We start from the raw sequence: 72089 nt of genomic DNA, 5'->3' as shown, positions 1-72089 counted from the left end.
ATGATGCAAATATTATTACGTTTTCAGTTGTCCCATAGTTCTCTTAAGCTGTCTTCCTGTTTTTTAATAGTTTTTTCCTTTTGTTTTTCTGATTGGTTGATTTTTTCTACCCTGTCTTCTAATTCACTGATCCGGTCCTCAGCTTTCAGTACTCTGCTTTTTAAACCTTCCAATGTGTTTTTCATTTCTGATATGTCATTTTTTATCTCTTCTTGTTGGTTTTTAATTTCCAATTGGCTTATTTTCAGTGTCTCTATGTCCTTACTCATGCTATTCAGCTTCCTCAAGATCATGGCTCTGAATTCTAGCTCTGTTAACATGCCTAATTGCTCCACATTGATCTCATCTTCGGTGGAGGTCTCTTGCTCTTTCATTTGGCTTCTGTTTTTGTGTTTCACCATTTTGGCTATCACTGTGGGCTTTGGAGCCTGTCAACTTCTCCTTGTGGGTGTTGTTGTTCTGCTGTGTGTGGCTCCCTCTCCTGTGTTTAGATGAGCGAAGGAGGACCCACGTTGAACACCACTGTCAAGTCTTACTTTCCTGGTTAAAGTTCCCAGCCCAGGAACCGTACTGTTATCCTCTAGCTTTTTGCCTGGAGGCTAGCAGTCTAGGTTACTTGGTGAGTTTTGGGTTGTCAGTTGATTGAAAAACTCCTTCTGGTGCTCAGCCAAGGGGCTTTCACGAAGGTGGGGCAGATGCTGGTTGTTAGTGAGCCTCAATTAACGCTTCAATGGCCCACAGGGTGGGGTTGGATCTCCGAGGGAGGGGCTGCTGCCTCTCCTCAGAGCCCTGGGAAGGAGCAATGTGGCCACCGTCCTGAGTGGCTGCACTCAGCCAAAGCTCTGAGCGCCCTCCAAACCCCGAGTGTCCCGACACAGCTCCAGTCCAGTCTGCCCTCCCTCTGCCGGAGCCCAAGGTGAGTGGCTGTGGCTGTTTCAGCCTCTGTCCCGGCTGCGCTGTGGAGCCGCCTGGGAGTGTAACCCGAGGGCGCCGCTCCCAGCTAAGGCTGCTGCCAAGCTGCCGACGTGGGCTCCCAGCCCCGTCTAGCGCCTTCGCAAGTCTACCTGGATAGAGTCAGTGTCCCTCGTTGTATGGTCCTCGCAAGCTGCTTTTCTGTTGGTTTTTCCCGTCGATTTGTCTGTGTTATAGTTGTAATTCCAGTTTGGTTCTGGGAGACAGTCTGTGTAGCTCCGTTCACTCTGCCGCCATTTTTCGGTTCTGCATTATAGTCTTTATTGAAAAACAAATGAAGTGAAATAAGCCAGTCAGAGAAAGACAAGTATCACAGGATCTTGTGATGAACAAAATAAACTGACGAACTAATAAGATCCAGAGACATAGAAGTAGGGAACAGACTGAAAAACCTCAGAGGTAAGAGGGGAGGTGGGGTAGGTAGAGATAAAGCAAAGAATTATTATGCATATATGCATAACCAGTGGCCACAGACAATAGTGTAGTGAAGGTGTGGGGGGGTGTGGCCAATGGGGGAAAAAAGAGGGACATCTGTAATACTTTAAAACTTTAAAATAAATTAAAAAAACAACAAATGAAAATGATTTCAGCTGTGTTGTTAGTAGTGACTTTATATTTTCTTTTTTATTCCTCACCCGAGGATATTTTTCTATTTTATTTTCAGACAGAGTGAGAGGGAGAGATAGAGAGAGAGGAACATTGATATGAGAGAGAGACATTGATTGATTTCCTCCCAAACCACCCGGACCAGGGCTGGGACCGGTATGTGCCCCTGACTGGAATCAAACCTGCGACTCTTTGGTTCATGGACTGATGCTCTAACCGCAGAGCCATACCGGCCAGGGTGTCACCTTATATTTTCTATATTTCCTTTCTCATTTTTTAGTTTGTAATCTGCATTGACTACCTAATCCAATCCCATTCTTCTCTGAAAATTTAATGCTTTTTAATTTTTGTAATCTGATTTCTAATCCATGTCACAACTGAAGTTTCTTTTTTAGATGTTATTACTTACTTTTCTCTGAAAAAATGTTTTACACCTTTATATTTTTTCTGCTTAGTATGAAAGTGTTGATCACCACTTCTTTTTATACATTTTAAAAATTATGAGATAGGCAAATACTTTTTTATCTCTGGCTATGGATATCTAATGTAATAAAATAAATCAGTGAAAGAACATTCTGATAGGAAAGAGAATGATTTAATGAATATCATTGCTGGTTTTTAGTAATCCTTCTAAAGTATGGGATTCTAGAAGAATCACTGGGTCAAAGGATACACACAATTAAAAAAAAATTTTTTTTTTCCTTTATTGATTTTAGGGAGAGAGGAATGAGAGGAAGCGCGAAATAGAAACATCGATGAGAGTGAACATTGATTGGCTGCCTCCTGCATGGCCCCCACTGGGGACCGGGCCCACAACCTGGGCACGTGTCCTGACTGGGAATTGAACCGGCAACCTCTTGGTGCCTGGATTGATGCTTAACCACTGAGCTACACCAGCTGGACTACACACATTTTTTTATAGCTCTTGCTATATAGTGCACAATTTTGGATATTTTATGTTTTTTAATATTAATTTATTAGGTATTAAATGATTCCTTAATGAGCTTTAATTGCTTTTATTACAGATTTGATTACTATTTGTGTTTATTGTTATGTAAATAACCTATTTATTCAACAGATGTACTTTGAACACTAGGCCCTGTGTTCCTACCACTGCAGATATAGCAATATCCAAAACAGGCAGTTTCCCCATGGAGCTTATAGTCTAGTGAGGAAGACAATAAAATACTAAAGAAAGGAGACAGGGTGGGAGAAGGGACAGGAGAGGAAAGAATGAGGGAGGGAATGAGTATTGCAGTGTCATAGTGCTGTGTGGATAAACACAGCAGCATCCTGGGACTAGAAGGTTAACGATGGAATTTTACTGGAGCAGTCAGGGAAGGTCTTTCCTCTGAGGTGACTCACCATGATGGGCTTTGTGGGGGAACACTCTGGGCACAGAGGACAGCAGGGGCGAGGACATACAGGTGTTGCATGGTGTTGTTTGAAGGGAAGAAGAATGCAAGGAGGTATGATGATTTTTTTTAAATTTGTCTTTCAGTCCTATGAAAAAATTTGTTTCTACTGTCATATATATATTTTTTATGTCTATGAGCCTTCTCATTTTCTGCTTGTTCCTTCTTTTTTAAATAGCTATTTTAATGCATTCATTAACTTCTCTTGTCTGTATGAAGATATTCAAATTATTTATTTATTTATTTTTGGCAGCATTTTTTCCCTCTTGTTCCTTAGATTAATCTAATGGGTGCATATAGGCATTTTTCTTATCCCACTGTCATTCTGGTGGGTTTTCTGGAGGGAGCAGAGGCAAACACATGTATTCTTGATACTTTGTTTTCCTCTTTCATTTCTTTACCCATCTTCAGACTTTTCCATCCGGCTGGATCCTAAAACTTACTCACTTGTTCATGACTACATTTCACACTCTGTTTTTCTTGTCTCTTTGAATGTCTAGCCACTAGTGTGTGGGCTCACTGAATTGTCATGATAGAGCTTACTTTTCTTTATATCCTCTGCCTAGCACAATGCCTGCCAAAGGAGGTATTTAATAAATATTTGTTGAGTTGAATATTGAATGACATCAAGTAGAATTCTTAGAAATCAGGTAAAAGGACAGATTTGAGAGTAATAATCACATGTATGACATTCATATAAATTTGTCTTATTAATTATCAGGAAGAATGAATGATAAGGCCAAAGCAGCAAGGATTGAATCCTAAAGAGCAATAATGTTTGGAAACCAATGAAAATGAATACACAACACAAAATCTATGGGATGCAGCGAAAGCAGTTCTGAGAGAGAAGTTCATAGCACTACAGGCCTACCTCAAGAAGCAATAAAATTTTCTAACAGACTATCTAACCTCACAAGTTAAAGAACTAGAAAGTAAACAAAAAGAAAACCCCAGAGCAAGTAGAAGGAAGGAAATAGTAAAGATCAGAGCAGAAATAAATGGCATGGAGACCAAAACAATAATTCAAAGGATCAAAGAAACAAAGAGCTGGTTCTTTGAAAACATAAACAAGATTGATGGACCCTTAGCTAGACTCACTAAGAAACAGAGAGAACCCAAATCCACAAAATCAGAAATAAAAGAGGAGAAATAATAACTGACACCAGAGAAATACAATGGATAGTTAACAGATATTATGAACAAGTATATGGCAAGAAATTCGACAATCTAAGCAAAATGGAAAAATTTCTAGAAACACATAGTCTCTCAAAATTGAACTGGGAAGATATAGAAAATTTGAACAGACCAATAACAACAAAAGAAATTGAAGATGTAATTAAGACTCTCCCAGCAAACAAAAGCCCACACCAGATGGCTTCATGAAGGAATTTTACTGAACATTCAAAGAACTAATACCCATTTTCCTCAAACTATTTCAAAAAAATTCAAGAAGAAGGAAAACTTCCAAACTCGTTCTATGAGGCCAGCATAATTCTAATTCCAAAACTAGAAAAAGACACTTCAAAGAAAGAAAATTACAGACCAATATCCCTGATGAATATAGATGCCAAAATTTTGAACCAAATACTAGTGAATCAAATCCAGCAAAATATCAAAAAATGTTTCACCATGACTGAGTGGGATTCATCCCAGGGATGCAAGGCTGGTACAGTGTTCACAAATCAATAAATGTGATATACCACATAAACAAAATGAAAGATAAATATCATATGATCATATCAATAGATGCTGAAAAAGCATTTGACAAAATCCATTTCTGATAAAAATGCTCAGCAATGTGGGAATTGAGGGATCATATCTCAACATAATAAAGGCCATATATGAAAGAGCTACAGCCAACATCAAACTCAATGGGAAAAAACTAAAAGCATTTCACTTAAGAACAGGAACAAGACAAGGATGCCTACTTTTGCCACTCTTATTTAACATAGTACTGGAAGTCTTAGAACAGCAATTAGAGAGGAAGAAAAAATAAAAGGGATCCAAATTGGAAAGGAGGAAGTGAAACTGTCATTATTTTCAGATGACATGATACTATAAGTAGAAGCCCCAAAGACTCCATCAAAAATTATACTAGACTTAATAAATGAATTTGGCAAAGTAGCAGGATACACAGTTAACGTCAAGAAATCGATGGCATTGTTATATACCAATGATGAACTCACAGAAAGAAACTAAGAAAACAATCTCATTTACCATCGCTGCAAAAAATTAAGATGCCTAGGAATAAACTTAACCAAAGAAATAAGGGACCTACTTGTAGAAAAGTAAAGATCATTGAAAAAAGAAAGAGAGGAAGATATAAAGAAGTGGAAGCACATACCTTGTTCATGGATTGGAAGAATCAACATCATTAAAATGTCCATATTACCCGAAGGTATCTGTATATTCAATGCAATCCCCATCAACATACCAACGACATTCTTCACAGAACTAGAACAAATACTTCAAAAGTTTACATGGAACCAAAAAGACCTCGAATAGCAACAGCAATCTTGAAAAAGAAGAACAAAGTAGGAGGGATCACATTACCAGATTTCAGTTTATACTACAAAGCCACTGTAATCAAAACAGCCTCGTTCTGGCACAAGAATAGGCATATAGACCAGTGGAATAGAACAGAGAACCCAGAAATGGACCAAGGCAATATGCTCAATTAATATTTGACAAAGGTGGCAAGAACATACAGTAGAGTAAAGACAGCCTCTTTAATAAATGGTGTTGGGAAAATTGGACAGCTACATGCAAAAAAATGAAACTGGACCATCAACTTACACCATACACAAGAATAAAGTCAGAATGGATAAAAGACTTAAATGTGACTCATGAATCCATAAAAATCCTAAATGAAACAGTAGGCAGTAAATTTCAGACATCATACATAGCAGAATTTTCACTGATACATCACCTAAGACAACAGAAATAAAGGAGAAAATGAACACATGGGACTACATCGAACTCTAAAACTTCTGCACAGCAAAAGATACAGTGATCCAAATGGAAATGTAACAATGTATGGGAGAACATAATTGCCAATGATATATCAGATAAGGGGTTAATTTCCAATACATATAGAGTGCTCATACAACTCAACAAAAGGAAGACAAAGAACCCAATTAAATAATGCACAGTGGAACTAAATAGACACCTCTCCAAACAGGACATACAAATAGCTAAGAGAGATATGCGGAAATGCTCAACATCATTAATCATCAGAGAGATGCAAATTAAAACAACAATGAGGTTTCACCTCACACCTGTCAGATTGGCCACCATCAACAAATCATCAAACACCAAGTGTTGGAGAAAAGGGGACTCTAGTACACTGCTGGTGGGAAACTGGTGCAGCCACTATGGAAAACAGTATGGTGTTACCTCAAAAAATTAAAAATTGAACTTCCATTTGACCCAGTGATCCCACTTCTAGGAATATACCCTAAGAAGCCTGAATGACCAATCAGAAAGAATATATGTACCCCCATGTTTGTAGCATCATTATTTACAATAGCTATTATCGGGAAACAACCCAAATTTCCATCAGTAGATGAATGGATAAGAAAGCTGTGGTACATATACACAATGGAGTACTATGCATTTGTAAGAAAGAAAGATCTTTTATCCTTTGAGACAACATGGAGGGACCTGGAAAGTGTGCTAAGTGAAACAAGCCAAACAGCGAAAGACAAGTATTATATGATCTCACTTATTTGTGGAATATAATGAACATAACAGTCGGAGCAATGAGGTAGTCCCAGAGACATGGAAGTGGGGTACAGACTGACAATCCCCAGAACATGGGTTGGTGGAGGAGAGATAAACCACAGAACTTATATGCATGTATGTATGAACAATGGACTTGTACCACAAAGCTGGGGACGGCGTGGAGAAAGGGAGGGGCGAATCATTAGGACAAAAAGGAGAAACATCTGTCACAAAAATGAATAAATTATTAAAAAGAAGTAGATTTCTAATAGTGACGTTCTGGCATTCCTGGATAAATCCTTTGTGTAAATTGAATATTTAAGTAATATTTCAGATATGCTTTTGGAGGACTGTAATTATTGAAGCTTTCATATTTAAGAATCTGTTTTGCTTTTCTCTGTGCATGTATAGAGTACTGGCCAAGTTGAATCCTTGAATGACATCAGCTAGCTTTTTAAAAATTTTGTAGGTAATTCATTTGTTTTTTTAAGGAGCAAGTCTTCAGAATAAACTTTTATTTATTTAAATATTTTAAAAATCGATTTTTAGAGAATAAGGGTGAAGGAGACAGAGAAACACTGATGTGAGAGAAACATTGATTGGCTGTCTCCTGCATGCTCCCTAGAGGGGATCCAGACTACAACCCGGGCATGGTTCCTGATCAGGAATCGAACCAGCCATCCTTTGGTGCACAGGATGATGCACAACCCACAGCCACACCAGCTCGGGCCAGAATAAACTTGTAAATTAGGTCTCCAAATTTCTTCGAGATAAAACAAGTCTTACAATTAAGTTTTCTGCAGTACATAATGATGTTTAAGCTTTGATTAATATTTTCCAAAATAGAAAATATTTTGTTTTTCATATTTTGAAATGTTATATATACTAGAGAATGTGTAAAATATATATTATTTAACAAAAGCTTACTACTATTCTAATATTATAAATATTAACTAATTTTTGTTCTTATGTCAGTACTGTGAGATAGGTACCATTTAACAGGTGAGAAAACTGGCGTGCCCATATATTAAGTAACCTGCCCAAGGTCACACAGCTAACAGTAGTGGAACTCAAATTTGAGCCAGGTAGTAATGCCCCAGAGTTGTTGTCTTAACTATTGCCATACTGCATCTTATTATAGTTAATAATGATAAAGATTAATGAACAATAAAGAAAGCAAACACAGAGGCACTAGAACCCAGAGTAAGAAACAGAACGTTCCTGGTATCCTTCCTATACTTTGTGTACTCCTTCTAATTCACACACTCTTACCTCTCCCTAGGACATAACCACTATTCTCACTTTTGTGATAATTCTCTTCCCCTTTCTTTAAGTATTGCCATCCATAAATGAACCTATAAACAGTATATTTAGTTTTAATCTGTTTTTAAACTTTATGTGGACTCTTGCTATATACTTTTCTGTAACTTTGTTTAAATTATTTTTTCATATTGACATGTGTAGCTTTAGTTTATTAAGTTTAACCAGTTTTAATTCAGGCTGCTGTAACAGATTACCATAAACCAGGTGGCTTAAAAATCAAACATTTATGTCTCACTGTTCCAGAGGTTATATGTCAGGGTGCCAGCGTGGTTGAATTCTTGGTGAGGGCCCTTATCCTGGTTCATAGACAGCTGTCTTCTTGCTGTATCCTCATATGCTAGAGAGCGAAGAGACAGGAAACAAGCTCTCATCTCTTTACATAAGGGCACTAATCCCATCACCCCTCTGCACTCTTGACCTGATGACCTCCCAAAGCCCCACCTTCTAATATAGTATCATTGGGAATTTGTATTCAACATATGTATTTTGGGGAGACACAAACATTCACTGTTGTCAGTTATTCTATTATATAAATATTTGACTATTCTATTGCTGGATATATATATATATATATATATATATATATATATATATATATATATTTGCTCTGTGCTGTGCTTTTAAAATTATAAATCATGGTATACCTTTGCAAATTAGATTTACTTAGGTGTGTGTACCTGATAGTGGACTTGCTAAACCATTCATTCAGATTTCCTTTTCTTATGTGCCTATTCGAATTTTTGCCAATTTTTCTCGTGGGTTTATGTTCCAAAGATATTGTTTTCCAAGTCTAGGTTCTAGTTCTTTGTGGGTCATTGTTAAAAAACAAAACAAAACAAAAAACACAAAAAAACTATAATGTCTTTGGATGACTGGAAGCATATATTCTTCTGTTTATTCTCCCTTTTGCTTTTTTATGCTTTTTTTCTTATTTATATTTTTTTAAAAAATTACTTTTTAATCCTCTACATAGTTTCTAAACTTGGTATTTTCTGTGTATCATTTATCTTTGAATGAAGGCAGTTTTGTCTGGACTTTGTATTTTTCTAATAGGATGAACGGATCCTTGTTTGCCCTTTATGTTGTGCCTGGGAGGCACTTTAAATGCTGTCAAAGAATGTGAGTTGGATAGCTGGATATGATAGTGAGGTGGGCAAGTGGCCACCTCTAATTCATGTGTTGCCTATTATTTTCATACTTGATTGGATAAGTCCTCTCTGTGATTACTCAGTGGTGTGAGTGTTTTGAAGGTGGAATCTGCTGGAGTTTCCACTTTTTATCTTTTATGTAAGCAGGTCAGATTGTAAGGAGGAGGTCCAGTTAATGCATAACCCTTGCTTCACAGTAAAGCCTCCTCCCAATAGGTCTTATTTTGTTGCTTCAGTGTTGACCACTGCTCTGTTGACTTTGATCAAGCTGGCAAGCAGATTCTCAGATTATAGTTTTCTATCCTCTACTTCTCATTACCACCAGGCCATTTTGTGTGGAATAAGCAGTGGGATCTGGGAACATAAAGTCTGAGTGGCTTCAAGGTCCTTTTGGCCCCCTCTGAAGCAGTTCAACAGATTCTCTCTTGCCTGTCGCCAGTACCAGTTCTCATCTTTAAGGAATGAGTATTTGTGAAAGCATAGGGTCCTTGAGGACTCTCTTAACCTTTGTGAGAAAATTACAGCCTGGTTGAAATTTTTCTGGAGTGGGGGAGGTTATATACATTATTCTTATTAGATTATTTTTATTCTCATTTTATATCTGTGAAAACACAGACCTAGAGAAACAAGTAATCGGTTAAGATGGTAAATGTTAAGGGCCAGGGTTCAAACCCATTTGTCTGACTCCAGCGTCAATAATCTTCACTGTGTCACACTGTGATGTTTTTGAAGATTTAGTATCAAAATTATAGGCACAACATCACTAATCATCAGAGATGCAAATTAAAACAACGATGAAGTATCACCTCACACCTGTCAGAATGGTCGCCATCAACAAATCATCAAACAACAAGTGTTGGCAAGGGTGTGGAGAAAAAAGGACTCTAGTACGCTGCTGGTAGGAATGCAGACTGGTGCAACCACTGTGGAAAACACTATGGTGTTACCTCAAAAAGTTAAAAATTGAGCTGCCATTTGACCCAGTGATACCATTTATAGGAATACACCCTAAGAAACCTGAAACACCAATCAGAAAGAATATGTGTATCCCTATGTTCATAGCAGCACTATTTACAATAGCTAAGATCTGGAAACAACCCAGCGTCCATCAGTAGATGAGTGGATTAAAAAGATGTGGTACATGTGCACAATGGAATACTATGCAGCTATAAGAAAGAAAGATCTCTTATTCTCTGAGACGGCATGGAAGGACCTGGAGAGTATTATGCTAAGCGAAACAAGCCAAGCAGAGAAAGACAAATATCACATGATCTCACTTATTTGTGGAATATAATGAACTAAACAAACTGCTGAACAAAATTAACCCAGAGACATAGAGGTAGGGTACAGACTGACAAGCCTCAGAGGAGGGGAGTTAGGGGGCAAGAGATAAACCACAGAACTTACATGCATGTATGCATGACCAATGAACATAGACAACAAAGCTGGGGATGGGATGGGGGGAGGGGAAGAGGGTGTCAATGGGGGAAAATGAGAAACCTATAACAAAAACAAATTAATACAAAATAAATAAAAGACTATATTCATAACCAGCCCCCCCCCCCAAATTATAGGGAGGAAGAAATGGCTGGTAGGAATAGTTGGTACAACATAGCAGGACTTTCTGATCTGCCTCTTCCAATCCTAGGTCTTTTATATGTTTTCCTTTAGTTCAACTTCATTATGTAGCCTTGTCCAGTGGTCAGTGACTTCAGTGTCTATCCCTTCTGCATAGGCTCAGTCTTTTCCCTGCTTACCGTTTTTAGTTCTTTTATTTATGGACCAGTTTGCTGTTTTTTTCCTTTCCTTCCAATTCTCTTCCTAATTGTAGGAACATCGTTAGAAGCTCTCAAATGTGCCATATATTCTAATTTCCACCTTATACAGTTTTCAGTCTCCCAGCACAGAAACCAATTTGCATTTGAATTTTTATTTTTTACAGACTGGGAAGCAAGACTTGAAACCAGAGGAGTCAACTCCAAAGCCCATTACAGAAGATTTATCCTATTGGGTAATAATGGAAAAGGAAGACCTCTGGCATTCTTTAGGGAAAACCTAGGAAACTGATAATTGGTTAGAAGGGCAACAGAAAAACCAGGATAGACATGTGGGTCAGGTGACAGTTACCCATAAGTAAACCCTCAGAGGGGAGTATGAGGAGGTAACGAATTTGAAAGATATTCCTGTCAGTGTTCAGTCATTGATATACAACAAAGTACTCCTATAGGGAAAAGGCCCTGTTATCAGAATTCCCAAAAGATATCAAATAAAATTCTGAATTAAGATTCAAAGAATGTAGGAAAGAAAATTTATGAATGTAATGAATGTGGGAAAGCCTTTAGCCAGAACTCATACCTTCTTAAGCACCAGAGGATTCATACTGGGGAGAAACACTATAAGTGTAATGTATTTGGGAAGTACTTCATTGAATGCACATCCCTTACTGGACATCAAAGAAGTCATACTGGAGAGAAACCCTACAAATGTAATGAATGTGGCAAAACCTTCAGTCAAAGCATGAACCTTACTGTTCATCAAAGAACTCATACTGGGGAAAAACCTTATCAGTGTAAAAAGTGTGCAGAAACTTTCCACAAGAATTCATCCCTTATCAGCACAAAAAGATTCATACTGGAGAGCAACCCTACAAATGTAATGTGGGAAAGCTTTTACCCAAAGTATGAATCTCACAGTGCATCAGAGAACTCATACAGAAGAAAAACCCTATGAATGTAACGAATGTGGGAAGTCTTTCACTCAAAGTATGCATCTTATTGTACATCAGAGTAGTAGTACTGGAGAGAAACCCTATGAGTGCAGTGAATGTGGGAAAGCCTTTAGTAAGAGTTCAACTCTTACTCTGCATCAACAAAATCATACTGGAAAAAAAACCTACAAATGTAACATGTGGGAAATCCTTTAGCCAAAGTACATACCTTATAGAACATCAGAGACTTCATTCTAGAATAAAACCCTTTGAATGTAATCAGTGTAGAAAAGCATTCAGTGAGAATTCATCTCATACTCAACATTAGAGGAGTCATACTGAGAGAAGCCTTATGAGTGTAATGTATGTGGAAAACATTTCACTGGGCGATCATCTCTTATTGTACATGGGGTTATTCATACTGGAGAGAAACCTTATGAATGCAATGAATGTGGACAGGTCGACCTTATTGAGCATCAAATAATTCATACTGGTGAGAAACCCTATGAATGTGATCAGTGTGGCTAAGCTTTCATTAAAAATACATCCCTTGGATTCCAAAATGGCAGAGGAGTGAATGGAAGCTACACAGACCGTCTCCCAGGAACAAACTGGAATTACAAATAAAATAAAGGCAAATCAACAGGAAAAACAACAGAAAAGCAGCTTGTGAGGTTCATATAACCAGAGACCCCTGCCTCAATCCTGCTAGGATTGCAGAGGCACGAGAGGGGGGCTGGGAGCCCACAGACAGTAGTGGCCTTAGCTGTGAGCAGCGCCCTCGGGTTAAACTCCCAAGCTGCTCCATAGCGCAGAGCCAGTACAGACGCTAAAATAGCCACAGCCACTCACCTTGGGCTCCAGTAGAGGGAGGGTGGACTGGATGGAACTGTGTGGGCACACTTGGGATTTGGAGGGGGCTCAGAGCTTTTGCTGAGTTGCAGCCACACAGAATGGTGGCCATCTTACTCCTTCCCAGGGCTCTGGAGAGAGGTAGCGGCCTCTCCCTCTGGGAGATTCAACCCAACCCAGATGGGCCATTGAAATGCAAATTGAGGCTCACTAACAACTAGCATCTGCCCCACCCTCGAGAAATCCCCTTATGCTGAGCACCTGAGGGAGTTTTTCATTCATCTGAGAACCCAAGGCTCTTCAAGAAACCACCACTGATAGCCTCCAGGCAAAAAGCTAGAGGATAACTGTACCATTCCTGGGCTAGCAACTCTAATCAGGAAAGTAGGACTTGACAGTGGTGTTTAACGTGAGTCCTACCTTGCTCATCCAAACCCAGGAGAGGGAGCCACAAACAGCAGAACATGAACACCCACAGGGAAAATTTGGTAGCCTCCAAAGCCCACTGTGATAGCCAAAATGGTGAAACACAGAAACAAAAGCCAAATGAAAGAACAAGAGACCTCTATCGAAGATGAGATTAATGTGGAGCAGTTAAGCAAGTTAACAAGGCTAGAATTCAGAGCCACGATCTTGAGGAAGCTCAACAGCATGAGTAAGGACATAGAGATGTTGAAAATCAACCGATTGGGAATTAAAAACCACCAAGAAGAAATCAGGAATGACATATCAGAAATAAAGAACACATTGGAAGGTCTAAACAGCAGAGTAGAGGAAGTGGAGGACCGGATCAGTCAATTAGAAGACAGGGTAGAAAAAATCAATCAGAAAACCAAAAGGAAAAAATGATAAAAAAACAGGAAGACAGCTTAAGAGAACTGTGGGACAACTGGAAGCATAATAATATTCACATCATAGGAGTCCCCGAAGAAGAAGAAAATGAGCAAGGGATAGAGAATTTATTAGAGGAAATAATAACAGTAAACTTCCCTAATTTGGTGAAGGAAGAAGGCATTCAAGTTCAAGAAGCACAGAGAGTTGCAAGTAAGAAGAACTCAAACAGGCCCACAGCAAGACACATAGTAATCAAAATGCCAAAAATTAAAGACAGAGAATCTTAAAAGCACAAGAGATAAGCCACAGGTTATCTACAAAGGAACCCCCATTAGGCTATCAGCTAACTTCTCAATAGAAGCACTACAGGCCAGAAGGGAGTGGCACGAACTAATCAAGGTCATGAAAAACAAGGATCTCAATACAAGACTACTCTATCCAGCAAGGCTGTGTTTCAAAATATAAGGTCAAATAAAGAGCTTTCCCGACAAAAAAAGGCTAAGGGAATACATTAGCACCAAACCAGCGCTGCAAGAAATGTTAAAAGGACTGCTGTAATTAGCAGGAGAAATAGGAAGAAAAATATAACCAAACTAAACAAAAATGGTAATAAATAAGCACATATTAATAACCACCTTAAATGTAAATGGACTGAATGCTCCGATAAAAAGACACAGAGTAGCTGATTGGATAAGGAAGCATGATGCATCTATATGTTGTTTACAAGAAACTCACCTCACAACAAAAGACTCACATAGGTTGAAAATGAAGGGGTGGAAAAAAATCTTTTAAGCAAATAGAAAAGAAAAAAAGCTGTTGTAGTAATACTCATATCTGATAAAATAGATTTCAAAATGAAGATCACAACTAGAGACTAAGAAGGCCACTACATAATATTGAAAGGACCAATCTAACAGGAAGATATAACCTTGATAAACATATATGCCCCCAATGTAGGAGCACCAATATATATTAAAAATCCTCTGGAGAACTTCAAAGAAGAAATCAATAGCAATACAATCATAGCAAGGGACTTCCACACCACGCTGACATCACTGGATAGATCCTGTAGACAAAAAATTAGCAAGGAAACAGAGACTCTAAATGAAGCACTAGACCAAATGGATTTAATAGATATCTACAGAGAATTACACCCCAAAACTTTAGAATTCACATTCTTCTCAAGTGCATATGGGACATTCTCAAGGATACACCACATGATAGGACACAAGTTCAAGTGGATTGAAATCATATGAAGCTTCTTCTCAGATCACAATAGCATGCAACTAGAAATCAATTGCAACAAGAACATGCAAAGACATTTGAACACATGGAGGCTAAATAGCATGTTATTGAACCATGATTGGGTTACTGAGGAGGTCAAGGAAGAAATTAAAAGCTTCTTGGAAACCAATGAAAATGAATACACAACAACTCAAAATCTATAGGATGAGGCAATAGCAGTTTTGAGAGGGAAGCTCATAGCAGTACAGACCTACCTCAAGAAACAAGAAAAATCTCTATTAGACTATCTAACCTTTCAACTTAAATAACTAGAAAGCAATAAAAAAGAAAACCCCAGAGCAAGTAGAAGGAAGGAAATAGTAAAGATCAGAGCAGAAATAAATGATATGGAGACCAAAAAAAAAACAAAAAAACAAAAAAACAATTCAAAAGATCAATGAAATAAAGAGCCGGTTCTTTGAAAAGATAAAAAAGATTGATGGACCCTTAGCTAGACTCACCAAGAAACAGAGAGAGAACCCAAATACACAAAATCAGAAATGAAAGAGGAGATGCAACAACTGACACCACAGAAATACAAAAGATCCTTAAAAACTACTGTGAACAATTATATGGCAACAAATTCAACAATCTAAGCGAAGCGAAATGGACAAATTTCTAGAAACACATGGTGTCCCAAAACTGGACTGGGAAGTGTTGGAAAACTTGAACAGACCAATAACAACTAATGACACTGAAGAGGTAATCAAGACTCTCCCAGCAAACAAAAGTACAGGCCCAGACGGCTTCACGGGGGAGCTTTACCAAACATTCAAAAAAGAACTAACAGCCATTCTTCTCAAACTATTTCAAAAAATTCAAGAAGAAAGAAGACTTCAAAACTTGATTTATGAGGCCAGCATAAATTCTAATTTCAAAACCAGAAAAAGACACTACAAAGAAAGAAAACTACAGGCCAATATTCCTGATGAACACAGACACCAAAATCCTGAACAAGATACTAGCAAATCAGAACCAGCAATACATCAGAACAATTATTCACCATGACCAACCTGATTCATCCCGGGGATGCAAGGCTGGTACAATATTCTCAAATCAATACATGTGATATACCACATAAACAAGATGAAGAATAAAAACCCCATGATCATATCAATAGATGCTGAAAATGCATTGGACAAATCCAGCATCCATTTCTGATAAAAACACTCAGCAATGTGGGATTAGAGGGATCATATCTCGACATAATAAAGGCCATATCTGAAAGACCAACAGGCAACATCATACTCATTGGGCAGAAACTAAAAGCATTACTCTTTTTTTTTTTTTTTTTTATCCTCACCCGAGGACATTTTTCCATTTTTTGTTCAGATACAGTGGGAGGGAGAGAGAAGAAGAGAGAGAGAGGGAAGCATCGATGTGAAAGGGACACATCGAGTGGCTGCCACCCACACAACCAACCAGGGCCGGGGACAAACTGCAACCGAGGTACGCGCCCTTAGCGGGAATCGAACCTGGGTCTCTCGGGACCGCAGGCCGACACTCTAACCGCTGAGCCAAACCGGCCAGGGCTAAAAGCATTACTCTTAAGAACAGGAACAAGACAGGGATGCTCACTTTTGCCACTCTTATTTCACATATTACTGGAAGCCTTAGCCACGGCAATGAGACATGAAGAAAAAATAAAAGGGATCTAAATTGGAAAGAAGAAAGTGAAACTGTCATTATTTGCAGATGACATGATATTATACATAGAAAACCTTAAAGACTCCATCAAAAATCTACTAGACTTAATAAATGAATTTGGTTGCCCTGGCCAGTTTGGCTCAGTGGTTAGAGTGTTGGTCTGCGGTCCGGAGAGACCCGGGTTCGGTTCCGGCTAAGGGTGTGTGCCTCAGTTGCCATTTGTCCCCGGCCCTGGTTGGGTTGTGCGGGTGGCAGCCACTCGTGTCCCTTTCACGTCAATGTTTCTCTCTTCCTCTCCCTCCCTCCCACTCTATCTGAACAAAAAAGGAAAAATGTCCTCGGGTGAGGATAAAATAAATAAATAAATAATTGAATTTGGCAAAGTAGCAGGGTACAAAATTAATGTCAAGAAATCGACGACATTCTTATACATCAAGGATGAACTCACAGAAACTGAAAAAACAATCCCATTTACCATCGCAGCAAAAAAAATTAAGATACCTAGGAATAAACTTAACCAAAGAAGTAAATGTCCTATTTGTTGAAAACGACAGGACATTGAAAAAAAGAAATAAAGGAAGATATAAAAAAAGGGAGGCACATACCTTGTTCATGGATTGGAAGAACTAATATCATTAAAATGTCCATATTACCCAAAATAATCTATAGATTTGATGCAATACCTATCAAAATACCAAAGACATACTTCACAGAACTAGAACAAATATTTCAAAAGTTCATATGGAACCAAAAAAAAAAAAAAAAAAGACTGGAATAGCCACCGCATTCTTGAAAAAGAAGAACAAAGTAGGTGGGATCACAATACCAGATATCAGGTTATACTACAAATCCACTGTAATCAAAACAGCCTGGTACCGGCACAAGAACAGGCATATAGTCCAGTGGAGCAGAATAGAGAACCCAGAAAAGGACCCAAGACACTATGCTCAATTAATATTTGACAAAGGAGGCAAGAGCATACAATGCAGTAAAGACAGCCTCTTAATAAATGGTGTTGGGATAATTGGACAGCTACATGCAAAAAAAATAAAAATAAATAAAAGAAACTAGAACATCAACTTACACCACACACAAGAATAAACTCAAAATGGATAAAAGACTTAAATGTACCCATGAATCCATAAAAATTCTAGAAGAAACTTTAGGCAACTAAATTTCAGATATCACATGCAGCAGAATTTTCACTGACACATCTTCTAAGGCAAGAGAAACAAAGGAAAAAATGAACACATGGGACTACATCAAACTAAAAAGCGTCTGCACAGCAAGAGAAACAACCATCAAAATGGAATGGCAACCCACTGTATGGCAGAACATAATTGCCAATGATACATCAGATAAGGGGATAATTTACAAAATATATAGAGTACTCATGCTACTTAACAAAAGGAAGACAAAGAACTCAATTAAAAAATAGGCAGAGGAGCTGAATAGACACCTCTCCAAACAGGACATACAAATGGCCAAAAGACATAGGACGAAATGCTCAACATCACTAATCATCAGAGAGATGCAAATTAAAACGAGGTATCACCTCACACCTGTCAGAATGGCTGCCACCAACAAATCGTCCAACAAGTGTTGGCGAGGGTGTGGAGAAAAGGGGACTTTCGCGCACTGCTGGTGGGAATGCAGACTGGTGCAGCCAGTATGGAAAACCATATGGTGTTACCTCAAAAAATTAAAAATTGAACTTCCATTTGACCCAGAGATCTCACTTCTAGGAATATATGCCACGAAGCCTGAGACACCAATCAGAAAGAATATATGTACCCCCATGTTCATAGCAGCTGTATTTATAATAGCTAAAATCTGGAAACAGTCCAAGTGTTCATCAGTAGACGAATGGATAAAAAAGCTTTGGTACATACACACAATGCAGTACTATGCCACTGTAAGAAAGAAAGATCTCTTATCCTTTGAGACGACATGAAGGGACCTGGAAAGTATTATCCTAAGTGAAACAAGCCAAGCAGAAAAAGACAATACCACATGATCTCACTTATTTGTGGTATATAATCAACATAACAGTCTGAGGAATAGGGTAGACCCAGAAACATGGAAGTAGGGTACAGACTGACAACAGTCAGAAGAGGGGGTGTTTGGGGGAGGGAAGAGATCAACCACAGAACTTATATGCATGTACACATAACCAATGGACATGGACAACAAAGTTGGGGACGCGACGGGGAATAGGGAGGAGGGTGTTAATGGGGTAAAAAAGGAGAAACATCTGTAACAAAAATGAAATTAAAAAGAAAAAAAAAAGAAAGAATTCATCCCTTATAGTGCATCAGAGAACTCATACAAGCGAGAAACTCTATCAGTGTAATGAATGTGGGAAAGCCTTAGTTGTAGTACAAAGGTTACACAACATCAGAGAACTCGTACATGAGGAGTTTTCACTGGGCACTTTACCATGATTAAGTCCTCATTGATAATCAGATAAGTCATGTCATGTAGAGACCTAATAAATTGAAAGATTTTTGGGATCTTTTAGTTTAAGTATATTATATACCATATCAGATGATACAGAGCACTGTGGAGAAACCATACAAAAGTATAAAATCTTGATTGAATCAGAAAGTAAAATTTTGTATCAAAAAGTTGTCTCCTCTATGAGTTCTTTGAAATACTGTGAGATTCATACTTTGGGTAAACCCTTCCCCACATTTATTACATTTGTATGGTTTTTCACCAGTATGAATCTTTTTATGCTGAAAAGATATTCTAAACAATGAGGATTCATGCTGAAGGTAGTTCTGTTGTATCATACAGCAGATTCTCCCTTGAATATCATCAGATACTTTACACTGGAAAATTGAAAAGGTTTAACTGGACAGCCCAAGGACCTACTATGTACTCTGATCTGTCACTAACTTGGACAAGTCACCTACTTACACTAGGTCACAGTGCCCTTATTTGGTAAATGAAGGATTTTGATTTTTGAATGTCTTGAGGATCCCTATAAGCTCTATAAAGCAACAAACCTATAAATATAATGAATGCTGGCATATCTTTTATCTTTTACCATTTTATATATGTTATTAGATGCTCCTATTTTACAGTCTGTTTTCCCTGGATGTTGTGAGTAAAAATTCTCCACCTCTATCAAATTCTATTAGTCCTCCACATCTGTCCCCTTTCTCTCTGTATTATTTTCTCCCCTAAAATATAGGCTGGTTCCTAACAAGTGATGGAATAATTATACAAATCTTAATGCTATAGCATGCTGTTTTAATCCACAATTAACTGTCATTAAGTTTTATTAAATAAGCTAATTATTTAGAAAATTATATAACCTACAGTCTTTACCTAGGATTCAAATACATATCTGTGTATCCTACTGACTATCAACGTGGAAAGGAAAATAGGATAAATACCAGTACACATGAAAATCTCACATATTAACACAATCTTTAACTCAAAATATATGTAAAACAAGTATGGAGTTTTTATAGACCTATAGTATGATAGTAGTAAGACAATTTTATTTCACACACATTTAATAAATGTTAAATATATGTTGGACATGGTTAGAAAATCAAAATGAATAGGATATATTCTCATTTTTCAAGGTTTAAACTGAGAAAGTGATAGTGGGATGGGAGAGGAAGAATTCAACAAAAATGAGACAGAATATAGATAATGTGGTAACTGATTAAATGTGAGTACTTGAATTTCTTACTTGGATTTATAGGGTGCTGTAACTAAAAATATAAAGTTGACCACCCTGGCCAGTTTGGCTCAGCGGTTGAGCATTGGCCTGTGGACCAGAGAGTCCCGGGTTTGGTTCCTGCCAGGGGCATGTACCACAAAAAAAAAAAAAAAAAAAAAAAAAAAAAATATATATATATATATATATATATATATATATATATATATATATAAAGTTGAGCAATTTTGTGGGGCGATGATGAGTCTGTGGCTATCCAAGGTAGGCCTGTTGTAGAATAAGCAGTATGTCAGTGATTAGAGGGTGTTCTGGGAGTACAGTATCCCCTGCCCTCCCCTCCCATTAAGGGTTTTGCTTTCCAGAGTTTTAGTTACCCACAGTAAACCTTGAGTCCAAAATTATTAAATGGAAAATTCCAAAAATAAACCATTCATATTTTAAATTACACATCATTCCATGTAGTGTGATGAACTCTCATGCCATCCCTCTACATTGTCATCTCATCATGTAGCCATTGTGTCATGTCATCCTATCACAAGAATGGTGAGTACAGTACAATGAGATAGTTTGTGAACCACATTCACACCACTTATTACAGTATCTTGTTAAAATTGTTCTATTATTAGTTACTGTTAATCTTTTACTGTGCCTAGTTTAAAAATTAAGCTTTAAGTATGTATTTATTGGGAAAAACATAGTATATATAGGGTTTGATACTACCCATTGTTTCAGGCATCCACTGGAGGTCTTGGAATGTATCTCCTGATAAAGGGGGATTACTGTACTGTCATTGACTGGGGTAAATGGAGGAAGGAGTCAGCGGAAGCTGAGGGGAAGAAACAACAGCCAAAAGAAACATGAAAAACACAAAAATCAGGAAAACATGATGTCACAGAAGTAAAAGAATTTTAGTGTAGGGATAGGAAGTTATTATTTTCAAATGCCACAGTGTTAAAGTAAGATTAAAATAGAAATATTGCCTTTGATTTTGGTTATTGATAACCTATCTAAATTTTAGTAGGTTAAAGAGTGAGTTAAAGGTTGAAAAGGACTTAGTAGCCTGACTGGGAAAGGAGAGTTTAGAAAGATAATAGAGGGAGATTGGAGTTGAAAGAATGCATGTCTATCAGAAGAGTTTTTGGCTGCAACAATAGAAAGCCCAGTTAACAATGGCTTACAAGCAAATAGGGATTTATTTTCTCACATAATAAATCTGGAGGTGGGTAGCATTGGTTCAGAAAGAAAATAATTCAGTGCCTTGATTTTTATGGTTTTTCTATCATGGTCACATGGCTGCCATTAGCTTCAGGTAAAATGTCTGAATTCAATGTAAGAAGACATAAAGTGGGTATCACTAGCAACATCCCTGCCTTTTATCAGAAAAGGTTTTCCCAGAAGCCCCTCAGCAGATTTCTGCTTGTATCTCCTTGACCACAGCTGTGTTACATGGAGATTAGTAGTAAAGGAGACTGAGAAAACAAGCATTTGCTCTTGCAGTCTCTTTAGTGGGTAGGCAAAAGTGGTTGAGAAAGGTGTTGACCTTGCTAACCATCTGCCGAGAATGTGTTTCCATGACTTAAGATAGAAGAATTGAGCATGTTTATAACCTAAAAGAGGTGCAGACAGGAGGGGATATTCAGCACAAAGAGGGAAAATAAGATTTGGAGCACAGGTAGAGGCTATAGGAATCTCTTTCACCTGGAAGAAGAAAATTTTCCACAGAGAGAGGTAGTAATCAGTGATAGGTGCAGAAGATGTTTGTGGGTAGCAATGAAGGAAGTTCCTGTGGATTCAGTGTTTGGACCTTGGGCAATTCAATGTCTTTGGGCTATGTGACTTCTAAGTTTTAACATCAAAGACAAAGGAGGAATGAAACACGGAATTAAGTTGTATCAGAAATAGATTTCAAATTTCTCTTTATTACACCCAGTACCCTCCTTTCCCTTCACCTATATTTCTTGTTCCTCACCTCATCTCAATAGCTAGAAATAGATGGGAAGAAATGCAGAGAGAAGAAATGGGTAGAAACTAGGAGAAAATGAAAAAGATAGCACAATACAGGCTCAAAAGGAAGGCACAGGATAAGCGGGAGAGGAAGAATGAAGTTATTGAAGCCTAAGATGGATGCAGTAACTAAAAATTGATAAAATATTAACCCATAGAGGACACAAGGGCCAGATAAAGGTGGTTTCACTACCTTTTCAGGAGTTTTGGAAGCCTCAGGCCCTGTACGTCAGTTCTCAGCCATCCTGGGCAACAATGAGGAAACCTTTGCAACTTTCCTCTATCAACAAGTGCAGGACTCCTGGTTCAACTACTAGACATGAGATCTTGGGCACGGCATTTAACATTGGTGCCTCTGTTTTCTCAGTTGTTAATAGTGCAAACCTCATAGCTTTGGAATACATTAAATAACTAATGTAAAGTGCTTATAAAAGTGCCCAACATGTAGACAGTGCTCAATGAATGTTATATGATTACCCTCATGTACCTGAAAACGATAATCTCCAAATTCCATAGCATGGCATCCAGAAACCTTAATTATCTTAGAAGGACTAGGTTCCTTTCCCCCAGACTGCTGTAATAGCCTCCTAACTGGTTTCCCTGTATTTCCTCTGGCCCCGACATAGGTTCTTCTTTCCACAGGTGACCAGTGATTCTGCCCATGTGTGCTCAACTATGTCACTATTTTGCTCAAACTCCTACAATGGTTTCCCATCACACACAGATTAAATCCTACAGTGGTCTTCAAGTCTTCTGGTTACCCTTTGAACTCATCTCCACTCTCTCCCTTGTTCACCAGGCACTCTACAGTCATAACTGGTCTTGCTAAACCTCAAACTCACCAGGCACTTCTCTGGACAGCATTCCTGTTCCTTCCTCAGAGGATTCTTACCCAGATGTTCACATGATTTCCTCCCTCGCTGTATTCCAGTCTCTGCTCAGTATTTTCTTAGAGACCTTCCCAAAACGCTACTTAAAATATTCCCCACCCTGTCATACTCTAAACCTTAACACAGCTTCACTGTCATTAGTATCTGATACATATATTTTTATTGACTTCCTTCCCCAATATAATTAAACTTGCATAAGTGCTGGGTTTTAACCCCCAAGAATAGTGCCTGACACATAAGTGCTCCAAGTGTTTGTAGAATGTAACCTTCAATAAAACCGTACACAATGCTGTTGTGTCACAAAGTCACCAACACTGCTTCCTATGAGGTGGCCAACAAGCACTCTGGCAAACCTCAGGTCACATACTTGAATTTTTTTTCACCACTGACAAAATTGAAACCCTCTCATCTTCCTGAAAATATGTATTCAAAGTCAAGTACTGTTCACAAAAACAAATACCATCCAGTGGTCCAAGAGGGGCTCCTTAGCTTCCAGGCTCCTTCCTCTCCTAAGTCGCCAAGAACCAACTCTATTCCACCTGCTCTCTCAGGCGCTGTGCCCCAGGCCACCGCCAGGTCCCGAACCGCCGCAGTAGCACCCTCACTCCTCTGCATCCTTCAGCCCTTGTCCTCCCCCAGCCCCATCACGCGGAACCGCTCTAGGCCCAACCGCCGGCCACACGGTTAATATCGTTTGCGTCCAGGGGGTAGATACGAGGTTTCGCCGCCTTTTATGTCCTTGGCGTGGTCTTCCATCTGAAACGTGCCTTTCGGCTTGTAGCGTCCTACTGCATCCTCCGGGACCATTTCTGATCCGTTTCCTCACGGATCAGGCGCTACTCCACCGGACTGACCTCCAGTCAACTTGCTAGTCTCTATCTTGGGTGTTTTTCAAGGCGAAGACGGAGTCCCAGTCTGACCCGAGCGGGACCAAAGCCAAACTTCCACTTAGCACACAGGGAGTTACCTGCATGCTGGACCAGCGACGCCCCGCTGAGGCCTCTGGGAAATGTAGTTTCAGTGCAGAAAGCCTCTGGACCCAGCAAAGGATGAGGGAGCAGGTCCTTGTTTACTCCAGAACGCAGTGTTTTCCTCCGCCTCGCGTCGGTGCCAACGGTGCTCCCAGCGGTGGATTTGCCTAACGGAAAGTGGCGCGAAGAGCAGAACGGTTCAGCCTTCGAATTTGTGGGGATCCTTTCTGCGGATTCCAGGGCAATGCGCAAGCGCAATCAGACGGGGGCTGCAGACTCCAGCTCTTTGTGTTCTGCTGTGAATGAGGCGATTGTGATCTCGCCTCCAGAAGGGTCTCCTCGGCAACCAGCTGGCGACCAGAACCTCATCTGCAGAGCGGGAGCAGCTGTGGGTGGTCGCACCCGGGCAGAAAAACGGAGATAAAAGCCCAGTAGGTCCGGGTCATGGTCCATTCTGGAGGATGGTTCTAATGTCCCACACTTCCCGGGTTGTGTGGCTAAGGTTTGATTCCAAAGAGAAAAGGGACGAGCAGGTGTGGGCTCTTGGGTTTTGGGCAGAATCTGCGGGTGCCCTTAGAGAAGGATGCGGGCAGGGCTTCTGAGGTGCATCTTAGAGCAGACCCCCAGAAGCCCGTTTCCGCCAGGGGGTAGATGATGCTCCCAATGGGGTTGTGAACGCCCTATGTGGAGCTCTCTGAGAGGGCAGCAGAGCAGAAGGCTGAAGGGTTATGTGAAGCATATTCCTAACTCCCTCCCTCTTTTCCCGCCTCCCCTACACAAATACACTGCTCGCCCACCTTTTACTCCAGGTCACCCAAATGGGCCCCAGAGGAGGACAGGCCTCAGGTCAGAGAGAAGCTTGACAATGAAGGGGGTGTGGAGGGTGGGGAGAGGGGAACCAGCCTTCTTAGCTTTTTGAGGAGAAAGAAGACGACCCTCCTTCACTTCCTTCACTCCCTTCCCAGAATTAGGTAGCTCTCCAGTGAGGAGATGTTTCTTTAGGGCCTCTCAGAGTAACTTAAAGGGCAAAGGCCTGGGAGTGGGTAGAAAGCGTGAGAGCTAGGGCTTTAGAGTGCTTATTTCAAAGAGAAGTCAATGTATTTAAGATATGGATGGGAAGATGCAGAGGATTTGACTCAGGTGCTAGAGGAAGAGTGTGTGTGTGTGTGTGTGTGTGTGTGTGTGGCAGAATGGTGAGTGATTCCCTTTACTGTATGGGCCAGCAGAAGTGATCTCAGAAGGAGAGAGAATCAGGAGCAGATAGGGACTAAGAATTCAGGGCTGGGGGTATTGGAGGACTCTCAGGATGTGAATGCTCATAGCCTCACTGTGGACTGCTGTGTGCTTTCTTCTGATCCAGTCCTCTCTTCATAACAGGTGTGTAGAAGTGTTTGCCTAAGGAGCCCTACTCTGCTTGTTCCTGAAAGGGTTCATTAGAGAAGAGGAAATGGCTGTCAGGCACCTGCCAAGCATGGTCCAGGTGAGTGGTGGGGGTTGCTGTGGAGTGCTCTTCCACACATTGAGTTGCCTTATATTTGAATGTAGAGGTTTGGGGAGTGTGGGCATGTTTCTTTTCTCTGACCAGAGTTTTTCTCCCCATCTAATCTCAGTCAGAGACCTGACTCAGTCATTACTTTCTTCCTCCTTCATCTTGTCAGACTTATCCTAGTGGGTGTCATCCAAGCTAAGGGTCTTGTTAAAGGTCGCATAAGTGACAACTGGAACTGGAACCCAGACTGGTCCAAAATAGAAACCTGCATTCTTCCACTAGCAAGTAAGATTAGGAGTCTAAAATGGTTAAAGCAGTGCCTAAGACAGGAGTTGAGAGGAGAGATAGGAACACTTTCTTGGGGAAGTGGGATTTACTGGAATCTTTTTTCATAATATGACATATGGCTTTTTACTTCAGAGGAATATTGCCTACCAGTGAACTCATTAAAAAAACATGGTACATATATGAATGGAATATTAGCTATGAAAAATAATGAAATCTTACCATTTGTGACAACTTGGATGGATCTATAGGGTAATATGCTTAGTGAAATAAGTCAGTCAGAGAAAGACAAATACCATATGATTTTACTTATATGTGAAATCTAAAGAACAAAACAAACAAACAAAACAGAAACAGACTTACAGAAACAAAGAACAAACTGATAATTGCTAGATGGGAGGGGTTTGGAGAACTGGGTGAAAAAGGTGAAGGGATTAAGAAGTACAAATTGGCAGTTACAGAATAGTCACAGGGATGTAAAGTATACAGCACAGGGAATATAGTCAATAATATTGTAATACCTATGTATGGTGCCAGGTGGGTACTGGACTTATCTGCGGGATCACTTCATAAGTTATATAAGTGTCTTATTACTATATAATATTGTATGTCTACTGTAATTACAATTTTTTTTTTTTTTTTTTAGTTTTAGAGAAGGTTATGTTTTCAATTTCAGGAGTTTAATAAAAGGCTTTGAGCAGAACCAGGTGTGTAGAAGTGTCCCTATAGAATAAGGGTATGGAATGCACTCTGAAGGAGACAGCATTCATTTGAGTATATAAATTCCAATGAGTTTGGTAAAATTATTCTAACTCCTTCACATTTAAGCCTATCCAAGGCAGGAATCTATGGTAGAAATCATTGAAAGGGATGAACAGCTGGTTGAAGGTGCTGTGTTCAACCCAGTCACAGCTCATCAGCTACTCACCCTTCTGCTCCCAGTTTCTGACTTGTCCTTTAGGACCCATCTCAGGCACCACTTCTTCTGTGCAACTGGTATCCATGGTGCCAGTCCACTGTGGTATTTCTCTTCCCTTTTTCTCAAATTCATTGTTGGGTGTCATACAATTATATTGTGTTTACAAGCCTGCCATAATTTGGTTACCATGCAGTAGACCTATAATAGGCATGTAAAATATGCCATGTGAAGGGGTAGCCACCAGTCAACAGGGATGGGCTTGCTGTTACAGGAATCAGTGACCTTCAAGGATGTGGCCGTGCTCTTCACCCAGGATGAGTGGGCACAGCTGAGCCCTGCTCAGAGGGCCTTGTACAGGGATGTGATGCTGGAGAACTACAGCCACCTAGTCTCACTGGGTAAGTGGGGAGCCTCCAAAGGCTTATCTTTACATGTGGACATCTCTCTGGGATCTTAAACTGGTAGCACATAGCAGATTGTGCTTGGCACAGGCTGACTGAAGATGTTATTTTTAAGTCTATGATCTGCCTATCCTCGGTGTCCCAGGCACAGGACTCTTTTGGAGCCTAGAGTGAGCAGAGGGTCCAATTCTTCCTCCCTTTGGCAGAGAGAAGGACATGGAAACAGGTTGTGTATCAGGCCTGAGCCATCTTTTCATCCTCTGGGAACTCATCTCTATCCTGGGTCTTTCCATCAAGTTACCTTTTCCAGGAAGTTCTGAGGACCAGATATCTTCCTTCTAATTATTTTTTTTGTAGCATGAACAGATGTGGTCCATTTTTTCCCCCCTTAAAAACAGGGCTCTTAGGACCCAAACCAGATCTGTTTGGCCAGCTGGGAAAAGGGGAAGAATGGACACCAGAAGACGCCTCGCGAGGCTTCTGTCTGGGTAAGACCCTGCATGTGGGAGGCATAGAGAGAAATTCAGCAAATGTGCCAGGCCTGTGGGCTGAGAAATGAGCATCTTCTCCCTTTTGTTCATCTCAATGCCTTATTGCCACATTTGTCCCTGCATGCATGTGTCACTTCCATCTTTTGGCAGTTTGTGGCTCTCTAGACCCTCCTCTCTGAGATTAATTGTCTCTGGTTTGGAAAAGACCTCACATATAATCTGGGCAGCTCCCCCACTAGGTCCCATTGTCCTGTTCAACATTTGACAGTGCAGTCTCTGCTCCTACTTCTTCAGTGAGAAGGAGCCACACTGGGTCGCACACAGCAGGGTGGCTTCTTCATGGTAATGGGCCAATATTCATGTGCATCCTGAGGCCACCCTTCTTCTAGCTAAACATTGCACATTTCTTCAACCACCTCCTAATTTGTTCACATACATGTACAGTACGTGCATTCAGCCAGCATACAATTACTCTCCAATTTCTGCAGCATCACACTGGACTGTTTTAATATTTCATTCTGTTTTACACAAGCTGTGTTATAAAAACATGGGGGGGGGGAATTAAACAAATTCATTCACTGTCTTACCACTCTAACATCATGAATGCATTCTTCCATTTATTTGTCATTAACACTAGTTCATTATTGTACTTGTGGGGAACATGAAGGACGTTGATGCCTACAAGGGACTTTATAATCATGTGTGGGTAGTGACTTGAAAAACCAGGCGGTTGTGGTTCATTCCTTCCCAGGTGCCTTTCACAGCCCTCGGTTCCAGCACTTCTTATTTCTGCATTGCCTGGATGCTCCAAATTTTGAGCCAACTCTTGAAGGATAATTAGTGGTTAGCCAGTGAGACATAGATGTCTTATTTTATGTTTCCCAATAAGATTTATAGCTGTTTCCTCCCATTTTTCAATAAGGTTTTATTTTTATTTTTGAATAGTACAACCTCCTCTTTTTTTTTTATTGCTGCTATAAAGAAATGGTAGTCATTTCCAAATATTTATTCCCTTCTCATCACTCTCCCTTATTCTTAAAATATTCATTGGATTCATTTTGTTTTTTTCTTATTTCTGTTTAATTTCTCTCTCTCTCTCTTTTTTTTTTTTTCGGTTAACCCTCACCCGAGCATACTTTTTCATTGATTTTTAGGGAGACTGGAAGGGAAGGAGGGATAGAGAGAGGCAGGGAGAGAGAGAGAAACATCATGTGAGAGAGACACATTAATTGGTTGCCTCATTCATGACCCCAACCAGAGCTGAGGATCAAACTGCAACTGAGGTACAGGCCCGAAATGGTAATGAAACCTGTGACCCTTTGGTCCATGGGCCGACGCACTAACCACTGAGCAAGACTGGCCAGGGCAACTGTTTCATTTCTTTTTATTTATTTATTTATTAAAAAAAATTATTTATTTATTTTAATTTTATTTTTGTTACAGATGTTTCTTCTTTTTTACCCCATTGACACTCTCCTCCCCATCCCCACCGCCCCGTTCCCGGCTTTGTTGTCCATGTCCGTTGGTTATGCATACATGCATATAAGTTCTGTGGTTTCTCTCTTCCCACCCCCCACCACTCCCTCTTCTGAGGGTTGTCAGTCTGTACCCTATTTCCATGTTTCTGGGTCTACCCTATTCCTCAGACTGTTATATTCATTATATTCCATATATAAGTGAGATCATGTGGTATTTATCTTTTTCTGCTTGGCTTGTTTCACTTAGGATAATACTTTCCAGGTTCCTCCACGTCGTCTCAAAGGATAAGAGATCTTTCTTTCTTATAGCTGCATACTACTCCATTGTGTATATGTACCACAGCTTTTTTATCGATTTGTCTATTGATGGACACTTGGGCTGTTTCCAGATCTTAGCTATTGTAAATAGTGCTGCTATGAACAAGGGGGTACATATATTCTTTCTGATTGGTGTTTCAGGCTTTTCAGGGTATATTCCTAGAAGTGGGATCACTGGGTCAAATGGAAGTTCAATTTTTAATTTTTTGAGGTAACACCATATTGTTTTCCATACTGGCTGCACCAGTCTGCATTCCCACCAGCAGTGCACACCCTCCACACCCTCACCAACACTTGTTTGATGATTTGTTGATGGTGGCCATTGTGACAGGTGTGAGGTGATACCTCATTGTTGTTTTAATTAGCATCTCTGTGATGATTAGTGATGCTGAGCATTTCCTCATATGTCTCTTGGCCATTTGTATGTCCTGTTTGGAGAGGTGTCTATTCAGCTCCTCTGCCTATTTTTTAATTGGGTTCTTTGTCTTCCTTTTGTTGAGTTGCATGAGTACTCTATATATTTTGGAAATTATTTCCTTATCTGATGTATCATTGGCAATGATATTCTCCCATACAGTGGGTTGCCTTTCCATTTTGATGGTTGTTTCTTTTGCTGTGCAGAAGCTTTTTAGTTTGATGTAGTTCCATGTGTTCATTTTCTCCTTTGTTTCTGTTGCCTTAGGTGATGTATCAGTGAATATTTCTGCTATGTATGATGTCCGAAATTTTGTTGCCTACAGTTTTTTCTAGAATTTTTATGGATTCATGGGTCACATTTACATCTTTTATCCATTTTTAGTTTATTCTTGTGTAGGGTGTAAACTGATGGTCTAGGTTCGTTTTTTTGCATGTAGCTGTCCAATTTTTCCAACACCATTTATTAAGGAGGTTGTCCTTACTCCACTGTATGCTCTTGCCATCTGTCAAATATTAATTGAGCATATTGCCTTGGGTCCATTTCTGGGTTTTCTATTCTGTTCCACTGGTCTATCTGCCTGTTCTTGTGCCAGTACCAGGCTGTTTTGCTTACAGTCACTTTGTAGTATAACCTGATATCTGGTATTGTGATTCTACCTACTTTGTCCTTCTTTTTCAAAATTGCTGTGGCTATTCGGGGTCTTTTTCGTTCCACATGAAGTTTTGAAGTATTTGTTCTAGTTCTGTGAAATACGTCATTGGTATTTTGATGGGGATTGCATTGAATCTATAGATTGCTTTGGGTAGTATGGACATTTTAATGATGTTAATTCTTCCAATCCATGAATAAGGAATTTGCTTCCACTTTTTTATATCTTCCTCTATTTTTTTTTCAATGTCCTATAGTTTTCTGCGAATAGGTCCTTTATTTCTTTGGTTAAGTTAATTCCTAGTTATCTTAATTTTTTTGCTGTGATGGTAAATGGTATTGTTTTTTCAGTTTCTCTCTGTGAGTTCATCATTGGTGTATAAGAATGCCATCGATTTTCCTGTGCATATTGGTGTTCTCCTGTTTGTGGCTCCCTCTCCTGGGTTTAGATAAGCAAGGGAGGACCCACGTTAAACAGTACTGTCAAGTCTTACTTTCCTGGTTGGAGTTGCTAGCCCAGGAATGGTATTTTTATCCTTTATCTTTTTGCCTGGGGGTTAGCAGTCCAGGTTACTTGGAGAGTTTTGGGTTGTCAGTTGACTGAAAAACTCCCTCAGGTGCTCAGAGTAAGGGGATTTCCGGAGGGTGGGTCAGATGCTGGTTGTTCATAAGCCTCTATTTGCATTTCAATGGCCCCCAGGGTGGGGTTGGATCTCCAAGGGAGGGCTGCTGCCTCTCCCCAGAGTCCTGAGAAGGATCAATATGGCCACTGTCCTGCGTGGCTGCAACTGAGCAAAAGCTCTGTGTGCCCTCTAAATCCTGAGTGTCCCCACACAGTTCCAGTTCAGTCTGCCTTCTCTCTGCTGGAGTCCAAGGTGAGTGGCTGTGGCTATTTTAGCCTCTGTCCCGGCTCTGCACTGTGGAGCTGCTTGGGAGTTTAACCCGAGGATGCTGCTCACCGCTAAGGCCACTGCTGAGTTGCTGACCGTGAGCTCCCAGCCCCCATGCCTTTGCAATCCTACCAAGAATGAGTCAGTGTCCCTGGTTATATGGTCCTCGCAAGCTGCTTTTCTGTTGCTTTTTCCCGCTGATTTGTCTGTGTTTTTGTTGTAATTACAGTTTGGTCCTGGGAGACGGTCTATGTAGCTTCCATTCACTCCGCTGCCATTTTGGAATCATCCGTTTCATTTCTTAATGACTGTCTAGGACTTAAAAAATCATATAGAACAATCATGATAGGTTTTATCTCTGATTTTTGAGTGACTGGATCTAGACCTTTTCCTTTGTTGCACTGGTTACTCTTGGTTTAGAATAGACACTTATTTGTAACAAGAAAATGTCCTCTGATAGAACAATTTCCTTCTTAGTTTTTCTCTTCTCTGGGCCATGAGCTATTAGAAGGAGGAGAAAGCTGTTTGAGTCCCTGTGGCAGGGTACTGTGCTGGGTGACTTCTGGGAATTTTTGTTAGCTGCCCCATTTAATAATTACAACTTGTGAGGCAAGTATGATTAACCCCAGTTTACAGAAAACTGAATCTTAGCATGGTTAGTTAATTTGGACTCATTTAATGTTACTATTACATGGCAAGTCAGGATTAGGGTGAAGCCAGCATGAAACCCATCTGACCCTCAAACTGTTGTTTTCTCCCCTTCTCTATAAAAGCTTTGATTACACAGAATTTACCCAGTAAACCTAAAGAAAAACTACTTGATCCCTTAATTTGATTTGTTTGCTAATAACTTGTTGCATTTCTTATTTACTAATTTGTTTATGTTTCTTTTTGTTATATCAACTATACATCATATCCTTTAGCTTTAAAATAATCTTTTTTGAGCTGTAAAATGTATTCATTTACAATCATGCATGGTATGCCTCTATAATTTTAACATTTTTATATGATATCCTCTTTCTCATTTCCAATTTTGCCTGCATATTTTTTACCTTAAATTTATTGAGATTTTTCTTTTAGAGAACCAGCTCTTACTTACTTGTCTGACAAATAATTTTATTTCTACATTTAGCATTATCATTTACTTTTCTTTACCTTAAAATAAATATATTTTGAATGCTGTGTATCCTAGATACAAAAGAAGATATGTAATATTTTTGTACAGTTTGAAGAACTAAGAAATAACACTCATACTCCATTGTTCAGCTTTAGAAACAGAACATGGAGGCATATGTGAAGCCCAGTATGCACCCCCTCTTTACACCTTCCTCTTTTCATCCCAGGCTAGAGCCACTAGCTTGAATTTTTCCCTAGCAGCTCTGTGCTGCTCTTTGTGGTTTTACTGCATTAACCATAGTTCTGAACAATTTTTTTGCTGTAAAGCTTGATATATATGTATTGTTCTATAGATACACTTCCACAACTTTCGTTTTTAAATTCTTGTTGAGATGTTAACTGCACTTTGATATTCCTTCAACGACTATCCTTTAATTTATCCTTTCTCGCTGATAGGCCTGGAGGTTGTTTCAAGAATTTTTGCTGTTTTGAATAGTGCTGACCTGAATATTCATGTATATACTTCCTTTTATACACATGGGCCTTGTTTTGGACTTTCTTTAGTGTATTCATACATGTAGAAATACTGGGTTTAAGAGTATATGCTTCTTGCCCTGGCCGGTTTGGCTCAGCGGTTAGAGCATCGTCCTGCGGTCCGGAGAGACCCGGGTTCGGTTCCCGCTAAGGGCATGTACCTCGGTTGCAGTTTGTCCCCGGCCCTGGTTGGTCGTGCGGGTGGCAGCCACTCGATGTGTCCCTTTCACATCGATGTTTCTCTCTCTCTCTCTCTTCCTCTCTCTCCCTCCCACTCTATCTGTGCAAAAAATGGAAAAAAAATGTCCTCGGGTGAGGATAAATAAAAAAAAAAGAGTATATGCTTCTTTAACTTTACTAGGTTTTCCCAGATTGTTGATTAAATTAGTTCCAAATTATACTAATAGTTGATGTAAGTTCCTGTCACCTTCATTCTTGTCAAAATTTGGAACTTCCAGATTTTTAAAAATTCTCCAAGTCCTATTCTTGAGAAATGGTATCTCATTGTGATATTAAATTGCATTTCTTAGTTTACTAGCGAAGTTGAACATCTTCTTTTAAGAAATATGTTTTTATTGACTTTTTAATCCTCACCCGAGGACATTTTTTTCTTTCCATTTTTTATTCAGATAGAGTGGGAGGGAGAGAGAGAGAGGGAAACATCAACGTGAAAGGGACACACCGAGTGGTTGCCACCCACACAACCCAGCCAGGGCCGGGTACAAACTGCAACCGAGGTACGTGCCCTCAGCGGGAACCGAGCCTGGGTCTCTCCGGACCGCAGGCCGACGCTCCAACCACTGAGCCAAACCAGCCAGGGCATGTTTTTATTGATTTTTTTAGTGAGAGAGAGTTAGAAATAGAGATGTGAGGGAGAAACATGAACCAGCTGCCTCCTGCACATACCTTACTGGGGATCAAGCCCAAAACCTAGACATGTGCCTTGACTGGGAATTGAACCAGGACTTCTCAGTCTATGGGATGATACTCAATCCACTGAGCCACACTGGCTGGGCTGAACATCTTTTTGTATGTTGATTATTTGTGTCCTATCACTTACATATTTATGTTCTTTGCTCAAGTTTTATATATATTCAGGGATCTAATACTTTATCAGTTAATATGTAGTTCAGTCTATAACTTTTCTTTTTATTTACTAACAGAAATCCTTAATTAATAAACTAGAAATGATTAGTCTTTATGATCTTTTTTCTAGTGCTGTCTGTGTCTTGTTTAAATAATCCTTTCTGCCCTCAGATCCATGAAGGAAGGACTGGTCTTGTTTGCTTTTGTGTCCCCAGAACACTAGCTCCCAGTATGTATTTGTTGAGTCAAAGCATGAATTTCTAATAATATTTACTTTTTTTTTTTTTTCAGTATAAGTCTTGTCAGAGGTTTTCTTTTTCAGTAGATTTTTTTTATAGAGGCCATCAAAAAACTGCTGGAGTCGATAAATGAATTTGGCAAAGTAGCAGGATACAAAATTAACATCCAGAAATCAATGGCATTTTTTATACATCAATAATGATCTCTCTGAAACAGAAACCAAAAAAAAAAAAAAAAAATCTTTTACCATTGCAACAAAAAAATAAGATACCTAGGAATAAACTTAACCAAGGAGGTAAAAAAACCTATAGTCAGAAAACTACAGGACATTTAAAAAAGAGATAGAGGAAGATACAAACAAGAGGAAGAATATACCATGTTCATGGATTGGAAGAATTAACATCATTAAAATGTCCATACTACAAGCTAATGGCATATTTCACAAATCTAGAACAAATAATCCAAAAATTTATATGGAACCAGAAAAGACCTCAAATAGCCACAGCAAACTGGAGAAAGAAGAACAAAGTTGGAAGAATCACAATACTGGATATCAAGTTATACTAAAAAGCCACTGTAATTAAAACAGCCTGGTAGTGGCCCAAGAACAGGCATATAGATTAGTGAAACAGAACAGAAAACTCAGAAATCAACCCAAGCCATTACACTCAGTTAATATTTGATGAAGGAGGCAAGAATATACAATAAAGACAGTCTCTCCAATAAATGGTGTTGGGAAAATTGGACAGGTCCATGCAAAAATATGAAACTAGACCAACAACTTACATCATACACAAGAATAAACTCAAAATGGGTAAAAGACTTAAATGTTACTTGTGAAACCATAAAAATCCTAGAAGAAAATGTAGGCAGTAAAATCTCAAGCATCTCATGTAGCAGAATTTTCACCAATATATCACCTAGGGCAAGAGAAACAAAGCAAAAAATGAACAAATGGGACTAAAAAGCTTCTGCACAGCAAAAGAAACTAGCTTCAAAGTGAAAAGGGAACCCACTGTATGGGAGAACATATTTGCCAATGACACATCAGATAAGGGGTTAATTTTCAAACTATGTAAAGTACTCATACAACTCAACAAAAGTTAAACAAATAGTTGAATTAAAAAATGGGCAAAGGACCTGAATAGACAATTCTCCAAAGAGGACATACAAATGACCATGACACATATTACCAAATGCTCAAAGTCACTAATCATCAGAGAAATGCAAATTAAAATGACAGTGAGGTATCACCTCACACCTGCCAGAATGGCTACAAACAAGTGCTGGTGAGGATATGACGAAAAAGGAACTCTAGTACACTGCTGGTAGAAATGCGGACTGGTGTAGCCACTATGGAAAACAGTGTGGAGTTTCCTCAAAAAATTAAAAATGGAACTGCCATTTGACCCCATGGTCCTACTTCTAGTAATATATCCTAATGATAAATGTTTGACTTAGTTGATCCTTTCTATTTTATCTTGATCCAGTTCATTAATTTTTGTTTTTCATTATTTCTTTCCTTTGACTTTTTAGAGTTTGTTTTTATTTTTAGAATTAAATTTTATCAAATAATATATACATTTAAAATGTATTGATTGATTTTTAGAGAGAGAGAACGAGAGAGAAATAACGATTTGTTTTTCCACTTATGCATCATTGGTTGATTCTTGTATGTGGTCTGACCGGGGATCAACCTGCAACCTTGGTGTATTGGGACGATGCTCTAACCAACTGAGCTACCTGGTCAGGACCTAATACATGCATTTAGTTTAATGAAACTACAGTGTTTATTATGAAAAAAGTGGCCCCTTGTCCCGTCTTTCACTTTCTCTTCTTTTAGCTGATTATTTGGTCTATCTGCTTTCATGTCTCCAAGTAACATGTTTGTATTGCTACCTCTTGATCAGTTTTAGACAGTATTTATTGAATTCCTTCTATAAAACGTGAGGGTGAAACTCACTGCCCCAACTAGGCATCTTACTGCCTTTTCATTCCCTGTGTTTCCAGTAGAGTTGTAGAGTCGTTTTGGTCAGAGCAATAATCGGTGTTTACATCCCTAAGCACTATTCACAAAACTTATCTATGTAGTAAATTATGACAACTTTTGCTTTCCTCAGCATTTGGTTCCCAATGTTCATTGGTTTGTAGCTTAATTTAATTTAATCTTAGCCCTTTTTCAGTTGTCTGCATCTCTTCTCAAGACTTGCAGATGCGTTCCACAATGTAAGTTTCATTCTCCTGGTAAAGCCTCTTCTGGATTGTGTGACCTGCTCCATTCTAGAGTGGCTGGTGCCCAGCTCTTATCTTGGCTGAAAAGCCCCTCATTGCTGGCTGCATGTCCCTGTCATCTTCCTGCTTTGTTTGCTCCCTTCTTTTGGTGGCACATATCTTTCAGTAGCTTCCTAAGAAAGCGTATACAGGAGTTCGGTGTTTTGGTTTTTTTTTGTAGCCTATCATGTCTGTAAATGTAAATTTTTTTCTGCCCTGACACTTTTTGGGTAGTTTGACTATATATAAGTCAGCACTGGAAATCCTTTTCTTTCAGGATTTTGAAAACATTGCTCCATGGTTTTCTAGACCTCAGTCTGCTCTTATGATATACCAAATCATTTTAAGTCTGCATCAGTTGTGACCTGTTTTGCTCTTCAGAAACTTGCAGGAGCTCCTGCTTTACTCCAGTGTTCTGCAGTTTCCAAGAAATATTTCCTGGTGTGGTTCTCTTTGTATCCACTGGGCATCTGTGGGCCTTTAGTTAAGCATTTGGTGAGTCCTTCCCATCTAAAATGCCTGCTCTTTGCATTTTGTGTGACTAGGAATACACCACAACCAGAAGTTGAACTTACTTATCCCTATTAGTTTTAATAGTACTTTTTTTTTTTTAAAGCCTCTAAACATTCAATAAAATTTAAGTGAAGTTTTTAGATATTAACTTGTACCTCAGTTTTTCCAGGTTCATGTGGACAATTTGTACTATTTTATTATTTATTTATTATTTGATTAATTTATTTTTGTTACAGATGTTTCTCCTTTTTCCTCACTGATTCCCCCATTCCCCTCCCTGGCCGTCCTGTCCCCAGCTTTGTTGTACATGTCCATTGTTCGTGCATATAGGCATATGAGTTCTGTGGTTTATCTCTCCCCCACCAACCCATGTTCTGGGGATTGTCAGTCTATACCCCATGTCCACATCTCTGGGACTACTTGATCCCTCAGACTGTTATGTTCATTATATTCCACAAATAAGTGAGATCATATAATACTTGTCTTTCTCTGTTTGTCTTGTTTCACTTAGCATACTTTCCAGGTCCCTCCATATCATCCAAAGGATAAGAGATCTTTCTTACGGTTGCATAACACTCCATCGTGTATATATACCACAGCTTTTTTATCCATTCGTCTACTGAAGGACATATGGGCTGTTTCCAGACCTTAGTGCTGCTACAAACATGGGGGTACATATATCTTTTTGATTGGTGTTTCAGGCTTCTTTTTTTTTTATTTCTTGTTTTTTTTTTTTTTGGGGGGGGGACCTTTCCATATCATTCATGTTTTATTATAATTAGCATACCACAATCTTCACACAATTTAAGTAACATGATTATAGCAAACACAAAGTTATGAGTGTAATTTTACATTTATTTTAGTATACCTGATGTCTCTAGTTGAAACACATAGCTACTAATATTTTATTCTTTTGATAAAATGATTTCTTTATTCCTCATTAACCTGTTCATTAATTTGCTTTTGTAGTTTTCAATTGTTCAGATTTTAGTCTAGCTTTGGATTGCTTTTATCTTTTTTTTTTTTAATTAATTTATTTTTTATTAATTAATTTTTGTTACAGATGTTTCTCCTTTTTTCCCCACTGATTCTCCCCTCCCCCTCCCTCCCTGCCCCATCCCAAGTTTGTTGTCCATGTCCACTGTTCATGCATACATGCATATAAGTTCTGTGGTTTATCTCTCCCCCACCACCCCCTCTTCTGGGGCTTGTCAGTCTGTACCCCACATCCACATCTTTGGGACTACCCCATTTCTCAGACTATTATGTTCATTATATTCCACAAATATGTGAGATCATATAATACTTGTCTTTCTTTGTTTGGCTTGTTTCGCTTAAAATGACACTTTCCAGCCCTGGCCGGTTTGGCTCAGCGGTTAGAGCGTCGGCCTGTGGTCCTGAGAGACCCGGGTTCGGTTCCCACTATGGGCATGTACCTCGGTTGCAGTTTGTCCCCGGCCCTGGTCTGTTGTGTGGGTGGCAACCACTTGATGTGTTCCTTTCACGTCGATGTTTCTCTCTCTCTCTCTCTGTTCCTCTCTCTCCCTCCCACTCTACCTGAACAAAAAAAGGAAAAATGTCCTCGGGTGAGGATAAAAAAAAAACAAAAACAAATAAAATGACACTTTCCAGGTCCCTCCATGTAGTCTCAAAGGATAAGAGATCTTTCTTTCTTATAGCTGCATAGTACTCCATTGTGTATATGTACCACTGCTTTTTTATCCATTCGTCTAATGATGGACACTTGGGCTGTTTCCAGAACTTAGCTATTGTAAATAGTGCTGCTGCAAACATGGGGGTACATATATTCTTTCTGATTGGTGTTTCAGGCTTCTTGGGGTACATTCCTAGCAGTGGGATCACTGGGTCAAATGGAATTTCAATTTTTAATTTTTTGAGGTACCACCATATTGTTTTCCATAGTGGCTGCACCAGTCTGCATTCCCACCAGCAGTGTACTAGAGTCCCCTGTTCTCCATACCCTCACCCAAACTTGTTGTTTGATGATTTGTTGATGGTGGCCATTGTGACAGGTGTGAAGTGATACCTCATTGTTGTTTTAATTTGCATCTCTCTGATGATTAGTGATGTTGAGCATTTCTTCATTTGTCTCTTAGCCATTTGTATGTCCTGTTTGAAGAGGTGTCTGTTTAGTTCCTCTGCCCATTTTTTAATTGGGTTCTTTGTCGTCCTTTCTCTGAGTTGTATAAGCACTGTATATATATATTGGAAATTAACCCCTTATCTGGTATATCATTGGCAATTATGCTCTCCCATACAGTGGGTAGCCTTTCCGTTTTGATGATTGTATCTTTTGCTGTGCAGAAGCTTTTTAGTTTGATGTAGTCCCATGTGTTCATTTTCTCCTTTGTTTTTGTTACCTTAGGGGATATATCAGTGAAAATTCTGCTGCGTATGATGTCTGAAATTTTGTTGCCTACAGTTTCTTCTAGGATTTTTATGTATTCATGAGTCACATTTAAGTCTTTTATCCATTTTGAGTTTATTCATGTGTAGGGTGTAAGTCGATGGTCTAGTTTCATTTTTTTGCATGTAGCGGTCCAGTTTTCCCAGCACCATTTATTAAAGAGGCTGTCTTTACTCCACTGTATGTTTTTGCCACCTTTGTCAAATATTAATTGAGCATATTGCCTTGGGTCCATTTTTGGGTTCTGTATTCTGTTCCACTGGTCTATATGCCTGTTCTTGTGTCAGTACCAGGCTGTTTTGATTACAGTGGTTTTGTAGTATAACCCGAAATTTGGTAATGTGATCCCTCCTACTTTGTTCTTCATTTTCAAGATTGCTGTGGCTATTCGAGGCCTTTTTTGGTTCCATATGAACGTTTGAAGTATTTGTTCTAGTTCTGTGAACTATGTCATTGGTATTTTGATGGGGATTGCATTGAATCTATAGATTGCTTTGGGTAGTATGGACATTTTAATGATGTTAATTCTTCCAATCCATGAACAGGATATGTACTTTCGCTTTTTTATATCTTTCTCTATTTCTTTTTTTAATGACCTGTAGTTTTCTGTGAATAGGTCCTTTATTTCTTTGGGTAGGTTTATTCCTAGGTATCTTAATTTTTTTGCCGCGATGGTAAATTGGATTGTTTTTTCAGTTTCTCTCTGTGAGTTCATCATTGGTATATAAGAATTCCATTGATTTCTTGATGTTAATTTTGTATCCTGCTACTTTGCCAAATTCATTTATTAAGTTTAGTAAATTTTTGATGGAGTCTTTGGGGTTTTCTACATATATTATCATGCCATCTGCGAATAATGACAGTTTCACATTCTCCTTCTCAATTTGGATCCCGTTTATTTTTCCTTCCTGTCTGATTGCTGTGGCTAAGACTTCCAGTACTATGTTAAATAAGAGTGGCAAAATAGGCATCATTGTTTTGTTCCTGTTCTTAAGGGAAATGCTTTTAGTTTTTGCCCATTGAGTATGATGTTGGCTATAGTTCTTTTATATATGGCCTTTATTATGTCTAGATAAGATCCCTCTATTCCGAGATTGCTGAGCGTTTTTATCAGATGGATGCTGGATTTTGTCGAAGGCTTTTACGACATCTATTGATATGATCATGTTGTTTTTATTCTTCATTTTGTTTATGTAGTGTATCACATTTATTGATTCGCAAATATTGTACCAGCCTTGCATTCCTGGGATGAATCCCACTTGGTCATGGTGAATAATTTTTTTGATGTATTGCTGGATCCGATTTGCCAGTATGTTGTTCAGGATTTAGGCATCTGTGTTCATCAGGGATATTGGCCTGTAGTTTTCTTTCTTTTTAGTGTCATTTTCTGGTTTTGGAATTAGAATTATGCTGGCCTCATAAAACGAGTTTGGAAATGTTCCTTCTTCTTTAATTTTTTGAAATAGTTTGAAAAGAATAGGTGTTAGTTCTTTTTTGAATTTTCAGTAAAACTCCCTTGTGAAGCTATCTGGGCCTGGACTTTTGTTTGCTGGGAGAGTCTTGATTACATCTTCAATTTCCTTAGTTGTTAGGAGTCTGTTCAAGTTTTCTATCTCTTCCCGGTCCAGTTTTGAGAGAGTATGTGTTTCTAGAAATTTGCCCATTTTGCTTAGATTGTTAAATTTGTTGCTATATAATTGTTGGTAGTAGTTGTTAATGATCTTTTGTATTTCTGTGGTGTCAGTTGTGACTTCTCCCCTTTCATTTTTGAAAATGTGTGTTTGGGTTCTCTCTTTTTGTTTCTTGGTGAGTCTAGCTTAGGGTCTATCAATCTTGTTTATATTTTCAGAAAAACATCTCCTTGTTTCATTGATCCTTTGATTTTTTTTTTTTTTGACTCTATGTCATTTATTTCTGCTCTATCTTCACTATTTCCTTACTTCTACTTGCTCTGGGTTTTTCTCTCTGTTTGCTTTATAGTTATTGAAGTTGTGAGGTTAGGTAGTCTATTAGAGATTTTTTTTGTTTCTTGAGGTAGGCCTGTAGTGCTATGAACTTCCCTCTCAGAACTGCTTTTGCTGCATTTCATAGATTTTGTGTTGTTGTTTGTTCATTTTCATTGGTGTCCAGGAAGTTTTTAATTTCTTCCTTGATCTCCTTGGTAACTCATTCATTGTTTAATAACATGCTATTTTGATTCCATGTGTTCCAATATCTTTGCATGTTCTTGTTGCAATTGATTTCTAGTTTCATGCCACTGTGATCTGAGAAGATGCTTGATATGATTTCAATCTTCTTGAACTTGTAGAGACTTTGCTTGTGTCCTAACATGTGGTCTATCTTTGAGAATGTCCCATGTGCACTTGAGAAGAATGTGTATTCTGTTGTTTTGGGATGTAATTCTCTGTAGATATCTATTAAATCCATTTGGTCTAGTGCTTCATTTAGAATATGTTTCCTTGCTAATTATTTTTCTCGAGGATCTATCCAGTGGTGGTTCTATTTTTATTCTTATTTCTCCTGCTAATTACAGCAGTTTTTTAAAAACATTTATTCCAGTGCTGGTTTGGTGCTAATGTATTTCCTTAGACTTTTTTTTTGTCTGGGAAGCTCTTTATTTGCCCTTCTATTTTGAATGACAGCCTTGGTGGATAGAGTAGTCTTGAATTCAGATCCTTGTTTTTTATGACCTTGATTAGCTCATGCCATTCCCTCTGGCCTGTTGTGTTTCTGTTGAGAGGTCAGCTGAGAGCTTTATGGGGCTTTCTTAGTAGGTAACCTGTTGCTTCTCTCTTGCTACTTTTAGGATTCTCTGTTCGTCTTTAATTTTTGGCACTTTGATTACTATGTGTCTTGGTGTGGGCTTGTTTGGGTTCTTCTTACTTGGGGCTCTGTGTGCTTCTTGAACTTGAATGTCTTCTTCCTTCACCAATTTAGGGAAGTTTTTGTCACTATTTCTTCAAATATATTCTCTAACCCCTTGCTCATTTTCTTCTTCAGGGACTCCTATGATGCGAAAGTTATTACATTTCCAGTTTTCCCACAGTTCTCTTAAGCTATCTTCCTGTTTTTTAATTGTTTTCTCCTTTGGTTTTCTGATTGGTTAATTTTTTCTACCCTATCTTGTAATTCACTGATCCGGTCCTCAGCTTCCTCTATTCTGCTATTTAGACTTTCCAATGTGTTCTTTATTTCTGATATGTCATTCTTCATTTCTTCTTGGTGGTTTTTAATTTCCAACTGTTTTATTTTCAACATTTGTATGTCTTTACTCATGGTGCTCATGTCCTTACACACGCTGTTGAGCTTCCTCAAGATCATGGCTCTGATTTCTAGTTCTGTTATCTTGCTTAACTGTACCTCATTTATCTCATCTTTGGTATAGGCCTCTTGTTCTTTCACTTGGCTTTTGTTTTTGTGTTTCACCATTTTGGCTATCACAGTGGGCTTTGCAACCTGCCAAATTTCCCCTGTGGGTGTTGGTGTTCTGCTGTTTGTGGCTTTCTCTCCTGGGTTTAGATGAGCCAGGGAGGTCCCATGTTAAACACCTCTGTCAAGTCTTACTTTCCCGGTTAGAGGTGGTAGCCCATGGATGGTACATTTATCTTCTAGCTTTTTGCTTGGAGGCTATCAGTTGAGTTAATTGAAGAGCCTTGGCTTCTCAGTTGAATGAAAAACTCCCTTAGGTGCTCAGCCTAAGAGGATTTCCCCAGGGTGGGGCATATGCTGGTTGATAATGGGCCTCAATTTTCATTTCCATGGCCACCGGGTGGGGTTGAATCTCTGAGGGAGGAGCCGCTGCCTCTCCCCAGAGCCCTGGGAAGGACTAAGATGACCACCATCCTGCGTGGTGGCAACTCAGCAAAAGCTCTGAGCGCCCTCCAAATCCCGAGTGTCCCCACACAGTTCCAGTCCAGTCTGCCCTCCCCCTGCCAGAGCCCAAGGTAAGTGTCTGTGGCTATTTTAGCCTCAGTCCTGGCTCTGTGCTGTGGAGCTGCTTTGGAGTTTAACCCGAGGGCGCTTCTCCCAGCTAAGGCTGCTGCTCCCAGCTAAGGCGCTGCCAACTGTGGTCTCCCAGCCCCCCTCTCACGTCTCTGCAAGCCTACCAGGATTGAGTCAGTGTCCTTGGTTATGTGGTCCTCCAAGCTGCTTTTCTGTTGCTTTTTCCTGACGATTTGTCTTTATTTTTGTTGTAATTCCAATTTGGTCCTGGGAGATGGTCTTCGTGGGTTCCATTCACTCTGCCACCATTTTGGAATCCCCCTATTTTATTTTTTTAAAGAACAGCACATTTGTATTTTAGTTGATGAGTTTTTCAGTAAATTGTGTGTGTGTGTGTGTGTGTGTGTGTGTGTGTGTAATAGCGTGATTAAAGTAACTATTCATTCTTTTTCACTCATATTTCTAGGCATTTGGTTGGAAAATAGTTTGGCATTGGGCTTGATGTTATTGGGAAACTTAGAATTCAAAGGCAGTGCAAATATTTTTATTTTCAAAGGAACATTTCAATTCACACTGTGTTGTTGAACACTTTATTCTTTTGTAAGCGAATTAATTTGTATACTTTTTATAATGGCTAGCATTGTACCTAATATGCACTCAGAATTTATTGAATTGTTCCCAGTGTAAATCAATGAAGAAGATGTTATTGTTCTTTGCAAAAATAAAATGCCTGCCCTTTGGTTCTTCAGTTATGGTAGAAAACATTTTATTTTATTATTGTTTTATTTCCACCTTCAGTTTTTTGTTATATTCTCTTCATGGAATGCTTAATACCTCTTGGACTGGTCTTCTAATTTTATTTTTATTAAAATGTTCATCTTTATCCTTTTTTGTTTCACTTTTTGACAGATTTTTTTAAAGAAATTTTGTTTTCCTTTATTGATTTTAGAGAGGGAGAGAGAGATAGACACATCGATGAGAAAGAACATCGATTGGCCACCTCCTGCATGCCCCTCACTGGGGACTGGGCCCACAACCTGGGCATGTGTTTTGACTGGGAATTGAACTGGCCACTTCCTGGTGCATGGGTCATCGCTCAAACACTGAGCCACACCGGCTGGACGATGACAGATTTTTTTAGTTTCATCCTCCAGTTCTTCTCTTGAGGTTTTTGGAATATTTTAATTAGCTTCATTAAAATATAATATACATGTGATAAAATTAACCAGCTTTAAAGTGTAATATTTGGTCAGTTTTGACAAATTCATACAATTGTGTAATCATCTCAAATCAAGAAAAACAACCTTCTTCACTCCTAAAAATTCCCTTTTACCTCTTTGCAGTTACTTTTCTGGCTGACACTGATCTGTTTCCATAGCAAGTTTACCTTTCCAGGATCTCCTGTGAATGAAATTAGTAGCATGTGCTCTTTTGTATCTGACTCCTTTTAGTTATCATCTTTGAGACTCATTCTTGCTGTTTCATGTCTTATAATTGCTTGCTTTGCTGAGTAGCATTCTGTTGTGTGGCTGGACAAGTATTTGTTCATCATTCATTGATGAACATTTGAGTTGTTTTTAGTATTTGCCTAAAGCTTCTGTGAACATATTGGTAGGAATTTTTGTATGGGCATATATTTAGTTCCTATACTTTTCCTGGCCATATGTTTTCACTGAGGTAAATGTCTAGAAGTAGGGTTACTGGGTTGTATACTAAATGTATATTTAGTAAATGTATATTGTGAAATTGTTTTCAAAGTAACTGTTCCATTTTGTATTCCCACAGCAATGTATGCAAGGTCCCGGTATTTCTTTCTGCACCGGCTACTACTCCAGCACAGTGCTGAGTAGCAGCTGTGAGAGGAATCATTCCTCTTGTTCTTATTGCAGGGGAAAAGCGTTCAGTCTTTCACCACTGAGGTTTATTTTTATAGATGCTCTTTATCAGGTTGAGGAAGTTTATAACTATTCCTGGTTTAATGGGAGTTTTACCATAAACAGATATTGAATTTTTAAAAGTCCAGTCCTTTTCTGAATCCTTAAGATGATGCTGTGATTGATATAGTGAATTACATTGATTAGTTTTAAAATGTCAAATCAAATTTGCATTCCTGGAATTAACCCAACTTAGTCTTGATATATTATCCCTTTTAAATATTGCTAGATTTAATTTGCTAACATTTTGTTAAGAATTTTTGCATCAACATTCATGAGTAATAATAGTTTGTAATTTCTTTCCTTAGTATCAGAATAATGTTAGCTTTGTAAAATAAATATGGAATTTTCCCCTTTTCTTCTGTTTTCTGGGAAAATATGTGTAGAATTGGTGTCATTTCTTTATTAAATGATTGGTGGAGCTAGCAAAATCTTCTGGGCATTTTTTCTTTTTTTTCTCATTGGAAGATTTTAAACTGCAGATTCAGTCTGGCCGGTGTGGCTCAGTGCTTGATCATCGACCATGCACCAAGAGGTCGTCGGTTCCATTCCTAGTCAGGACACATGCCCAGGATGTGGGCCAAATCCCCAGTGGGGGGCATGCAGGAGGCGGCCAATCAATGTTCTCTCTCATCAATGTTTCTATCTCTCTCTCTTTCTCCCTTCTCTCTCTAAAAAATCAATAAAGGAAAAAAAAATTTTTAAATAAAATAAATTGCAAATTGAGCTTCCTCAGCTTTCTTGTCTTTAGTGGGCCACAGATTTTAGCTGCTTGGGCCTCCCCAAACCCTGATCTCTCCCACTTTAATTAATTGAGACTCCTGGGCTGTTTTGGTCCTGTGCTATGACCAGGAGACTGCCTCCAGGGGCCAAACTGAGGCATCCTAAGTTTTCCCTGATCTGTTTCCCTTTTCTCAGGGATCACCATCTGTCTCTGTCATTTGTCTATTGCCTAAAAATAGTTGTTTCTTTTTTCTGGTTTTCTAACTGTTTACTCTGGGACTTCTCTATTGAGTTTTCAAATTCTGCCATGATTTTTAATTTCTAAGAACTCTTGTTTCTTTGAATATTGCTTTAACTATAAGCTCTTATTCATGTTTTACAGTTAAAACATTTCACCTCTAACAATAATGACTTTCAAAAACATTTTCTTCTCCCTTCATGGTCTCTGTTCTCGAACTTTCTCTTTGATTATTTTAGTGCCTCGTTCCTGTTAGAGGTTTTCCTCAGCATGTAGTATATCCCTGATTGTTTTGGTGGTTAAACAGTGGGAGGACTGCGTGGGTGAGTTATCTAAGGCTTGAGTCTTCAACACAGCTCTTCTGCCTCCAGTTATGTCCACAACAGCTTTGATGTTATTTTCTCTGGGAGTGCCTCTGATCTTTTGCAGAGTTGGGAGAGGGATGTCCCTAGTTCCTCTGAGTTGGGGAAGGGATCTGAGGCCTAAAGGCTTTCTTTGCAAATTGACCATAAACTTCTTTCCTTTATCCACTCCCACTTCCCACTTCTGAATGTACCCAGTGTACCAATTCTTGAAATTTTTGATTTGCAAGTAAATTGGGTGTTTCTTGTCCCTCCCTGGGGGCTGGCCTCTTGACTACATTGTATAGGATGCTTGGATCATACTACTTGCATGCTTGCTTTAAACTCTAGAGTTATATAGTTTAAAACCATACTCTGCCCCTTTTTAAAAATTTGGGCCAATGCAGCAAAGGCTGTGGCTCCTTAATTCAACTCACACTGAAGTGAGAACTGACATATAGTTTTAGTGAGTCCAGTCTTCCTCATCTCAGTTCACCTTTAATATGGTAAAATTAGGGTGCATTTGAATCCCCTCTACATTAACAATAAATGAGTGTTATCTTGTAACCTAAAAACGTTAAAAAACAAATATTCTAATATATACAGATGATGTGTTTTTATTACCACAATCAAAAAAAGGCTTACATCAGTATAGCTATCCAAAGCTGCTAGTAAAGAAAGCTAGCAGTTAGTTTTGTTGAGACGAATTATTATTTTTGAAATCCATTCCCCAGATCTTTTAAAGTAATTTTTTCTGAAGTAATACTAACACAGAAGAGTACACAAATCAAGTATAAAATAACAAATGTTTACAGTTTATATACATCTGTGTAATCCACATCTATATCAGGAAATAGAATGTTACTAGCACACTAGAACCACACTAAGTCCTTCTGTTTCTTTTGTCTTAAAGATAACTACTACCCTAACAATAGCTTTGGTTTTTCCCATTTAAACATTTTTAAAAATTAAATTTATTGAACCTTGATTAATTACATTACATAATTTTTGTAATTATGTAATTTGACCTGTGTGTACTCAATTCCATGCTCACCATCTGAAGTCTAGTTTCCTTCTGTCACCATATATTTGACCCCTCTTTATCATCTCACCCTCCCCCAAGTCCTCTTTCCCTGTGATAACCACCATTCTGTTGTCTGTATCTATGAGTTCGTTTTGTTAGTTTGTTTGTTACTTTCTGTTTTATATTTAACATATGAGTAAGATCATATGGTTTTTGTCCTTTTCCATTTAATTTATTTCCTCTATGTTTTTGCATTGGCAATATTTTATCATTTTTGTGGCTGAGTAGTAGTCCATTGTATATGTGTACCACCTGTGTATCCATTCATCTCTCAGTGGACACTTAGGTTGTCCTCATGTCTTGGCTATTTTGAATAATGCTGCAGTGAACATAGGGGTACATGTATCCTTACAAATAAGTGTATTCATATTTTTTGGGTAAATACAAGAGGAATTGCTGGATCATATGATAGTACTATTCTTAATTTACAAATGAACCTTTATATTCTTTTTCATAGTGGCTGCACTAATTTACATCGCCACCAACAGTATATGAGGGTTCCTTTTTCTTCACATCTTCTCAGACCCTTGTTATTTCTTGTCTTTTTAATAATAGCCATTTTAGCAGGTGTGTGGTGATATCTCATTGTGGTTTTAATGTGCATTTCCTCAATGATTAGTGATATTGAGTATTTTTAATTTTTTTTTTATTTTCACCCGAGGACATTTTTCCATTTTTTGTTCAGATAGAGTGGGAGGGAGAGAGAGGAAGAGAGAGAGAGAGAGAGAAACATCGATGTGAAAGGGACACATCGAGTGGTTGCCTCCTGCATGACCCAACCAGGGCCGGGGACAAACTGCAACTAAAGTATGTGCCCTTAGCGGGAACTGAACCCGGGTGTCTATGGACCACAGGCCGATGCTCTAACCATTGAGCCAAACCAGCCACGGCTTGAATATCTTTTAAAAAATACATTTTTATTGATTTTTTAGATAGAGATAGAAACACTGATGTGAGAAATATTGAATGGATGCCTCCTGCACGCCCCCTACTGGGGATTGAGCTTAAAACCCGAGTATGTGCCCTGACCTGGATTCTGGGACCTCTCAGTCCTTGGGATGATGCTTACTGGCCAGGCATATTCAGTATCTTTTCATATGTATGTTGACCATCTGTATTTCCTCCTTGGAGAAATGTCTGTTCAGGTCCTCTGCCCATTTTTTAATCGGAATTTTTTTTTTGGTGTTAAATTGTGTGAGTTCCCTATACATTTTGGATATTAATCCTTTATTGGATGTATCATTAGCAAATATCTTCTTCCATTCAGCAAGTTGTCTTGTTGTTTTGTTAATGATTTCCTTCATTGTGCAAAAGCTTTTTAGTTTGATGTAGTTCCATTTATTTATTTTTGCTTTTGTTGCCCTTGTCCAAGGAAACATCCAAAAAAGACATTGCTAAGACATATCAAAGAGTTTACTGCCTATGTTTTCTGCAAGAATTTTTATGATTTCAGGTCTTACATTTAAGTCTTTTTTTTTTTTTTTTTTTTTTAAATCTTTATTGTTGGATGTAAAATGTATTACAGATGTTCCACATTTTTCCCCCATTGACCCCCTCCTCCCTACTCCAGCACCCCTCCCGCCTTTTCCCACAATACTGTCTGTGTTCACTGGTTATGCACATAAGTTCTTTGGTTTATTTCTTCCCACCCACCCAACCCCTTTCCCTTTGAGGTTTGTTAGTCTAGCAATGATTTGTACTTCTTAATCCCTTCACCTTTTTCACCCATTCCCCCAACCCCCCTCCCAACTGGCAACCAACAAAATGTTCTCTGTATCTATGAAAATGTTTCTGTTCTACCTGTTCATTTTGTTTGTAGATTCCATTGTTGATAGATATGTATTCATTGCTTTTTTGTTTGTTCATATATTTTATCTTTTCTTCAAAAAGACCCTTCATCATTTCATATAATAACGGTTTGGTGGTGATGAACTCCTTTAACTTTTTCTTGTCTGGGAAAGTTTTTATATGTCCATCGATTCTAAATGACAGCTTTGCAGGATAGAGTAATCTTGGTTGTAGGTTCTTGGTTTCATCACTCTGAATATTTCTTGCCACTCCCTTCTGTCCTGCAAAGTTTCTTTTGAGAAATCAGCTGACAGCCTAATGAGAACTCCCTTGTAGGTAACTAGCTGCCTTTCTCTTCCTGCTTTTAAGATTTTCTCTTTGTCTTGAACCTTTTGCATTTTGATGATGATGTGTCTTGGTGTGGGCCTCTTGGGGTTCATCTTGTTTGGGACTCTCTGTGCTTCCTGGACTTGTATGTCTGTTTCCTTCACCAAGGTAGGAAAGTTTTCTGCCATGATTGTTTCAAACAGGTTTTCGATTTCTTGTTCTCGCTCTTCTCCTTCTGGCACGCCCAAGATGCGAATGTTGGCACGCTTGAAGTTGTCCCAGAGGCTCCTTACATTATCCTCATTTTTTTGGATTCTTTTTCTTTTTGCTGTTCTGATTGGGCATTTTTTGCTTCCTTATATTCCAAATCGATGGTTTGCTCCTTGGATTTAAGCACTCTGTTATTGAAGCTGTGTAAATTATTCTTTATTTCAGTTAATGCCTCCTTCAATTCTAACTGTGTATCCATGATTTCTGACTGGTCCTTTTTTATGCTCTTGAGGCCCTCCCTAAGTTCACTGAGGTTCTCACTAAGTTCACTGAGCATCCTTATAAGCAGTATTTTGAACTCAGTATCTGTTAGGTTGCTTATCTCCATTTCGCTTAGTTCTTTTATTGGGGTTTTGTTCTGTTCTTTCATTTGGGACCTGTTTCTTTGTCTCCTCATTTTGGCTGCCTCCCTGTGTTTGTTTCAGTGTATTACTTAATGAGAGGTATGGGGCTCGCTGAGACCAGATGCTGCTCGTTTGAAAGAATTTAGGAAAAACCTGAAGCAGGATTCAAGACAGGCCAATTCTATGGTTAAGCAAGTAGCAACAGCTTGGGTGGGCTTGCAAGTTGGGTGGGGCAGGGCGGGGCCTCAGGGAGTCACCAGGTTGGGGCTACCAGGGCAAGCCAGGTTGCTGGAGTCCAAGATATGGAGACTGTCTGCCGCCCCCCGGGAAGGGCTCACCAAAGGAACAAAGTCCTCTTACAGCACGTTTGTCCCGGAGAAAGCCCCCTCTCCAGCCCTCACTCCAGTGCCAAACAGCTCAGTTCTTCCCTGTATGTCTCTGGTGCCCCTTGAGCTGCCTCTCCTCCAAGCTTAGAGGGAGAGAGTCTGATAAGTTCGTGTGCGGGCCCTTTAAGGAGCTACCTGGGGCTCCATCCGCTTCAGCTTCCCTGAGCCTCAGTTCCCACTGGTTTTTCCAGCCAGAAGTTATGGGGACTTCTCTTCCTGGCACTGGAACCCTGAACAGGGCACCTGGTGTGGGGCGGGGACCCCTCAGTCCTCAGGAAGGACCTTCCCAGCCGCGGGAGCCTCCTGATTTTTATCCGCCACACTTGGGTGTGGGACCAGCCCGTCGGGCCGCCGCCGCCGCTGTCCCTCACACCTCGGTCCTTCCTACCAGTCTGGATGTGGCTGCTGCTTTAATTCCGTAGTTGTAGGACTTCCATGCAGCTTGATTTCAGGCGGTTTTGAATGATGGTTGTTCTGTAGTTTAGTTGTAACTTTGATGTGGTTGTGGGAGGACACGATACCGCGTTTACCTACGCCGCCATCTTGACCAGAAGTCCACATTTAATTCTTTAATCCATTTTGAGTTTATTTTGTATATAGTGTAAGAAAATGGTCCACTTTAATATTTTTGCCTATATCTGTTCATTTTTCCCAACCCCACTTATTTATTTAGTTTTTTTAATCCTTACCAGAGGACATTTTTCCATTTTTTGTTCACATAGAGTAGGAGGGAGAGAGACGAAGAGAGAGAGAGAGAGAGAAACATTGACGTGAAAGGGACACATTGAGTGGCTGGCTCATGCACAACCCAACCAGGGGTGGGGAAAAACTGCAACCAGGGTACATGCCCTTCACAGGAACTGAACCCAGGTCTCTCTGGACCACAGGCCGACACTCTAACTGCTGAGCCAAACTGGCAATCGCCCAACCCCACTTATTGATGAGACTCTTTATCTCACTGTATATCTTTGACTCCTTTGTCATAGATTAATTGACCATATAAGTGAGGATTGATTTCTGGGCTCTATTCCATTGATCTGTATACTATCTGTTTTTATGCCAGTACCATACTGTTTTGACTATTATAGCCTTGTAGTATAATTTGATATCAGGTAGTGTGATACCGACCACTTTATTCTTCCTCAGGATTTCTTTGGCTATTCATTGTGTATTTATTTTTTTTTTTTGTGGTTCCATATAAATTTTAAAATTAGTTGTATCAATTGCAAGAAGAATGCCATTGGTATTTTAATAGGGATTGCATTGAATTGATATATTGCTTTAAGTAATAAGGACAATTTAACAATATTAATTCCAATTTATGTGCAAGGTATATCCTTTCATTTATTTGTGTCCACTTCAATTTCTTTCTTATAGTCTTGAGAGTACATGTCTTTTACCTCCTTTGTTAAATTTATTCCTAGGTATGTTATACGTTTTGATGCAATTGTAAATGTGATTTTTAAAAAAATTTCTCTTTCTGATTTTTTTTTTTTTTTTTTGGTCTCTAGAAATGCAGCAAATTTCTGTGTATTGATTCTGTATCCTGCAACTTTAATGAATTCATTTATTAGTTCTAAAGACTTTTTGGTGGAGTTATTGGGGTTTTCTATGTATAATATCATGTCATCTGCAAATGATGACAGTTTTACTTCTTCCTTTCCAATTTGGATGCCTGTTATTTCTTTTTCTCATCTGACTGCTGTGGCTAGGACTTCCATTACTATATTGAATAATAGTAATGAGACTGAGCATCCTTGTCTTGTTCTTGATCTTAGAGGAAAATTTTTGGATTTTCACAGTTGAATGTAATGTTAGCTCTGGGTTTGTCATATGTAGTCTTTATCATTTCGGTTAAAGTTTTTCTATATCCACTTCTTTTTAGAGTTTTTATCACAAATGGATGTTGAATTTTATCAAATACTTTTCTGCATCTATTCAGATGTTCATTATCCTTTATTTTGTTAACGTAAGTATCACTTTGATTTATTTATGTTGAACCATTCTTGTGTCTATGAGATGAAACCCATTGGTTATGATATAATCCTTTTGATATATTGTTGAATTCAGTTTGCTAATATTCTGTTGAGAATCGTTGCATCTCTGTTAAGGATATTAGCTTGTAATTTTTTTTTTGTAATATCTTTGTCTGGTTTTGGTATCTGGGTAATAATGGATTCATAGAATGAGGTTAGAAGCATTTCTTCCTCTTTAATTTTTTGAAATAGTTTAAGAAGGATAGGTATTATTTTTTATTTGAATGTTATGTAGAATTTACCTGTGAAGCTGCCTGGCCCTGGACTTTTATTTCTTGGGAGTTTTTGATTACCACTTCAATTTTATTGCTAGTAATAGGTCTGTTTAGATTTATATTTCTATCTGGTTTGATCTTAGAAGGTTATATACTTATAGAAATTTATCATAACATTTCTTATAGGTTATTAAATTTGTTGACATGTAATTGTTCATAGTATTCTTTAGTGATTCTTTGTGTTTCTGTGGTGTCAGTTGTAATAAATTTTTTATTTATCATTTATTTATTTGAGCTCTTCTTTTTTTCCTGATGAGTTTGGCTAAAGGTTTTTCTATTTTATCTTTTCAAAGAACCAGTTCTTAGTTTTATTGGTCTTTTCTATTGTTTTGTTTCTATCTTTATTTACACTCTGATTTTAACTATTTCCTTCCTTTTGTTTTGTTTGTTCTTTTTCTAGTTCCTTTTGGTGTAGAGGTAGATTGTTTATTTGGGATTTTCCTTGCTTCTTGAGGTAGACTTGTATAGCTATGAATTTCCCTCTTCAAACTGCTTTTGCTGCATCCCATACATTTAAAAAATTGTGTTTTCATTTGTTTCAAGATAGTTTTTTAAAAATGTGTTTTTATTGATTTTTTTAGAGAGAGAGAGGAAAGGAGAGAGAGACAGAAACATTATTGTGAGAGAGAAACACTGATCAGCTCCTTCCTGCACAAGCCCCTACTGGGGATCAAGACCGCAACCTGGGCATGTGCTCTGACCAGTATTTGAACTGGGACCTCTTAGTTCATGGGACAACACTCAATCCACTGAGCCACACCAGTCGGTCTCTTTTAAGATAGTTTTTGATTTCCTCTTTGATCCATTTGTTGTTTAGTGGCGTATTGTTTAATCTCCACATATTTGTGTTTTTTTCCCATTTTCTGCAGTTGATTTCTAGTTTTAATGAATTGTGGTCAGAAAAGATGCTTGATATAATTTCAGTCTTCTTGATTTTATCAAGGCTTATTTTGTGGCCTGATAAGTGATCTATTCTGGAGAATGATCTATGTGTAGTTGAGAAAAAATATGTATTTTTTAGTTTTTGAATGAAATGTTCTAGACTATTTATCAGGTGAATCTAATCAAACATGACATTTAATGCCATTGTATCCTTATTAATTTTCTGTCTAGATGATCAGTCTATCCACTGATGTTAAAATGGCATGTTAATATTCCCTACTTTTATTGTATTACTGTGGATTTCTCCTTTTATATTAATTAATAATTGCTTTGTATATTTCAGAGCTCTTATGCTGGATGCATAGATATTTATGATTGTTTTATCTTCTTCTTGGATTGACTCCTTTATAATTATGTAATATGCTTCTTTGTCCTTTTTAAAAATTTGTGCTATATATATATATTTATTTATTTTAATTTTTAAATTATTTATTTATTTTTGTTACAGATGTTTCTCCTTTTTCCCCCATGGACACCCTCTTCCAAATCCCACCCTCACCCCCACCACCCCATCCCCAGCATTGTTGTCTACATCCATGATTATGCATATAAGTTCTGTGGTTTATCTCTTCCCTCATACCTGACACCCTCTTCTGAGGTTTGTCACTCTGTACCCTACTTCTGTGTCTCTGGGTCTATTTTGTTCATCAGCTTGTTTTGTTAATTATATTCCACAAATAAGCAAGATCATGTGATATTTGTCTTTCTCTGATTGGCTTGTTTTGCTTAGTATAATACTCTCCAGGTCCCTCCATGTCGTCTCAAAGGATAAGAGATCTTTCTTTCTTACAGCTGCATGGTATTCCATCATGTATATGTACCATAGCTTTTTTATCCACTCATCTATTGATGGACACTTGGGCTGTTTCCAAATCATAGCATTTGTAAATAGTGCTTCTATCAACATAGGGATACATATATTCTTTCTGATTGGTGTTCCAGGCTTCTTAGGGTATATTCCTAGAAGTGGGATCATTGGGTCAAATGGCAGTTCATTTTTTAACATTTTGAGGTAACACCTCATAGTTTAGTTTTCCATAGTGGCTGCACCAGTCTGCATTTCCACTAGCAGTGTTCTAGAGTCCCCTTTTCTTCACACCCTCGCCAACATTTGTTGTTTGATGATTTGTTAATGGTGACCATTCTGACAGGAGTGAGGTGATACCTCATTGTTGTTTTAATATGCATCTTTCTGATGATTAGTGGTGTTGAGCATTTTTTTTCTATGTCTCTTGGCCATTTTTATGTCCTGTTTGGAGAAGTGTCTATTTAGATCCTCTGCCCATTTTTCAATTGGATTGTTTGTCTTCCTTTTATTGAGTTGTATGAGTTCTTTATATATTTTGGAAATTAACCCCTTATCTGATGTATCATTGGCAATTATGCTCTCCCATATAGTGGGTTACCTTTCCATTTTGATAGTTGATTCTTTTGCTGTGCAGAAGCTTTTTAGTTTGATGTAGTCCCATGGGTTTATTTTTTCCTTTGTTTCTCTTGCCTTAGTGAAAATTCTGCTGCATGTGATGTCTGAAATTTTGTTGCCTACATATTCTTCTAGGATATTTATGGATTCATAAGTCACATTTAAGTCTTTTATCCTCTTTGAGATTATTCTTGTGTGTGGTGTAAGTTGGTGATCTAGCTTCATTTTTTTGCATGTAGCTGTCCAGTTTTCCTAACACCATTTATTTGAACAGGCGGTCTTTACTCCACGGTAAGCTCTTGCCACCTTTGTCAAATATTAATTGAACATAATGACTTGGGTCAATTTCTGGGTTCTCTGTTCTATTCCATTGATCTATATGCCTGTTTTGGAGCCAGTGACAGGCTGTTTTGATTACAGTGACTTTGTAGTAATACCTGATATCTGGTATTGTGATCCCTTCTCCTTTGTTCTTCTTTTTCAAGATTGCTGTGGCTATTGTTTTTTGTTTTTTTTGTTGTTGTTGTTGTTCCATATAAACTTTTGGAGTATTTGTTCTAGTTCTGTGGAATATGTCATTGGTATTTTGATGGGGATTGTGTTGAATCTATAGATTGCTTTGGGTAGTATGGACATTTTAATGATATTAATTCTTCTAATCCATGAACAAGGTATATGCTTCCACTTTTTAAAAAATATCTCCCTCTACTTCTAGTTTCAAAGACCTGTAGTTTTCTGTGAAGAGGTCCTTTACTTTTTTGGTTAAGTTTATTCTTAGGTATCTTAATTTTTTAGCTGCAATGGTAAATGGGATTTTTTAAAGTTTCTCTTTCTGTGAGTTCATTGTTGATGTATAAGAATGCTGTCAATTTCTTGATGTTAATTTTGTATCCTGCTACTTTGCCAAATTCATATATTAAATCTAGTAGAGTGTTGATGGAGTCTCCATGGTTTTCTATGTACAATATCATATCATCTGCAAATAGTGACAGTTTTACCTCCTCCTTTCCAATTTGGATCTCTTTTATTCTTTCTTCATATCTAATGCTGTGGCTAAGACTTCCAGTACTATGTTAAATAAGATTGTGAAAGTGGGCATTCCTGTCTTGTTCCTGTTCTTAAGGAAAATGCTTTTAGATTTTGCCCTTTGTGTATAATGTTGTCTATAGGTTTTTCATCTATGGACTTTGTTATGTTGAGATATGATCCCTGTGTTCTCATTATTGTTGTGCATTATTATCAGAAATGGGTGCTGGGTTTTGTTGATTGCTTTTCCAACATCTATTGATAAGATCATATGGTTTTTATCTTTCCTTTTGTTTATGTGGTGTATCATATTTATTGATTTGCGAATAGTGTACCATCCTTGCATCCCTGGGATGAATCCCACTTGGTCATAATGAATAATTTTTTCGATGTATTGCTGGATTCGACTTGCTAATATTTTGTAAAGGATTTTGGCATCTGTGCTCATCAGTTATATAGGCCTATAGTTTTCTTTCATTGTAGTGCATTTATCTGGATTTGGAATTAGAATTATGCTGGTCTCATAAAATGAGCTTGGAAGTCTTCTGTGTTCTTGGATTTTTTGGAATAGTTTGAGGAGAATGGGTATTAGATCTTCTTTGAATATTAGGTAAAACTCTACCGTGAAGTCATCTGGGCCTGGGTTTTTGTTTGCAGGGAGTTCCTTGATTACATCTTCAATTTCCTTAGTTGTTATTGGTCTGTTCAAGTTTTCTGTCTCTTTCGGTTTCAGTTTTGGGGACTGTGTGTTTCTAGAAATTTTCCATTTCTCCTAGATTGTCCAATTTGTTGGCATATAATTGTTTATAGTATTTTTTAATGATTTTTTGTATTTCTGTGATATCAGTTGTTACTTCTCTTTCATTTCTGATGTTGTGTATTTGAGTCCTCTCTATTTGTTTCTTGGTGAGTCTGGCTAAGGGTCCCTCAATCTTGTTTATTTTTTCAAAGAAACAGCTGTTTGTTTCATTGATCTTTTGAATTGTTCTTTTCATTTCTATGTTGTTTATATCTGCTCTGACCTTTACTATTTCTTTCCTTCTACTTACTCTGGATTTTTCTTTTTGTTTACTTTCTTGTTTTTTAAGTTGTAGGGTTAGAAAGTCAGTTAGGAATTTTTCTTGTTTCTTGAGGGAGGCCTATAGTGCTATGAACTTCCCACAGGAATATTGGTCTGCCACAGGTTACTGCCACAGGTTACTCTCTCAGGTTTGGAAGATTTTGAAATTTAGCAATACTGGTGTTTAACTTTGACCATTCTTTGTTTTGTGTAAGGATATATTGTTCTGAGCTCACCCAGATTTTTAGCCTTAAAATGCACCTATTCATTTCTCATATATGTTTTAAATAGTTTGTTTGTTTATTTATTTATTTTATTATAGCTCTTTATAGATTTTTTTGGATTGAGTAGGGAAAAACAGTAATGAAGGAGGTTTGTTCTTGATAGCGCTTCCCAGTAATCTGCATAATGTATGTTTAGTAGCTAGTCCTCATTACTGCATGTCTCAGTGCAGAGTCTTAAATAAACAACATAAAAGGCAGATATTCACAAATATGAATGAGAAACTAATATGCAATTCAGAACTCTACTTAATATCAAGGTACCCATGAATGAAAGCAAGTGAGACAGTGTTTATATGTGAAATTTGTGCTGGGAGAAAGGAATTATTATTATGATTTTTAAATCCTCACCCAACGATATTTTTCCATTTATCTTCAGTTGGGTATGAGGAAGGGAAGAAAGGAGGGAGAGAGAGAGAAAGAGAGAGAGAGTGAGGGGGCAGAAACATCAATGTGAGAGAGATACATCGATTGCTTTCCTCCCACATGACCCCAACCAGCGCTGGGGACCTAACTGCAACCAAGGTACATGCCCTTTGACTAGAATCAAACTCAAGACTCTTTGGTTCACGGGCTGACGCTCTAACAGCTGAGCCAAACTGGCCAGGGTAAGAGAGGAATTATTTTGTCAGATAGTTTACAGGACCATGACTCCTATCCCAGTATCAGAGTTCTATTCTAGTGACTCATATTCCCCTTTACCTAGATTCAGGGCCTTGCCTTTTGAGATGTAGGGGGTATATCCTGCAGATTTGTTTCTGATTTTCTGTACTCACATATACATCTTTATTATATATTTATCTTCATATAGATGTTACATTTTTTATATAAGTTTGAAGATATTGCTTCCTCACCAGTAGTAGGAGGTCCTTCACACAGCCTTAATCATAGCCTAATTTTCTATTAACCATTTGAGTGCTAAAGTAAGTGAATAAAACAGTAAAATATTGGTTTTAGTAGTTACTCTGGAACAGAATTTTTTCTGCTAAGTATTGCTTGTAGTTTCAGTGGTTATCTTAAGGTCATATCTGGATTATTTTAAAGATCATATCACTAAAATAAACAAGGTACATTTTGTCTTATTTGTTGGCATAGTGTGGTTTGTATAGGTTTTTCTGTGGCTCAGAAAGTCAGGTAAGCCCTGGCCAGTTTGGCTCAGCGGTTAGAGCATTGGCCTGCAATTCAGAGAGAAAGTCAGGTAACTTCTCTGGATACTCAGGATCCCAACCTAGGCCTGTGACTTATAAACTCAAGCTCCCAAGATCTCCTGCTTAATGAATTATACATTAGATCAAACCCTTCCTCTGTTTACCTCTTCTTTTTCTTTTCTCAGAAAATCTTCAAAACTGCAACCTTTTTATTAGCATTATAAACAGGCTCATTATCTTATCCTAACTAGATGTTTCATGAGGGTAAAACAGACATTTTTGTTTTTGATGTCTTTCAGACTGGATGACTGTCCCTGTGAATAAAAAATCTACTCTCAAGACAGATATTTCTGAAGAAGAATTGGAACAATGGATGATAAAGGAAAGATTCACTAGCAATCATTGCTGGAAATATGGTAGCCTATTGGAATGGGGACATGGAGACCAGGAGATAAAGTTGCAGAAAATATTACTCACTCACCAGAAAACCTCATCTGTGGGTAGTGATCAAGAATGTGATGGATCTGGGAAGTGCTGCATCATGAGCTCATCTTGCATTCAAAGTCAGGGATTTCAATCTAGCAAAAAAGCCTTTGAGTGTAGTAAGTGTGGCAAAGTCTTCACTAAGAGTTCAGCCCTTAGTAAACATCAGAAAATTCATACTGAAAAACTTAATTCAAATCAGAAAACTGTTATTAAAGAGAAACGGTATAAATGTAGAGAATGTGGGAAAGCCTTTCACCAGAGTACACACCTTATCCATCACCAAAGAATTCACACTGGTGAGAAACCTTATGAATGTAAGGAATGTGGCAAGGCCTTTTCAGTGAGCTCCTCACTTACTTATCATCAGAAAATTCACACTGGAGAAAAACCTTTTGAATGCAACTTATGTGGAAAAGCTTTTATCCGAAATATACACCTTGCCCACCATCATAGAATACATACTGGAGAGAAACCTTTTAAATGTAACATATGTGACAAAGCCTTTGTGTGCAGGGCACATCTTACCAAACACCAAAATATTCATAGTGGAGAGAAACCCTATAAATGTAATGAATGTGGGAAAGCCTTCAATCAGAGTACAAGTTTTCTTCAGCATCAGAGAATTCACACCGGAGAGAAGCCGTTTGAATGTAATGAATGTGGAAAGGCCTTCAGGGTGAACTCTTCCCTTACTGAACATCAAAGAATTCATACTGGAGAGAAACCTTATAAGTGTAATGAATGTGGGAAAGCTTTCAGAGATAATTCATCCTTTGCTCGACATCGGAAAATTCATACTGGAGAAAAACCTTACAGATGTGGTTTGTGTGAGAAAGCCTTCAGGGATCAATCAGCCCTAGCCCAACATCAGAGAATTCATACTGGGGAAAAACCGTATACATGTAATATATGTGAGAAAGCCTTCAGTGACCATTCAGCCCTTACTCAGCATAAGAGAATTCATACTAGGGAAAAACCTTACAAATGTAAAATCTGTGGGAAAGCCTTTATCCGAAGCACACACCTTACTCAACATCAGAGGATTCACACAGGAGAGAAACCCTATAAATGTAATACATGTGGGAAAGCCTTCAACCAGACTGCAAATCTTATTCAGCATCAGAAACATCATATTGGAGAAAAGTGATATGATTGCAATTTATAAGGAAGAGTTTTGAAACTGAGTATATGAATAATTGAATTTAAGAGAATCCATCTTAGGGGATAACCATGACAGCTTATGTCAAGATAGTCATTTTGTGTACTGAGAGTCAAGCTTTACATTAATGTGAGTTTTGAGAATTTTATAATGTCAGACACTCCTCATGGTTGAGAACTGCCTAAACTGAATGGCAGTACTGTGTAATTAGTCTGACTTACCAAGTAAAGAACCAAAATGGAGCTTCATTAACAACATAGAAATTTGTTTAACAAAATTTACATTTTGATTATTAAGAGAAATTATAAAATTGTAAAAATGAAGGTTAAGAAGCAAAGGAACGAAAGGTAAGGAAATGGTCTACAAACATCTCACTCAACTTGATTCTCTTATATAAGGTTTCAAGCTTCAGTGGAACCCTTTGTTCTTACCCACACTGCTGACATTCAGAGTAAAGAAAGTGCTTTTACCACTGATGCGTCAGCCCAGAATTTAAGTGGTGTTCCCCACTTTCTGCTTCAAATCATCTTTTGTCAGATCTCTCTGGTCTGTATGTCCACTAACTGTCTACCTGTCTTCTCCTTTCTGGACAATTCATTTGAATGGTGTGTCCCTTTTTTGATTAACTGTTTCCACAAGGAAAAGAGAGAGCTTTGTATTTCTGCTTTTGCATTTGAAAGTGGCCATTTCCTCTTCTCCATCTGGGTATTCTACTACTTAAAGATTGTTCAATTTTGACAGTGGTTAGCAACGTTGAGTATTCCACAAATCAAGAAATGGTCAATAGCACCATGATATTCTCTGGCTGGAGCAGTGTCTGTGCTCAAGTTTGAGTGACACTCTAATTCTGCAGGTACAGATCATTCATCTTTAATCCTTCAATGCTGTCAGAAATCACAGTGGTAAAATAACATCTGTATGTCTTCACATACACAGCTTCTGGGGCCACTTCCCCACCACAAAGAATGGGGAACCCACACCATTGCAGGCTGGATCACTCCACAACATAAAAGTAGAAGAGAAGGAAACTATTGTTCTTGGAAGATGGCAGGATCCTGGTCTGTAGAAGTGTTCCCCATCAAGTTGGGTAACCTGCTGACCCCTATGAATGCTGCCACTAAGCTCCAAGTTACAGAGATGGTATTATATGTCATGGTGGAATCAGTGGACTCTAGGTTAAACACAGTTGAAGTGTCCCACAGCCTTAAAGCCTAAGTTCTCTAAATTCAACTTCCATTTAATAAAGGCCACTTGTAGGCATCTCCTGTTAGGTAAATAGTTATTCATCATTCTTCTTATTAAGCTTCAAGTGAAGCAGCATTTCAAAAGGTTACGTGGGACTATCTGTGCTCAGGGCATGTTTTTCTACAGCCCCACATGGCTGGCAACCCCAGATTCCACAATAAACTAGAGAAACTGTGCTCACCACTACAGATATCTGCCTTCAGTGCTATCCATATAAGCTTCCTGGTCCTAACTCTCACCCCCCCGCCCCCCTTACCTTGAATCACTGAGAAACATTTTTCTAAACTGAATTTGTTTTTTGTTTGGTTTTAATCAGAGCTACTGCCACTTGGTATGTGCCTGAAGTTGATCTGGGGCCAAGACCTGCTGCCACTTTAAGAGCCTCATGCATCCCAGTGACAGCTCCAGCAACTCTTCTTCATCCAGAACCAGTACAATTAGGCTTTCCACTTGATATTGTAGTCTACTTTCCCCAAACCCATCTCCTGTCAGGCTTGGTCTTGAAGTTAGATCTCTGTTAAATGCCTATTTACTATTTTCCTGTCTGAGAAGGCAAAAAGTAAATAAAAGGTCTATTAGATATGCCTGGGCCAACTGGATGTATTCATGGTAATATTGTTTGACTAAGCCTTTAGCTGTGGCTTTATTATATTCTGCCATATGATTGACACCTTATTGTGTGACCTCAACTAAGGGTGTCAGCATTTACCCTGGTGCTATTCTGTACTTTCCTAATGTAAAGTAGTATGGCTGTCTGGCTGGGCAATCTGACCTATTCAAGCATTACCTTTGACTTACCCCTAGAAGTGCACTTTTGAGAACTTTGAGGTACAGTTCCTCAGTTACCTTCTCTTCTGCCAACTGATTTGCAAAGTGTTAGACAAAATTTCAACAATTATTCAGAGACTTTTCTCTACCACACCCTCAGCCAGGTTGCTCCCTAGACAAAGATTCCTAGGAACAATTCATTCTGTACTTCACTTTTCTAGGCTTGCTGACACAAGCTCATTTCTAAAGCCTTCAAAGTTTCTTTCAGCAACAAACTCAGGCCACAATTTCTTCCAAGCTGATTGGCATAGTCCTGGAACACACTTCCCCCTGCCCCAAATGTTTTGTTTGTCTATGAGCCTCAAGTGAGGATATTAAAATGTTCCCTCCAGAACTCCCTGAGGGTTAAAGTAGTTACAGATGTCATCTCAAAATACCTCTGAAATAGTGTTTTTTTGTAGAGTTTCTTAAAATTAGAAATGACCTGTTGGTCCATGGGCTAGATGAAAGGAATTATGTTAGGTGGAAAAACCTAACATGGATGAAGCTGTACTTCACCAACTCGGCCAAGCCTGGAGGGTGGGCAGGAGCCTTATCCATTACAAGAAGTGCCCTGAGTGGCAACTGTTTTTCCTGGAGGTATTCACATTTGAGGCAAACACTTCATGAATCCAGTCAATGAAAAATTGTCTGGTTACCCAAGCTTTGCTCTTAACTCTTTATATCACATTCAACTTGTTTTACATGACATTATATTTCTTGAAAACACAAGTTTTCATAATGGTAGATAAGTAGAGGCTTCAAGTGAGTCCCTGCTCACATTCCCACACAACAATAACGTCAGCCTGTCCTTCATTGGCTTGTGTCCTGGCAATGACTTCTGTGTGATGTAGGTCTTCCTTGGCATTTTCTTCCTTAAGAGACCTGTTGCATCACAATTGAATACTTGTTGGGGAACAAATCCTCAGCCTTCTTGAAATTATGTCACAAAATTAGCAGCTACTTTGTTAGAACTGGCAGCCTCCACATGCCTCATTACACTATGAATGCTGCTTTTTCCCTTAAATTTATCAAACCACTCTTACTAACCTTAAACAAATCACCTTCAGCGCTCATTCCAGGGGTCTTTCAGGAGGTCAGCATGAAGCATCTTTGCTTTTTCACATATTATTGCCTTCAAAATGCTATCACCAGCTCACTGCTTTTTATCCAAATCAACATTTTTAAACCTCTTCAATGGCCTGTAATCATTGTTTCATGAGCACTTTCACACCCTTAGCAACCTCAGCATTCTTGATGGCCTCTCTATGTTTTAAAATTGTGCTAATTGTCAGTTTCACCATGCCATATTCAGTAACCAGATCAGACACACAAACATCTCTATCATACTTTGCACTTATTTATTTATTTATTTTATTTTTAATTTTTTTTTATCCTCACCCGAGGATATTTTTCCATTTTTTGTACAGCTAGAGTAAGAGGGAGAGAGAGGAAGGGAGAGAGAGAGAAACATCGATGTGAAGGGACACATCGAGTGGCTGCCACCCGCACGGCCAACCAGGGCCGGGGACAAACTGCAACCGAGGTACGTGCCCTTAGCGGGAACCGAACCCAGGACTCTCTGGACCGCAGGCTGACGCTCTAACCGCTGAGCCAAACTGGCCAGGGCTGCACTTATTTATTTTTTAAGCTCTATCACTGTTCTCACAACTTTCCTTTTCACTTTGCTGTATCACTAGCCTACTCAGAACCCACAGTGACTTACTGTACATATTTAATAATAAACAGCAAAATCAAACAACCCCCACAAACATTCATAGCACAATTTCCTGAGATGTTAACAACACGAGGTTTAGTGGTAAACTGACCCATACTCTTGCATTCTCTCCTTTGCTTGTTGCCTGAGACATGTGTGACTGATCATACAGATAGCATGAAAATGTTGTTGGGTCGAGAAATGAAATTTTGTTCAACAACTGAGACATTTATATGTGAACAACTTGGTCAAGAACTGAATTGTGTGAGATGGGAGATGCTTGAAAACCAAAGTTTGATTACATTCCATTGCTTGGATGAACCATGATGTATTTAAAAAGTGGTCCAAAATTTTTGTGCAGTGAGGTTGTTTCATTGTTTCAAAAATGCTGCAATTGATGTCCTTGGATATATGCCATTTCATACTTTGTAAGTCTATAAGAAGAAAAACTCCCTGAAGTGGGCTGCTGGGATCAGAGGGTGTATGCAATTTTTAATTTAAAAAAACAATGCCATCTTGCCCTCTGTGGAAGTTCACTAGTGTGTGCCCACCGCCATGAGAGGTCAGGGCCATTCCCAATCCCTTGCCAGCACAGAACTTTAGCTTACCCTTTGATCTTTGCCAGTCTGATAAAAGTGTTTCAGTGGGTTATCCATCACCTTTATTGAGATATAATTGAAGCATAACTTTGTGTAAGTTTAAGATACACAATGAAATGATTTGATACACATACATATTGTGCAATGTTTAACACAGTAAGGTTAGTTAACATGTTCTTCACCTCACATAATTACCATTTTGCTGTTGTTATGAAAATAATAATGCTCTATACTCAGCAGCTTTCAAGTATATGATACAGTGTTGTTAACAGTAGTCACCATGCTGTATATTAGCTCTCAGAATTTATTTTATCATTGAGAGTGCATTATCTTACTATGAATTAGACTGGGCATCTTTTTATATGCTTAAGTGCCACTGCATCTCTAATTATAGGCTTGTTGGTTTTTAGAAATCTATACATAGGTTGTCTTCCCATAACAAGGCAATTAGACTTGTTAGCTTTAGTCTTAAGTTGCAAATATATTTTATTACTTTTTTGTTGTTATTGGAACTGTACACAATGAGGTGTTTATTACAAAAGTTTTTTATTTTTTACACAAAATTGGTTAATCTTTTTTTACTGCTTCTGAATTTTAAATCAAGATTACTTTTTAAATTGTGCACTGTTTTCCAGTTTTATGTTAAAAACTTTGATTTTTTGGAATCATTTTGTTGTAAGATATGGATTTATAGAACCAATTAAATTTTTTCCATATGGCTATCCAGTTGTCACAATGTTACCAAATACAAAGGGTTCATCTCTTGGTGAGTGTAACCCGATGAATCTTGACCAAGACAGAATATGGGCAAGGAAAATTTATTACTTGCAGCAAGTAAGGAGAACACGGGATAATTCCTAAAGCAGTGTCTCTCCAAATACACAAAGAGGATTGCCATTATTGGGAATAGTTATGGGCTGCACTAAAGGACCATGTTTTATTGTATACCACGTTTATAGAAAATAGAGGATGAGCTCTGCCCAGGAATATAATTTAGTATTATAATTAAGCAGAATCAGTCTTTATTTCATTTTCTTTTATTACCTTTATTTTTATTGTTGTCACTATTATAGATATCCTTATTTTCACCCCCTTTGCCCACTTACACCCAACCTCCATACCCCCTTTTTTTTTGGCCACCATCACACCATTATATATGTCTATGGGTTATGCATATATGTTCTTTGGCTAATCCCTTTAACTTCTTTCAGCCAATTCCCCCTCCCTCTTCTCCTCTGACAGCAATCAGTCTGTTCCATGTATCCATGTCTACATTTCTATTTTGTTCAGTTTATTTTGTTCATTTAGACACCTGAACAGGAGCATTATATCCAAAGACTGAAATAGAAGAAGGAAGAGGAAGAGGAAGATAAGGAGGATGAGGAGAAAAAGCTACACAGAGACTGGTAAGAATGGTGGAGACATGGAAAGGGGTGGTTTCTGCATCCAAGGGCAGCAACTGTGAAACCAGAGAAATATTGTAGCTGCAAAAGCCACCACCCAAGAGGAACACCAGAGATTGGAAGAAAGAGCTGGCATAACATTTGGCAGCAAAAGTAAGCAGGGACTTTTGTCCATTGGAAAGAGGAGGAAGTCCATTTGAATCTTGGCTGATCTCCTTAAGGTCTAACATACAGGGACTCACTTTCAGGCACTCACCCAGTACTCTGCTAGAGGGAAGGAGACTTGGGACATATGGAAGCCATAAGGAAAAGATCTGGGTGACATAGCACTGGAGATCAGGAAGGTGGGCTTCTGAGGTCCCAGTCCTGAGGCAAAATTCCACACCACCCTTGGACACCATCTCCCAAAGTCCAGCACTTCTATTCTTACAGCACCAACTGGAGAAAGTGCACTAACCCTGTCCTCCAAATACTGGTGACTCCACCCTGCCAAGCTTGAGTTCAGGATAAAGGACTGTTGGCTGTACCCAAAAGAGACCTGAGGTGTGCTTTTTTTTTTTTTCTTTGAGAAACTATAGACAGTCTCAGATGAAAATGGAACCAAGTGGCTTGGGAACAAGAACCAAAATCCTGCCTCCTGATAGGTTATGCAGGTACCATACCCAATGGAATGTACACTGGTAAGAGCCTCAGACAGCAGGCAGCTATGGAGCTAGGGAGAGGCATGGACTTGTAAGTCCCCCTTCAGGATCTCTGGTGGGGCACCATAAAGCTGAAAGGTGAGTGGCTAACTTCCCTGATGACGGTCGAGGGCCTGCACCACCCCCAACCAAAGACTGCCTGGATTTGCATCCCCAAAATCTGCTGGCAACACCAGCCAAGTGTAGTCCCGCAGGAAGAAGGAAGTGCAAATAAGAAGTGGGACATTTTGAGCCACCTCCTCAGAGACTTCCATCAGGGTCTCTGTCAGTGAGCTGCAGAGATGGGGCAAGAAGCTCTCCCCCCTCCCAAGGGCTAGCACCAGCACAAAGCCCCACCTGCAACTTTCTGAAAGTGCAACCTCACAGGGTAAAGGGGACAAAATTCGAACTGGGATGTCTGGTGTGACCCACCCCCCTTAGAGCCTCATCTCAGGGTCTTGGGTGAGGCTCAGCCTAGTAAAACAGCAGCTAGCATGTCTCCAGAGGGTCAAGAGCCCACACCACTCTAAACTCCCAGATCCTGCTGGTCCCACCCTTGCTAAGCACACATCTGCAGGGGTAAAGGGGTTCAATTCAGAGTTGGACATTTGATGTGAACCCCTTGGAGCCCCCCATCAGGGCCTCTGGCAGTGTGCTATAGAGATAGAAAATGAGCCTTCTAAGGGCTGGCTCCAACCCAAGAAGAGGGGACAACCTTGTTCTATTTCCCCAGCCCCACCAGCACCTTCCTGATGTTGCAGCCTCACGGGAAAAAAGTAACAACTCAGAACTGGGACATCTGTTGCAAATTCCTCAGAGCATCCCTTCAGGGCTTCTGTTGGGGCATCACCTAGCTACAAGGTGAGCAGCTAGATCCCTTCTTGAGGACCAAGGGCCCATGCCACCCCAATCAAAGGGTGGATTGAATTTCCATTCCCAAATCCTGCTAAGACCATCCTGTTAAACTCATTTTTATGGAGGAAAAACCCCCCATGCTAAGAGAAATCGGCTCCCAATGACAACAGAAGGGCCCACATAATCTACACAAGGGACATTCCTAGAGAACTCAGCTCAGAAGGTCTAGGAGACTGAACCACTGGGTTCCACAGAACACTTACTACATAACACCAGTCCAGGAAGACTGGGGGTAACAGTAGTTCTATCTAACATAGAAACGAAGAGAGGCAGCTAAAATGGGGCGACAAAGAAACAACACCCAAACAAAAGAAGAGGAAAATCTCCAGAAAAACAACTAAGTGAAATGGAAGCAAGAAATTTATCAGACACAAAGTTCAAAATAATAGTTATAAGGATGCTCAAACTGTGTGGATGTAATTTTCACTAAGTTCCTTGTAGGTCTAAGTTGTTACTTAGTGAAAATTACATCCACACAAAATGGACAAATAAACAATGGAGAACTAGTCGGATATGAAGAATACCATATCTGACATCAAGAATACACTGGAAAGAATTCAAAGCAGCCTGGATGAAGTGGAGGATTGAATCAGTGATTTGAATGACAAGGTAGGAAAAAACATCCAAACAGTAACAACAACAACAACAACAACAAATAATTCTACAAAATGAGGATAGTTTAAGGGAACTCTGGGACAATATAAAACATAACAACATCTGCATCATAGGAGTACCAGAAGGAGATAAAAGTGAGCAAGGGATAGAGAACTAGTTTGAAGAAATAATCTCAGAAAACTTTCTTAACCTGGTGGAAGAAAAAGTTACACAAGTTTAGGAAGCACAGAAAGTCCCAGTCAAGATGAACACAGAGAAACCCATGCCAAGATGTATCATAATTAATGTGGTCAAGTCTGAAGACAAAGAGAGGATCTTAAAGCCAGCAAGAGAGAGCTACTTCCAAGGATGCCCCCATAAGGCTGTCTGTAGATTTTTCAACAGAAGTAATTCAGGCCAGAAGGGATTGACATGAAGTATTCAAAGTAATGAATCAGTAGATTTTTCAACAGAAGTAATTCAGGCCAGAAGGGATTGACATGAAGTATTCAAGGTAATGAAGAGCAAGAATCTGCAACCAAAACTACTCTGTCCAGCAAGAGCATCATTTAAAATTGCAGGCAAAATAAGGAGCTTCCCAGACAAAAGAAAGCTAAAAGAGTTCAGTGTCACCAAACCAGCATTGCAAGAAATGTTAAAGGGACTGCTTTAAGAAGAAGAAATATACAGAAAAAGTAACATAGGCATAAAGAAACAAATGGCATTAAATAAGCACATATCAGTAATGACTTTAAATGAAAATGGATCAAATACACCAATCAAAACACACAGGGTAGCTGAATGGATAAGAAAACATGACCCATATATATACTATCTACAAGGGACTTATCTCAAAACAAAAGAATCACACAGGATGAACGTGAAGGAATAAAAAAAAATATTACATGCAAATAAAAATAAAGAAAAGCTGGGGTAGCAATACTAATTTCTGATATAAAAAATATACTTCAAAACAGACCCTAACAAGAGACAAAGAAGTTCACTACTTAATACTTAAAAGATCAATCTAGTAATAGGATATAACACTTAAAAAATATATTCATCCAATAAAGGAGCACCTAAATATATTTCAAACATTCTTGGTGGACTTTAAGGGTGAAATTGACAGCAATATAGTTACAGTAGGTAATTTTAACACCCCACTGTCATCACTGGGTAGATCTTCCAGACAAAAAATCAACAAGGAAACAGAGACCTTAAATGACACTAGATCTAATAGATTTAATTGATGTTTACAGAACATTTTATCTTAAAGCAATAGAATATACATTCTTCTCCAGAACACCTGGAACATTGTTAAAGAGATAGCATGTTAGAACACAGAACAAATCTCTACAAGTTCAAAAAGATTAAAATCATATCAAGCATCATCTTGGATGACAATGGTAGCAAACTAGAAATCAACCACTATAAAAAACTCAAAAATATTCAAACACATGGAGGCTAAATGGCATGTTATTAAACAATGAATGAATTACAAATGATATCAAGAAAGAAAGAAAGTTCCTGAAAACAAATGTAAATAAACACACAACAACCCATAATTTATGTGACACAGCAAGAACAGTCCTAAGAAGAAAGTTCACAGCATTAGTGGCCTACCTCAGAAAACAAGAAAACACTATAATAAAATATCTAACACTAGAACTAAAAGAATTAAATAAACAACAGCAAGAAAAGCCCAGAAAAGTAAAATGGAGAAAATAATAAAGATCAGAGAAGAAATAAATTACATAGAGAATAAAAACACAATATAAAAAATGAATGAGGCCAAGAGCTGATTCTTTGAATAGATAAACAAGGTTGATGAATTTTTAGCTGGACTCACCAAGAAACAGAGAGAAGGCCCAAATAAATAAAATAAAAAATGAAAGACTTGAAGTAACAACTGGCCACAGAAATACAAAGGATTCATTCAGTTGAGGGCTGTAACCCAAGACTCATCAAGTAGCTGAGACTAATAGTCTCCAGACAAAAAGCCAGAGAATAACAGAATCTTTTCTGGGCTCCAAATCTACCCAGGAAAGTAAGACTTGACAATTTAACATGGGTCCTCCCACTCTCACCCAAGCCCAGTAGAGGGGTCCACAACCAGCAGAACACCAACACCCACAGGGAAAATTTGGCAGGCTCCAAATCCCACTGAGACAGCCAAAATGATAAAACAAAAAAATCCCAAATGAAAGAAAAAGATAATTCAACAGAAGATGAAATAAATGAAAGGCAATTGGGCAAGATATCAAAGGGAGAGTTCAGAGCAATAACCTTGAGGAAGTTCAACAGCATGAGTAAAGATATAGAAGCATTGAAAACCAACCAATTGGAAATGAAGAGTGACATAGCAGTAATAAAGAACACAGTGGAAGGAATAACCAATAGAGTAGAAGAGGCTAAGGATTGGATCAGTGAATTGGAAGACGGTACAAAATATTGCCCAATTAGAGAATCAAAAAGAAAACAAAAAACAGGAAGTCTGAGAACTGTGGAACAATATGAAATGTAACAACATCCACATCATAGGAGTTCCAGAAGGAAAAAAAAATGAACAAGGGTTAGAGAATATATTTGAAGAAATAATGACAGAAAACTTCTCTAACTTGGTGAAGGCAAAAAGCATACAATTACAAGAAGCACAGAGACCCCCCCTAAATAATAAGAACCCAAACAGGCCCACACCAAGACACATAATAATTAAAGTACCAAAAATTAAAGACAGAGAATCCTAAAGGCAGGAAGAGATAAGCAACAAGTTATCTACAAAGAAACCCCCATGAGGCTAACAGCTGACTTCTTAACAGAAACACTACAGGCCAGAAGGCAATGGCATGAAGTAATCAAGGTAATGAAAAACAAGTATCTGAATCCAAGACTACTCTATCCAGCGGGGCTATCATTCAAAATAGAAAATGAAATAAAGAGCTGCTCAGACCAAAAAAAAAAAAAAAAAAAAAAAAAAAAAGAAAAGTTAAGGGAATACATTAGCACCAAACCAGCACTGCAAGAAATGCTAAAAGGACTACTGTAATTAGTAAAACAAATAGGAAGAAAATATAATCACAATAAACAAATGGCACTAAATAAGTACATATCAATAATAACCTTAAATGTAAATGAATTAAACGTTTCAATAAAAAGACATAGTTGCTGATTAGATTAAAAAGCATGGCACATATATGTTGTTTACAAAACATCCACCTCACAACAAAAGAATCACATAGGTTGAAAATGAGGGGATGGAAAAAATTTTCCAAGCAAACAAAAAAAGAGCTGGGGTAGTGATACTCATATCTGATAAAA

General features: G+C 38.5%; 2 protein-coding genes across 3 annotated transcripts; both read left to right on the top strand.

The window, feature by feature from the left end:
* The first annotated feature begins 11204 nt into the window (after positions 1 to 11204).
* Positions 11205 to 18927, top strand: ZFP2 (ZFP2 zinc finger protein). Its single transcript, XM_036281608.1, is given in 8 exon segments — positions 11205 to 11319; positions 11322 to 11795; positions 11798 to 11839; positions 11842 to 12091; positions 12093 to 12232; positions 12235 to 12430; positions 18802 to 18878; positions 18881 to 18927. Coding segments are annotated over 8 exon segments (1341 nt in total).
* Positions 18928 to 24430: 5503 nt separating this feature from the next.
* Positions 24431 to 60974, top strand: ZNF454 (zinc finger protein 454). 2 transcript variants are annotated; one of them, XM_036240819.1, is made up of 5 exons: positions 24431 to 24504; positions 25451 to 25553; positions 27038 to 27164; positions 27566 to 27655; positions 59466 to 60974. In XM_036240819.1, the coding sequence occupies exons 2-5, from the start codon at positions 25521 to 25523 to the stop codon at positions 60797 to 60799; spliced, it is 1584 nt and encodes a 527-aa protein (XP_036096712.1). In that variant the 5' UTR covers positions 24431 to 24504; positions 25451 to 25520; the 3' UTR covers positions 60800 to 60974. The 2 variants fall into 2 exon arrangements, with proteins under 2 accessions (XP_036096712.1, XP_036096713.1); XM_036240820.1 differs by lacking the exon at positions 27566 to 27655 and having other exon boundaries at positions 59466 to 60962.
* The last annotated feature ends 11115 nt before the right edge of the window (positions 60975 to 72089 follow it).

The sequence above is a fragment of the Molossus molossus genome, unplaced genomic scaffold (assembly GCF_014108415.1).
Source record: "Molossus molossus isolate mMolMol1 unplaced genomic scaffold, mMolMol1.p scaffold_m16_p_4, whole genome shotgun sequence".
Classification (NCBI taxonomy): Eukaryota; Metazoa; Chordata; class Mammalia; order Chiroptera; family Molossidae; genus Molossus; species Molossus molossus.
This window is presented reverse-complemented; position numbering and strand designations above follow the sequence as displayed.

Excerpts from the sequence above, each read along its gene's own strand:
- ZNF454 (XM_036240819.1), top strand. The coding sequence starts at position 25,521 with ATGGCTGTCAGGCACCTGCCAAGCATGGTCCAG. Across the intron at positions 27,165-27,565 it reads CAGCCACCTAGTCTCACTGG|GGCTCTTAGGACCCAAACCA; the intron begins GTAAGTGGGGAG and ends CCTTAAAAACAG. Across the intron at positions 27,656-59,465 it reads CTCGCGAGGCTTCTGTCTGG|ACTGGATGACTGTCCCTGTG; the intron begins GTAAGACCCTGC and ends GATGTCTTTCAG.